Source organism: Solanum lycopersicum, chromosome 1 (genome assembly GCF_036512215.1).
Source record: "Solanum lycopersicum chromosome 1, SLM_r2.1".
Lineage (NCBI taxonomy): Eukaryota > Viridiplantae > Streptophyta > Magnoliopsida > Solanales > Solanaceae > Solanum > Solanum lycopersicum.
Window position 1 is genome coordinate 223,526 of NC_090800.1, and position 72,089 is coordinate 295,614.

A 72,089-nucleotide genomic window follows, 5' to 3' on the forward strand; every position below is an offset into this window, starting at 1 on the left:
GGGTGATCGGGATTCCGACGTCAAAAATGCCAAATTTGTTCGTAGACGTCCGTCAAGACGTTGTCTATGCATACGGTTAGCCATCACGGGTTTTCTGGGCCATTTGGAAGGTCAAACGAGCCCCGGAGCGAGCATACGCCTCATTTTGACGATTTTTGTGTGCTATTGCACACCATTTTTTGGGTGATCGGGATTCCGACGTCAAAAATGCCAAATTTGTTCGTGGACGTCCGTCAAGACGTTGTCTATGCATACGGTTGGCCATCACGGGTTTTCTGGGCCGTTTGGAAGGTTAAACGAGCCCCGGAGCGAGCATACGCCTCATTTTGACGATTTTCGTGTGCTATTGCACACCATTTTTTGGGTGATCGGGATTCCGACGTCATAAATGCCAAATTTGTTCGTGGACGTCCGTCAAGACGTTGTCCATGCATACGGTTGGCCATCACGGGTTTTCTGGGCCATTTGGAAGGTCAAACGAGCCCCGGAGCGAGCATACGCCTCATTTTGACGATTTTCGTGTGCTATTGCACACCATTTTTTGGGTGATCAGGATTCCGACGTCAAAAATGCCAAATTTGTTCGTGGACGTCCGTCAAGACGTTGTCTATGCATACGGTTGGCCATCACGGGTTTTCTGGGCCGTTTGGAAGGTCAAACGAGCCCCGGAGCGAGCATACGCCTCATTTTGATGATTTTCGTGTGCTATTGCACACCATTTTTTGGGTGATCGGGATTCCGACGTCAAAAATGCCTAATTTGTTCGTGGACGTCCGTCAAGACGTTGTCTATGCATACGGTTTGCCATCACGGGTTTTCTGGGCCGTTTGGAAGGTCAAACGAGCCCCGGAGCGAGCATTCGCCTCATTTTGACAATTTTCGTGTGCTATTGCACACCATTTTTTGGGTGATCGGGATTCCGACGTCAAAAATGCCAAATTTGTTCGTGGACGTCCGTCAAGACGTTGTCTATGCATACGGTTGGCCATCACGGGTTTTCTGGGCCATTTGGAAGGTCAAACGATCCCCGGAGCGAGCATACGCCTCATTTTGACGATTTTCGTGTGCTATTGCACACCATTTTTTGGGTGATCAGGATTCCGATGTCAAAAATGCCAAATTTTTTCGTGGACGTCCGTCAAGACGTTGTCTATGCATACGGTTGGCCATCACGGGTTTTCTGGGCCGTTTGGAAGGTCAAACGATCCCCGGAGCGAGCATACGCCTCATTTTGACGATTTTCGTGTGCTATTGCACACCATTTTTTGGGTGATCGGGATTCCGACGTCAAAAATGCCAAATTTGTTCGTGGACGTCCGTCAAGACGTTGTCTATGCATACGGTTGGCCATCACGGGTTTTCTGGGCCATTTGGAAGGTCAAACGAGCCCCGGAGCGAGCATACGCCTCATTTTGACGATTTTCGTGTGCTATTGCTCACCATTTTTTGGGTGATCAGGATTCCGACGTCAAAAATGCCAAATTTGTTCGTGGACATCCGTCAAGACGTTGTCTATGCATACGGTTGGCCATCACGGGTTTTCTGGTCCGTTTGGAAGGTCAAACGAGCCCCGGAGCAAGCATACGCCTCATTTTGACGATTTTCGTGTGCTATTGCACACCATTTTTTGGGTGATCGGGATTCCGACATCAAAAATGCCAAATTTGTTCGTGGACGTCCGTCAAGACGTTGTCTATGCATACGGTTAGCCATCACGGGTTTTCTGGGCCATTTGGAAGGTCAAACGAGCCCCGGAGCGAGCATACGCCTCATTTTGACGATTTTCGTGTGCTATTGCACACCATTTTTTGGGTGATCGGGATTCCGACGTCAAAAATGCCAAATTTGTTCGTGGACGTCCGTCAAGACGTTGTCTATGCATACGGTTGGCCATCACGGGTTTTCTGGGCCGTTTGGAAGGTCAAACGAGCCCCGGAGCGAGCATACGCCTCATTTTGACGATTTTCGTGTGCTATTGCACACCATTTTTTGGATGATCAGGATTCCGACGTCAAAAATGCCAAATTTGTTCGTGGACGTCCGTCAAGACGTTGTCTATGTATACGGTTGGCCATCACGGGTTTTCTGGGCCGTTTAGAAGGTCAAACGAGCCCCGGAGTGAGCATACGCCTCATTTTGACGATTTTCGTGTGCTATTGCACACCATTTTTTGGGTGATCGGGATTCCGACGTCAAAAATGCCAAATTTGTTCGTGGACGTCCGTCAAGACGTTGTCTATGCATACGATTGGCCATCACGGGTTTTCTAGGCCATTTGGAAGGTCAAACGAGCCCCGGAGCGAGCATACGCCTCATTTTGACGATTTTCGTGTGCTATTGCATACCATTTTTTGGGTGAACAGGATTCCGACATCAAAAATGCCAAATTTATTCGTGGACGTCCGTCAAGACGTTGTCTATGCATACGATTGGCCATCACGGGTTTTCTGGGCCGTTTGGAAGGTCAAACGAGCCCCGGAGCGAGCATACGCCTCATTTTGACGATTTTCGTGTGCTATTGCACACCATTTTTTGGGTGATCAGGATTCCGAAGTCAAAAATGCCAAATTTGTTCGTGGACGTCCGTCAAGACGTTGTCTATGCATACGGTTGGCCATCACGGGTTTTCTAGGCCGTTTGGAAGGTCAAACGAGCCCCGGAGCGAGCATACGCCTCATTTTGACGATTTTCGTGTGCTATTGCACACCATTTTTTGGGGGATCGGGATTCCGACGTCAAAAATGCCAAATTTGTTCGTGGACGTCCGTCAAGACGTTGTCTATGCATACGGTTGGCCATCACGGGTTTTCTGGGCCATTTGGAAGGTCAAACGAGCCCCGGAGCGAGCATACGCCTCATTTTGACGATTTTCGTGTGCTATTCCACACCATTTTTTGGGTGATCAGGATTCCGACGTCAAAAATGCCAAATTTGTTCGGGGCCGTCAAGACGTTGTATATGCATACGGTTGGCCATCACGGGTTTTCTGGGCCGTTTGGAAGGTCAAACGAGCCCCGGAGCGAGCATACGCCTCATTTTGACGATTTTCGTGTGCTATTGCACACCATTTTTTGGGTGATCGGGATTCCGACGTCAAAAATGCCAAATTTGTTCGTGGACATCCGTCAAGACGTTGTCTATGCATACGGTTGGCCATCACAGGTTTTCTGGGCCATTTGGAAGGTCAAACGAGCCCCGGAGCGAGCATACGCCTCATTTTGACGATTTTCATGTGCTATTGCACACCATTTTTTGGGTGATCAGGATTTCGACGTCAAAAATGCCAAATTTGTTCGTGGACATCCGTCAAGACGTTGTCCATGCATACGGTTGGCCATCACGGGTTTTCTGGGCCGTTTGGAAGGTCAAACGAGCCCCGGAGCGAGCATTCGCCTCATTTTGACGATTTTCGTGTGCTATTGCACACCATTTTTTGGGTGATCGGGATTCCGACGTCAAAAATGCCAAATTTGTTCGTGGACGTCCGTCAAGACGTTGTCTATGCATACGGTTGGCCATCACGGGTTTTCTGGGCCATTTGGAAGGTCAAACGAGCCCCGGAGCGAGCATACGCCTCATTTTGACGATTTTCGTGTGCTATTGCACACCATTTTTTGGGTGATCAGGATTCCGACGTCAAAAATGCCAAATTTGTTCGTGGACGTCCGTCAAGACGTTGTCTATGCATACGGTTGGCCATCACGGGTTTTCTGGGCCGTTTGGAAGGTCAAACGAGCCCCGGAGCGAGCATACGCCTAATTTTGACGATTTTCGTGTGCTATTGCACACCATTTTTTGGGTGATCGGGATTCCGACGTCAAAAATGCCAAATTTGTTCGTGGACGTCCGTCAAGACGTTGTCTATGCATACGGTTGGCCATCACGGGTTTTCTGGGCGTTTGGAAGGTCAAACAAGCCCCGGAGCGAGCATACGCCTCATTTTGACGATTTTCGTGTGCTATTGCACACCATTTTTTGGGTGATCGGGATTCCGACGTCAAAAATGCCAAATTTGTTCGTGGACGTCCGTCAAGACGTTGTCTATGCATACGGTTGGCCATCACGGGTTTTCTGGGCCATTTGGAAGGTCAAACGAGCCCCAGAGCGAGCATACGCCTCATTTTGACGATTTTCGTGTGCTATTGCACACCATTTTTTGGGTGATCAGGATTCCGACGTCAAAAATGCCGAATTTGTTCGTGGACGTCCGTCAAGACGTTGTCTATGCATACGGTTGGCCATCACGGGTTTTCTGGGCCGTTTGGAAGGTCAAACGAGCCCCGGAGCGAGCATACGCCTCATTTTGACGATTTTCGTGTGCTATTGCACACCATTTTTTGGGTGATCAGGATTCCGACGTCAAAAATGCCAAATTTGTTCGTGGACGTCCGTCAAGACGTTGTCTATGCATACGGTTGGCCATCACGGGTTTTCTGGGCCGTTTGGAAGGTCAAACGAGCCCCGGAGCGAGCATACGCCTCATTTTGATGATTTTCGTGTGCTATTGCACACCATTTTTTGGGTGATCGGGATTCCGACGTCAAAAATGCCAAATTTGTTCGTGGACGTCCGTCAAGACGTTGTCTATGCATACGGTTGGCCATCACGGGTTTTCTGGGCCATTTGGAAGGTCAAACGAGCCCCGGAGCGAGCATACGCCTCATTTTGACGATTTTCGTGTGCTATTGCACACCATTTTTTGGGTGATCAGGATTCCAACGTCAAAAATGCCAAATTTGTTCGTGGACGTCCGTCAAGACGTTGTCTATGCATACGGTTGGCCATCACCGGTTTTCTGGGCCATTTGGAAGGTCAAACGAGCCCCGGAGCGAGCATACGCCTCATTTTGACGATTTTCGTGTGCTATTGCACACCATTTTTTAAGTGATCAGGATTCCGACGTCAAAAATGCCAAATTTGTTCGTGGACGTCCGTCAAGACGTTGTCTATGCATACGGTTGGCCATCACGAGTTTTCTGGGCCGTTTCGAAGGTCAAACGAGCCCCGGAGCGAGCATACGCCTCATTTTGACGATTTTCGTGTGCTATTGCACACCATTTTTTGGGTGATCGGGATTCCGACGTCAAAAATGCCAAATTTGTTCGTGGACGTCTGTCAAGACGTTGTCTATGCATACGGTTGGCCATCACGGGTTTTCTGGGCCGTTTGGAAGGTCAAACGAGCCCCAGAGCGAGCATACGCCTCATTTTGACAATTTTCGTGTGCTATTGCACACCATTTTTTGGGTGATCGGGATTCCGACGTCAAAAATGCCAAATTTGTTCGTGGACGTCCGTCAAGACGTTGTCTATGCATACGGTTGGCCATCACGGGTTTTCTGGGCCATTTGGAAGGTCAAACGAGCCCCAGAGCGAGCATACGCCTCATTTTGACGATTTTCGTGTGCTATTGCACACCATTTTTTGGGTGATCAGGATTCCGACGTCAAAAATGCCAAATTTGTTCGTGGACGTCCGTCAAGACGTTGTCTATGCATACAGTTGGCCATCACGGGTTTTCTGGGCCGTTTGGAAGGTCAAACGAGCCCCGGAGCGAGCATACGCCTCATTTTGATGATTTTCGTGTGCTATTGCACACCATTTTTTGGGTGATCGGGATTCCGACGTCAAAAATGCCAAATTTGTTCGTGGACGTCCGTCAAGACGTTGTCTATGTATACGGTTGGCCATCACGGGTTTTCTGGGCCGTTTGGAAGGTCAAACGAGCCCCGGAGCGAGCATACGCCTCATTTTGACGATTTTCGTGTGCTATTGCACACCATTTTTTGGGTGATCGAGATTCCGACGTCAAAAATGCCAAATTTGTTTGTGGACGTCCGTCAAGACGTTGTCTATGCATACGGTTGGCCATCACGGGTTTTCTGGGCCATTTGGAAGGTCAAACGAGCCCCGGAGCGAGCATACGCCTCATTTTGACGATTTTCGTGTGCTATTGCACACCATTTTTTGGGTGATCAGGATTCCGACGTCAAAAATGCCAAATTTGTTCGTGGACGTCCGTCAAGACGTTGTCTATGCATATGGTTGGCCATCACGGGTTTTCTGGGCCGTTTGGAAGGTCAAACGAGCCCCGTAGCGAGCATACGCCTCATTTTGACGATTTTCGTGTGCTATTGCACACCATTTTTTGGGTGATCGGGATTCCGACGTCAAAAATGCCAAATTTGTTCGTGGACGTCCGTCAAGACGTTGTCTATGCATACGGTTGGCCATCACGGGTTTTCTGGGCCATTTGGAAGGTCAAACGAGCCCCGGAGCGAGCATACGCCTCATTTTGACGATTTTCGTGTGCTATTGCACATCATTTTTTGGGTGATCAGGATTCCGACGTCAAAAATGCCAAATTTGTTCTTGGACGTCAGTCAAGACGTTGTCTATGCATACGGTTGGCCATCATGGGTTTTCTGGGCCGTTTGGATGGTCAAACGAGCCCCGGAGCGAGCATACGCCTCATTTTGACGATTTTCGTGTGCTATTGCACACCATTTTTTGGGTGATCGGGATTCTGACGTCAAAAATGCCAAATTTATTCGTGGACGTCCGTCAAGACGTTGTCTATGCATACGGTTGGCCATCACGGGTTTTCTAGGCCATTTGGAAGGTCAAACGAGCCCCGGAGCGAGCATACGCCTCATTTTGACGATTTTCGTGTGCTATTGCACACCATTTTTTGGGTGATCATGATTCCGACGTCAAAAATGCCAAATTTGTTCGTGGACGTCCGTCAAGACGTTGTCTATGCATACGGTTGGCCATCACGGGTTTTCTGGGCCGTTTGGAAGGTCAAACGAGCCCCGGAGCGAGCATACGCCTCATTTTGACGATTTTCGTGTGCTATTGCACACCATTTTTGGGTGATCGGGATTCCGACGTCAAAAATGCCAAATTTGTTCGTGGACGTCCGTCAAGACGTTGTCTATGCATACGGTTGGCCATCACGGGTTTTCTGGGCCATTTGGAAGGTCAAACGAGCCCCGGAGCTAGCATACGCCTCATTTTGACGATTTTCGTGTGCTATTGCACACCATTTTTTGGGTGATCAGGATTCCAACGTCAAAAATGCCAAATTTGTTCGTGGACGTCCGTCAAGACGTTGTCTATGCATACGGTTGGCCATCACGGGTTTTCTGGGCCGTTTGGAAGGTCAAACGAGCCCCGGAGCGAGCATACACCTCATTTTGACGATTTTCGTGTGCTATTGCACACCATTTTTTGGGTGATCGGGATTCCGACGTCAAAAATGCCAAATTTGTTCGTGGACGTCCGTCAAGACGTTGTCTATGCATACGGTTGGCCATCACGGGTTTTCTGGGCCATTTGGAAGGTCAAACGAGCCCCGGAGCGAGCATACGCCTCATTTTGACGATTTTCGTGTGCTATTGCACACCATTTTTTGGGTGATCAGGATTCCGACGTCAAAAATGCCAAATTTGTTCGTGGACGTCCGTCAAGATGTTGTCTATGCATACGGTTGGCCATCACGGGTTTTCTGGGCCGTTTGGAAGGTCAAACGAGCCCCGGAGCGAGCATACGCCTCATTTTGATGATTTTCGTGTGCTATTGCACACCATTTTTTGGGTGATCGGGATTCCGACGTCAAAAATGCCAAATTTGTTCGTGGACGTCCGTCAAGACGTTGTCTATGCATACGGTTGGCCATCACGGGTTTTCTGGGCCATTTGGAAGGTCAAACGAGCCCCGGAGCGAGCATACGCCTCATTTTGACGATTTTCGTGTGCTATTGCACACCATTTTTTGGGTGATCAGGATTCCAACGTCAAAAATGCCAAATTTGTTCGTGGACGTCCGTCAAGACGTTGTCTATGCATACGGTTGGCCATCACCGGTTTTCTGGGCCATTTGGAAGGTCAAACGAGCCCCGGAGCGAGCATAAGCCTCATTTTGACGATTTTCGTGTGCTATTGCACGCCATTTTTTAAGTGATCAGGATTCCGACGTCAAAAATGCCAAATTTGTTCGTGGACGTCCGTCAAGATGTTGTCTATGCATACGGTTGGCCATCACGGGTTTTCTGGGCCGTTTGGAAGGTCAAACGAGCCCCGGAGCGAGCATACTCCTCATTTTGACGATTTTCGTGTGCTATTACACACCATTTTTTGGGTGATCGGGATTCCGACGTCAAAAATGCCAAATTTGTTCGTGGACGTCCGTCAAGACGTTGTCTATGCATACGGTTGGCCATCACAGGTTTTCTGGGCCGTTTGGAAGGTCAAACGAGCCCCGGAGCGAGCATACGCCTCATTTTGACGATTTTCGTGTGCTATTGCACACCATTTTTTGGGTGATCGGGATTCCGACGTCAAAAATTCCAAATTTGTTCGTGGACGTCCGTCAAGACGTTGTCTATGCATACGGTTGGCCATCACGGGTTTTCTGGGCCATTTGGAAGGTCAAACGAGCCCCGGAGCGAGCATACGCCTCAGTTTGACGATTTTCGTGTGCTATTGCACACCATTTTTTGGGTGATCAGGATTCCGACGTCAAAAATGCCAAATTTGTTCGTGGACGTCCGTCAAGACGTTGTCTATGCATACGGTTGGCCATCACGGGTTTTCTGGGCCGTTTGGAAGGTCAAACGAGCCCCGGAGCGAGCATACGCCTCATTTTGATGATTTTCGTGTGCTATTGTACACCATTTTTTGGGTGATCGGGATTCCGACGTCAAAAATTCCAAATTTGTTTGTAGACATCCGTCAAGACGTTGTCTATGCATACGGTTGGCCATCACGGGTTTGCTGGGTCATTTGGAAGGTCAAACGAGCCCCGGAGCGAGCAAACGCCTCATTTTGACGATTTTCGTGTGCTATTGCACACCATTTTTTGGGTGATCAGGATTCCGACGTCAAAAATGTCAAATTTGTTCGGGGCCGTCAAGACGTTGTATATGCATACGGTTGGCCATCACGGGTTTTCTGGGCCGTTTGGAAGGTCAAACGAGCCCCGGAGCGAGCATACGCCTCATTTTGACGATTTTCGTGTGCTATTGCACACCATTTTTTGGGTGATCGGGATTCCGACGTCAAAAATGCCAAATTTGTTCGTGGACATCCGTCAAGACGTTGTCTATGCATACGGATGGCCATCACAGGTTTTCTGGGCAATTTGGAAGGTCAAACGAGCCCCGGAGCGAGCATACGCCTCATTTTGACGATTTTCGTGTGCTATTGCACACCATTTTTTGGGTGATCAGGATTCCGACGTCAAAAATGCCAAATTTGTTCGTGGACGTCCGTCAAGACGTTGTCTATGCATACGGTTGGCCATCACGGGTTTTCTGGGCCGTTTGGAAGGTCAAACGAGCCCCGGAGCGAGCATACGCCTCATTTTGACGATTTTCGTGTGCTATTGCACACCATTTTTTGGGTGATCAGGATTCCGACGTCAAAAATGCCAAATTTGTTCGTGGACGTCCGTCAAGATGTTGTCTATGCATACGGTTGGCCATCACGGGTTTTCTGGGCCGTTTGGAAGGTCAAACGAGCCCCGGAGCGAGCATACTCCTCATTTTGACGATTTTCGTGTGCTATTGCACACCATTTTTTGGGTGATCGGGATTCCGATGTCAAAAATGCCAAATTTGTTCGTGGACGTCCGTCAAGACGTTGTCTATGCATACAGTTGGCCATCACGGGTTTTCTGGGCCATTTGGAAGGTCAAACGAGCCCCGGAGCGAGCATACGCCTCATTTTGACGATTTTCGTGTGCTATTGCACACCATTTTTTGGGTGATCGGGATTCCGACGTCAAAAATGCCAAATTTGTTCGTGGACGTCCGTCAAGACGTTGTCTATGCATACGGTTGGCCATCACAGGTTTTCTGGGCCGTTTGGAAGGTCAAACGAGCCCCGGAGCGAGCATACGCCTCATTTTGACGATTTTCGTGTGCTATTGCACACCATTTTTTGGGTGATCGGGATTCCGACGTCATAAATGCCAAATTTGTTCGTGGACGTCCGTCAAGACGTTGTCTATGCATACGGTTGGCCATCACGGGTTTTCTGGGCCATTTGGAAGGTCAAACGAGCCCCGGAGCGAGCATACGCCTCATTTTGACGATTTTCGTGTGCTATTGCACACCATTTTTTGGGTGATCAGGATTCGGACGTCAAAAATGCCAAATTTGTTCGTGGACGTCCGTCAAGACGTTGTCTATGCATACGGTTGGCCATAACGGGTTTTCTGGGCCGTTTGGAAGGTCAAACGAGCCCCGGAGCGAGCATACGCCTCATTTTGACGATTTTCGTGTGCTATTGCACACCATTTTTTGGGTGATCGGGATTCCGACGTCAAAAATGCCAAATTTGTTCGTGGACGTCCGTCAAGACGTTGTCTATGCATACGGTTGGCCATCACGGGTTTTCTGGGCCATTTGGAAGGTCAAACGAGCCCCGGAGCGAGCATACGCCTCAGTTTGACGATTTTCGTGTGCTATTGCACACCATTTTTTGGGTGATCAGGATTCCGACGTCAAAAATGCCAAATTTGTTCGTGGACGTCCGTCAAGACGTTGTCTATGCATTCGGTTGGCCATCACGGGTTTTCTTGGCCGTTTGGAAGGTCAAACGAGCCCCGGAGCGAGCATACGCCTCATTTTGATGATTTTCGTGTGCTATTGTACACCATTTTTTGGGTGATCGGGATTCCGACGTCAAAAATGCCAAATTTGTTCGTAGACGTCCGTCAAGACGTTGTCTATGCATACGGTTGGCCATCACGGGTTTGCTGGGTCATTTGGAAGGTCAAACGAGCCCCGGAGCGAGCATACGCCTCATTTTGATGATTTTCGTGTGCTATTGCACACCATTTTTTGGGTGATCAGTATTCCGACGTCAAAAATGCCAAATTTGTTCGTGGACGTCCATCAAGACGTTGTCTATGCATACGAATGGCAATCACGGGTTTTCTGGGCCGTTTGGAAGGTCAAACGAGCCCCGGAGCGAGCATACGCCTCATTTTGACGATTTTCGTGTGCTATTGCACACCATTTTTTGGTTGATCGGGATTCCGCCGTCAAAAATGCCAAATTTGTTCGTGGACGTCCGTCAAGACGTTGTCAATGCATACGGTTGGCCATCACGGGTTTTCTGGGCCATTTGGAAGGTCAAACGAGCCCCGGAGCGAGCATACGCCTCATTTTGACGATTTTCGTGTGCTATTGCACACCATTTTTTGGGTGATCAGGATTCCGACGTCAAAAATGCCAAATTTGTTCGTGGACGTCCGTCAAGACGTTGTCTATGCATACGGTTGGCCATCACGGGTTTTCTAGGCCGTTTGGAAGGTCAAACGAGCCCCGGAGCGAGCATACGCCTCATTTTGACGATTTTCGTGTGCTATTGCACACCATTTTTTGGGTGATCGGGATTCCGACGTCAAAAATGCCAAATTTGTTCGTGGACGTCCGTCAAGACGTTGTCTATGCATACGGTTGGCCATCACGGGTTTTCTGGGCCATTTGGAAGGTCAAACGAGCCCCGGAACGAGCATACGCCTCATTTTGACGATTTTCGTGTGCTATTGCACACCATTTTTTGGGTGATCAGGATTCCGACGTCAAAAATGCCAAATTTGTTCGTGGACGTCCGTCAAAACGTTGTCTATGCATACGGTTGGCCATCACCGGTTTTCTGGGCCGTTTGGAAGGTCAAACGAGCCCCGGAGCGAGCATACGCCTCATTTTGACGATTTTCGTGTGCTATTGCACACCATTTTTTGGGTGATCGGGATTCCGACGTCAAAAATGCCAAATTTGTTCGTGGACGTCCGTCAAGACGTTGTCTATGCATACGGTTGGCCATCACGGGTTTTCTGGGCCATTTGGAAGGTCAAACGAGCCCCGGAACGAGCATACGCCTCATTTTGACGATTTTCGTGTGCTATTGCACACCATTTTTTGGGTGATCAGGATTCCGACGTCAAAAATGCCAAATTTGTTCGTGGACGTCCGTCAAGACGTTGTCTATGCATACGGTTGGCCATCACGGGTTTTCTGGGCCGTTTGGAAGGTCAAACGAGCCCCGGAGCGAGCATACGCCTCATTTTGACGATTTTCGTGTGCTATTGCACACCATTTTTTGGGTGATCGGGATTCCGACGTCAAAAATGCCAAATTTGTTCGTGGACGTCCATCAAGACGTTGTCTATGCATACGGTTGGCCATCACGGGTTTTCTGGGCCATTTGGAAGGTCAAACGAGCCCCGGAGCGAGCATACGCCTCATTTTGACGATTTTCGTGTGCTATTGCACACCATTTTTTGGGTGATCGGGATTCCGACGTCAAAAATGCCAAATTTGTTCGTGGACGTCCGTCAAGACGTTGTCTATGCATACGGTTGGCCATCACGGGTTTTCTGGGCCGTTTGGAAGGTCAAACGAGCCCCGGAGCGAGCATACGCCTCATTTTGACGATTTTCGTGTGCTATTGCACACCATTTTTTGGGTGATCAGGATTCCGACGTCAAAAATGCCAAATTTGTTCGTGGACGTCCGTCAAGATGTTGTCTATGCATACGGTTGGCCATCACGGGTTTTCTGGGCCGTTTGGAAGGTCAAACGAGCCCCGGAGCGAGCATACTCCTCATTTTGACGATTTTCGTGTGCTATTGCACACCATTTTTTGGGTGATCGGGATTCCGACGTCAAAAATGCCAAATTTGTTCGTGGACGTCCGTCAAGACGTTGTCTATTCATACGGTTGGCCATCACGGGTTTTCTGGGCCGTTTGGAAGGTCAAACGAGCCCCGGAGCGAGCATACGCCTCATTTTGACGATTTTCGTGTGCTATTGCACACCATTTTTTGGGTGATCGGGATTCCGACGTCATAAATGCCAAATTTGTTCGTGGACGTCCGTCAAGACGTTGTCTATGCATACGGTTGGCCATCACGGGTTTTCTGGGCCATTTGGAAGGTCAAACGAGCCCCGGAGCGAGCATACGCCTCATTTTGACGATTTTCGTGTGCTATTGCACACCATTTTTTGGGTGATCAGGATTCGGACGTCAAAAATGCCAAATTTGTTCGTGGACGTCCGTCAAGACGTTGTCTATGCATACGGTTGGCCATAACGGGTTTTCTGGGCCGTTTGGAAGGTCAAACGAGCCCCGGAGCGAGCATACGCCTCATTTTGACGATTTTCGTGTGCTATTGCACACCATTTTTTGGGTGATCGGGATTCCGACGTCAAAAATGCCAAATTTGTTCGTGGACGTCCGTCAAGACGTTGTCTATGCATACGGTTGGCCATCACGGGTTTTCTGGGCCATTTGGAAGGTCAAACGATCCCCGGAGCGAGCATACGCCTCAGTTTGACGATTTTCGTGTGCTATTGCACACCATTTTTTGGGTGATCAGGATTCCGACGTCAAAAATGCCAAATTTGTTCGTGGACGTCCGTCAAGACGTTGTCTATGCATTCGGTTGGCCATCACGGGTTTTCTTGGCCGTTTGGAAGGTCAAACGAGCCCCGGAGCGAGCATACGCCTCATTTTGATGATTTTCGTGTGCTATTGTACACCATTTTTTGGGTGATCGGGATTCCGACGTCAAAAATGCCAAATTTGTTCGTAGACGTCCGTCAAGACGTTGTCTATGCATACGGTTGGCCATCACGGGTTTGCTGGGTCATTTGGAAGGTCAAACGAGCCCCGGAGCGAGCAAACGCCTCATTTTGACGATTTTCGTGTGCTATTCCACACCATTTTTTGGGTGATCAGGATTCCGACGTCAAAAATGCCAAATTTTTTCGGGGCCGTCAAGATGTTGTATATGCATACGGTTGGCCATCACGGGTTTTCTGGGCCGTTTGGAAGGTCAAACGAGCCCCGGAGCGAGCATACGCCTCATTTTGACGATTTTCGTGTGCTATTGCACACCATTTTTTGGGTGATCGGGATTCCGACGTCAAAAATGCCAAATTTGTTCATGGACATCCGTCAAGACGTTGTCTATGCATACGGTTGGCCATCACAGGTTTTCTGGGCCATTTGGAAGGTCAAACGAGCCCCGGAGCGAGCATACGCCTCATTTTGACGATTTTCATGTGCTATTGCACACCATTTTTTGGGTGATCAGGATTCCGACGTCAAAAATGCCAAATTTGTTTGTGGACGTCCGTCAAGACGTTGTCCATGCATACGGTTGGCCATCACGGGTTTTCTGGACCGTTTGGAAGGTCAAACGAGCCCTGGAGCGAGCATTCGCCTCATTTTAAAGATTTTCGTGTGCTATTGCACACCATTTTTTGGGTGATCGGGATTCCGACGTCAAAAATGCCAAATTTGTTCGTGGACGTCCGTCAAGACGTTGTCTATGCATACGGTTGGCCATCACGGGTTTTCTGGGCCATTTGGAAGGTCAAACGAGCCCCGGAGCGAGCATACGCCTCATTTTGACGATTTTCGTGTGCTATTGCACACCATTTTTTGGGTGATCAGGATTCCGACGTCAAAAATGCCAAATTTGTTCTTGGACGTCCGTCAAGACGTTGTCTATGCATACGGTTGGCCATCACGGGTTTTCTGGGCCGTTTGGAAGGTCAAACGAGCCCCGGAGCGAGCATACGCCTCATTTTGACGATTTTCGTGTGCTATTGCACACCATTTTTTGGGTGATCGGGATTCCGACGTCAAAAATGCCAAATTTGTTCGTGGTCGTCCGTCAAGACGTTGTCTATGCATACGGTTGGCCATCACGGGTTTTCTGGGCCGTTTGGAAGGTCAAACAAGCCCCGGAGCGAGCATACGCCTCATTTTGACGATTTTCGTGTGCTATTGCACACCATTTTTTGGGTGATCGGGATTCCGACGTCAAAAATGCCAAATTTGTTCGTGGACGTCCGTCAAGACGTTGTCTATGCATACGGTTGGCCATCACGGGTTTTCTGGGCCATTTGGAAGGTCAAACGAGCCCCGGAGCGAGCATACGCCTCATTTTGACGATTTTCGTGTGCTATTGCACACCATTTTTTGGGTGATCGGGATTCCGACGTCAAAAATGCCAAATTTGTTCGTGGACGTCCGTCAAGACGTTGTCTATGCATACGGTTGGCCATCACGGGTTTTCTGGGCCATTTGGAAGGTCAAACGAGCCCCGGAGCGAGCATACGCCTCATTTTGACGATTTTCGTGTGCTATTGCACACCATTTTTTGGGTGATCAGGATTCCGACGTCAAAAATGCCAAATTTGTTCATGGACATCCGTCAAGACGTTGTCTATGCATACGGTTGGCCATCATGGGTTTTCTGGGCCGTTTGGAAGGTCAAACGAGCCCCGGAGCGAGCATACGCCTCATTTTGACGATTTTCGTGTGCTATTGCACACCATTTTTTGGGTGATCGGGATTATGACGTCAAAAATGCCAAATTTGTTCGTGGACGTCCGTCAAGACGTTGTCTATGCATACGGTTGGCCATCACGGATTTTCTGGGCCATTTGGAAGGTCAAACGAGCCCCGGAGCGAGCATACGCCTCATTTTGATGATTTTCGTGTGCTATTGCACACCATTTTTTGGGTGATCAGTATTCCGACGTCAAAAATGCCAAATTTGTTCGTGGACGTCCATCAAGACGTTGTCTATGCATACGAATGGCAATCACGGGTTTTCTGGGCCGTTTGGAAGGTCAAACGAGCCCCGGAGCGAGCATACGCGTCATTTTGACGATTTTCGTGTGCTATTGCACACCATTTTTTGGTTGATCGGGATTCCGCCGTCAAAAATGCCAAATTTGTTCGTGGACGTCCGTCAAGACGTTGTCAATGCATACGGTTGGCCATCACGGGTTTTCTGGGCCATTTGGAAGGTCAAACGAGCCCCGGAGCGAGCATACGCCTCATTTTGACGATTTTCGTGTGCTATTGCACACCATTTTTTGGGTGATCAGGATTCCGACGTCAAAAATGCCAAATTTGTTCGTGGACGTCCGTCAAGACGTTGTCTATGCATACGGTTGGCCATCACGGGTTTTCTAGGCCGTTTGGAAGGTCAAACGAGCCCCGGAGCGAGCATACGCCTCATTTTGACGATTTTCGTGTGCTATTGCACACCATTTTTTGGGTGATCGGGATTCCGACGTCAAAAATGCCAAATTTGTTCGTGGACGTCCGTCAAGACGTTGTCTATGCATACGGTTGGCCATCACGGGTTTTCTGGGCCATTTGGAAGGTCAAACGAGCCCCGGAGCGAGCATACGCCTCAGTTTGACGATTTTCGTGTGCTATTGCACACCATTTTTTGGGTGATCAGGATTCCGACGTCAAAAATGCCAAATTTGTTCGTGGACGTCCGTCAAGACGTTGTCTATGCATACGGTTGGCCATCACGGGTTTTCTGGGCCGTTTGGAAGGTCAAACGAGCCCCGGAGCGAGCATACGCCTCATTTTGATGATTTTCGTGTGCTATTGCACACCATTTTTTGGGTGATCAGTATTCCGACGTCAAAAATGCCAAATTTGTTCGTGGACGTCCATCAAGACGTTGTCTATGCATACGAATGGCAATCACGGGTTTTCTGGGCCGTTTGGAAGGTCAAACGAGCCCCGGAGCGAGCATACGCCTCATTTTGACGATTTTCGTGTGCTATTGCACACCATTTTTTGGTTGATCGGGATTCCGCCGTCAAAAATGCCAAATTTGTTCGTGGACGTCCGTCAAGACGTTGTCAATGCATACGGTTGGCCATCACGAGTTTTCTGGGCCATTTGGAAGGTCAAACGAGCCCCGGAGCGAGCATACGCCTCATTTTGACGATTTTCGTGTGCTATTGCACACCATTTTTTGGGTGATCAGGATTCCGACGTCAAAAATGCCAAATTTGTTCGTGGACGTCCGTCAAGACGTTGTCTATGCATACGGTTGGCCATCACGGGTTTTCTAGGCCGTTTGGAAGGTCAAACGAGCCCCGGAGCGAGCATACGCCTCATTTTGACGATTTTCGTGTGCTATTGCACACCATTTTTTGGGTGATCGGGATTCCGACGTCAAAAATGCCAAATTTGTTCGTGGACGTCCGTCAAGACGTTGTCTATGCATACGGTTGGCCATCACGGGTTTTCTGGGCCATTTGGAAGGTCAAACGAGCCCCGGAGCGAGCATACGCCTCATTTTGACGATTTTCGTGTGCTATTGCACACCTTTTTTTGGGTGATCGGGATTCCGACGTCAAAAATGCCAAATTTGTTCGTGGACGTCCGTCAAGACGTTGTCTATGCATACGGTTGGCCATTACGGGTTTTCTGGGCCATTTGGAAGTCAAACGAGCCCCGGAGCGAGCATACGCCTCATTTTGACGATTTTCGTGTGCTATTGCACACCATTTTTTGGGTGATCAGGATTCCGACGTCAAAAATGCCAAATTTGTTCGTGGACGTCCGTCAAGATGTTGTCTATGCATACGGTTGGCCATCACGGGTTTTCTGGGCCGTTTGGAAGGTCAAACGAGCCGCGGAGCGAGCATACGCCTCATTTTGACGATTTTCGTGTGCTATTGCACACCATTTTTTGGGTGATCGGGATTCCGACGTCAAAAATGCCAAATTTGTTCGTGGACGTCCGTCAAGACGTTGTCTATGCATACGGTTGGCCATCATGGGTTTTCTGGGCCATTTGGAAGGTCAAACGAGCCCCGGAGCGAGCATACGCCTCATTTTGACGATTTTCGTGTGCTATTGCACACCATTTTTTGGGTGATCAGGATTCCGACGTCAAAAATGCCAAATTTGTTCGTGGACGTCCGTCAAGACGTTGTCTATGCATACGGTTGGCCATCACGGGTTTTCTGGGCCGTTTGGAAGGTCAAACGAGCCCCGAAGCGAGCATACGCCTCATTTTGACGATTTTCATGTGCTATTGCACACCATTTTTTGCGTGATCGGGATTCCGACGTCAAAAATGCCAAATTTGTTCGTGGACGTCCGTCAAGACGTTGTCTATGCATACGGTTGGCCATCACGGGTTTTCTGGGCCATTTGGAAGGTCAAACGAGCCCCGGAGCGAGCATACGCCTCATTTTGACGATTTTCGTGTGCTATTGTACACCATTTTTTGGGTGATCATGATTCCGACGTCAAAAATGCCAAATTTGTTCGTGGACGTCCGTCAAGACGTTGTCTATGCATACGGTTGGCCATCACGGGTTTTCTGGGCCGTTTGGAAGGTCAAACGAGCCCCGGAGCGAGCATACGCCTCATTTTGACGATTTTCGTGTGCTATTGCACACCATTTTTTGGGTGATCGGGATTCCGACGTCATAAATGCCAAATTTGTTCGTGGACGTCCGTCAAGACGTTGTCTATTCATACGGTTGGCCATCACGGGTTTTCTGGGCCATTTGGAAGGTCAAACGAGCCCCGGAGCGAGCATACGCCTCATTTTGACGATTTTTGTGTGCTATTGCACACCATTTTTTGGGTGATCAGGATTCCGACGTCAAAAATGCCAAATTTGTTCGTGGACGTCCGTCAAGACGTTGTCTATGCATACGGTTGGCCATCACGGGTTTTCTGGGCCGTTTGGAAGGTCAAACGAGCCCCGGAGCGAGCATACGCCTCATTTTGACGATTTTCGTGTGCTATTGCACACCATTTTTTGGGTGATCGGGATTCCGACGTCAAAAATGCCAAATTTGTTCGTGGACGTCCGTCAAGACGTTGTCTATGCATACGGTTGGCCATCACGGGTTTTCTGGGCCATTTGGAAGGTCAAACGAGCCCCGGAGCGAGCATACGCCTCAGTTTGACGATTTTCGTGTGCTATTGCACACCATTTTTTGGGTGATCAGGATTCCGACGTCAAAAATGCCAAATTTGTTCGTGGACGTCCGTCAAGACGTTGTCTATGCATACGGTTGGCCATCACGGGTTTTCTGGGCCGTTTGGAAGGTCAAACGAGCCCCGGAGCGAGCATACGCCTCATTTTGATGATTTTCGTGTGCTATTGCACACCATTTTTTGGGTGATCGAGATTCCGACGTCAAAAATGCCAAATTTGTTCGTGGACGTCTGTCAAGACGTTGTCTATGCATACGGTTGGCCATCACGGGTTTTCTGGGCCATTTGGAAGGTCAAACGAGCCCCGGAGCGAGCAAACGCCTCATTTTGACGATTTTCGTGTGCTATTGCACACCATTTTTTGGGTGATCAGGATTCCGACGTCAAAAATGCCAAATTTGTTCGGGGCCGTCAAGACGTTGTATATGCATACGGTTGGCCATCACGGGTTTTCTGGGCCGTTTGGAAGGTCAAACGAGCCCCGGAGCGAGCATACGCCTCATTTTGACGATTTTCGTGTGCTATTGCACACCATTTTTTGGGTGATCGGGATTCCGACGTCAAAAATGCCAAATTTGTTCGTAGACGTCCGTCAAGACGTTGTCTATGCATACGGTTGGCCATCACAGGTTTTCTGGGCCATTTGGAAGGTCAAACGAGCCCCGGAGCGAGCATACGCCTCATTTTGACGATTTTCGTGTGCTATTACACACCATTTTTTGGGTGATCAGGATTCCGACGTCAAAAATGCCAAATTTGTTCGTGGACGTCCGTCAAGACGTTGTCCATGCATACGGTTGGCCATCACGGGTTTTCTGGGCCGTTTAGAAGGTCAAACGAGCCCCGGAGCGAGCATTCGCCTCATTTTGACGATTTTCGTGTGCTATTGCACACCATTTTTTGGGTGATCGGGATTCCGACGTCAAAAATGCCAAATTTGTTCGTGGACGTCCGTCAAGACGTTGTCTATGCATACGGTTGGCCATCACGGGTTTTCTGGGCCATTTGGAAGGTCAAAAGAGCGCCGGAGCGAGCATACGCCTCATTTTGACGATTTTCGTGTGCTATTGCACACCATTTTTTGGGTGATCAGGATTCCGACGTCAAAAATGCCAAATTTGTTCGTGGACGTCCGTCAAGACGTTGTCTATGCATACGGTTGGCCATCACGGGTTTTCTGGGCCGTTTGGAAGGTCAAACGAGCCCCGGAGCGAGCATACGCCTCATTTTGACGATTTTCGTGTGCTATTGCACACCATTTTTTGGGTGATCGGGATTCCGACGTCAAAAATGCCAAATTTGTTCGTGGACGTCCTTCAAGACGTTGTCTATGCATACGGTTGGCCATCACGGGTTTTCTGGGTCATTTGGAAGGTCAAACGAGCCCCGGAGCGAGCATACGCCTCATTTTGACGATTTTCGTGTGCTATTGCACACCATTTTTTGGGTGATCACGATTCCGACGTCAAAAATGCCAAATTTGTTCGTGGACGTCCGTCAAGACGATGTCTATGCATACGGTTGGCCATCACGGGTTTTCTGGTCCGTTTGGAAGGTCAAACGAGCCCCGGAGCGAGCATACGCCTCATTTTGACGATTTTCGTGTGCTATTGCACACCATTTTTTGGGTGATCGGGATTCCGACACCAAAAATGCCAAATTTGTTCGTGGACGTCCGTCAAGACGTTGTCTATGCATACGGTTAGCCATCACGGGTTTTCTGGGCCATTTGGAAGGTCAAACGAGCCCCGGAGCGAGCATACGCCTCATTTTGACGATTTTCGTGTGCTATTGCACACCATTTTTTGGGTGATCAGGATTCTGACGTCAAAAATGCCAAATTTGTTCGTGGACGTCCGTCAAGACGTTGTCTATGCATACGGTTGGCCATCACGGGTTTTCTGGGCCGTTTGGAAGGTCAAACAAGCCCCGGAGCGAGCATCCGCCTCATTTTGACGATTTTCGTGTGCTATTGCACACCATTTTTTGGGTGATCGGGATTCCGACGTCAAAAATGCCAAATTTGTTCGTGGACGTCCGTCAAGACGTTGTCTATGCATACGGTTGGCCATCACGGGTTTTCTGGGCCATTTGGAAGGTCAAACGAGCCCCGGAGCGAGCATACGCCTCATTTTGACGATTTTCGTGTGCTATTGCACACCATTTTTTGGGTGATGAGGATTCCGACGTCAAAAATGCCAAATTTGTTCGTGGACGTCCGTCAAGAGGTTGTCTATGCATACGGTTGGCCATCACAGGTTTTCTGGGCCATTTGGAAGGTCAAATGAGCCCCGGAGCGAGCATACGCCTCATTTTGACGATTTTCGTGTGCTATTGTACACCATTTTTTGGGTGATCAGGATTCCGACGTCAAAAATGCCAAATTTGTTCGTGGACGTCCGTCAAGACGTTGTCTATGCATACGGTTGGCCATCACGGGTTTTCTGGGCCGTTTGGAAGGTCAAACGAGCCCCGGAGCGAGCATACGCCTCATTTTGACGATTTTCGTGTGCTATTGCACACCATTTTTTGGGTGATCGGGATTCCGACGTCATAAATGCCAAATTTGTTCGTGGACGTCCGTCAAGACGTTGTCTATGCATACGGTTGGCCATCACGGGTTTTCTGGGCCATTTGGAAGGTCAAACGAGCCCCGGAGCGAGCATACGCCTCATTTTGACGATTTTTGTGTGCTATTGCACACCATTTTTTGGGTGATCAGGATTCCGACGTCAAAAATGCCAAATTTGTTCGTGGACGTCCGTCAAGACGTTGTCTATGCATACGGTTGGCCATCACGGGTTTTCTGGGCCGTTTGGAAGGTCAAACGAGCCCCGGAGCGAGCATACGCCTCATTTTGACGATTTTCGTGTGCTATTGCACACCATTTTTTGGGTGATCGGGATTCCGACGTCAAAAATGCCAAATTTGTTCGTGGACGTCCGTCAAGACGTTGTCTATGCATACGGTTGGCCATCACGGGTTTTCTGGGCCATTTGGAAGGTCAAACGAGCCCCGGAGCGAGCATACGCCTCAGTTTGACGATTTTCGTGTGCTATTGCACACCATTTTTTGGGTGATCGGGATTCCGACGTCAAAAATGCCAAATTTGTTCGTGGACGTCCGTCAAGACGTTGTCTATGCATACGGTTGGCCATCACGGGTTTTCTGGGCCGTTTGGAAGGTCAAACGAGCCCCGGAGCGAGCATACGCCTCATTTTGATGATTTTCGTGTGCTATTGCACACCATTTTTTGGGTGATCGAGATTCCGACGTCAAAAATGCCAAATTTGTTCGTGGACGTCCGTCAAGACGTTGTCTATGCATACGGTTGGCCATCACGGGTTTTCTGGGCCATTTGGAAGGTCAAACGAGCCCCGGAGCGAGCAAACGCCTCATTTTGACGATTTTCGTGTGCTATTGCACACCATTTTTTGGGTGATCAGGATTCCGACGTCAAAAATGCCAAATTTGTTCGGGGCCGTCAAGACGTTGTATATGCATACGGTTGGCCATCACGGGTTTTCTGGGCCGTTTGGAAGGTCAAACGAGCCCCGGAGCGAGCATACGCCTCATTTTGACGATTTTCGTGTGCTATTGCACACCATTTTTTGGGTGATCGGGATTCCGACGTCAAAAATGCCAAATTTGTTCGTAGACGTCCGTCAAGACGTTGTCTATGCATACGGTTGGCCATCACAGGTTTTCTGGGCCATTTGGAAGGTCAAACGAGCCCCGGAGCGAGCATACGCCTCATTTTGACGATTTTCGTGTGCTATTGCACACCATTTTTTGGGTGATCAGGATTCCGACGTCAAAAATGCCAAATTTGTTCGTGGACGTCTGTCAAGATGTTGTCTATGCATACGGTTGGCCATCACGGGTTTTCTGGGCCGTTTGGAAGGTCAAACGAGCCCCGGAGCGAGCATACTCCTCATTTTGACGATTTTCGTGTGCTATTACACACCATTTTTTGGGTGATCGGGATTCCGACGTCAAAAATGCCAAATTTGTTCGTGGACGTCCGTCAAGACGTTGTCTATGCATACGGTTGGCCATCACAGGTTTTCTGGGCCGTTTGGAAGGTCAAACGAGCCCCGGAGCGAGCATACGCCTCATTTTGACGATTTTCGTCTGCTATTGCACACCATTTTTTGGGTGATCGGGATTCCGACGTCAAAAATTCCAAATTTGTTCGTGGACGTCCGTCAAGACGTTGTCTATGCATACGGTTGGCCATCACGGGTTTTCTGGGCCATTTGGAAGGTCAAACGAGCCCCGGAGCGAGCATACGCCTCAGTTTGACGATTTTCGTGTGCTATTGCACACCATTTTTTGGGTGATCAGGATTCCGACGTCAAAAATGCCAAATTTGTTCGTGGACGTCCGTCAAGACGTTGTCTATGCATACGGTTGGCCATCACGGGTTTTCTGGGCCGTTTGGAAGGTCAAACGAGCCCCGGAGCGAGCATACGCCTCATTTTGATGATTTTCGTGTGCTATTGTACACCATTTTTTGGGTGATCGGGATTCCGACGTCAAAAATTCCAAATTTGTTTGTAGACATCCGTCAAGACGTTGTCTATGCATACGGTTGGCTATCACGGGTTTGCTGGGTCATTTGGAAGGTCAAACGAGCCCCGGAGCGAGCAAACGCCTCATTTTGACGATTTTCGTGTGCTATTGCACACCATTTTTTGGGTGATCAGGATTCCGACGTCAAAAATGTCAAATTTGTTCGGGGCCGTCAAGACGTTGTATATGCATACGGTTGGCCATCACGGGTTTTCTGGGCCGTTTGGAAGGTCAAACGAGCCCCGGAGCGAGCATACGCCTCATTTTGACGATTTTCGTGTGCTATTGCACACCATTTTTTGGGTGATCGGGATTCCGACGTCAAAAATGCCAAATTTGTTCGTGGACATCCGTCAAGACGTTGTCTATGCATACGGATGGCCATCACAGGTTTTCTGGGCCATTTGGAAGGTCAAACGAGCCCCGGAGCGAGCATACGCCTCATTTTGACGATTTTCGTGTGCTATTGCACACCATTTTTTGGGTGATCAGGATTCCGACGTCAAAAATGCCAAATTTGTTCGTGGACGTCCGTCAAGACGTTGTCTATGCATACGGTTGGCCATCACGGGTTTTCTGGGCCGTTTGGAAGGTCAAACGAGCCCCGGAGCGAGCATACGCCTCATTTTGACGATTTTCGTGTGCTATTGCACACCATTTTTTGGGTGATCAGGATTCCGACGTCAAAAATGCCAAATTTGTTCGTGGACGTCCGTCAAGATGTTGTCTATGCATACGGTTGGCCATCACGGGTTTTCTGGGCCGTTTGGAAGGTCAAACGAGCCCCGGAGCGAGCATACTCCTCATTTTGACGATTTTCGTGTGCTATTGCACACCATTTTTTGGGTGATCGGGATTCCGATGTCAAAAATGCCAAATTTGTTCGTGGACGTCCGTCAAGACGTTGTCTATGCATACAGTTGGCCATCACGGGTTTTCTGGGCCATTTGGAAGGTCAAACGAGCCCCGGAGCGAGCATACGCCTCATTTTGACGATTTTCGTGTGCTATTGCACACCATTTTTTGGGTGATCGGGATTCCGACGTCAAAAATGCCAAATTTGTTCGTGGACGTCCGTCAAGACGTTGTCTATGCATACGGTTGGCCATCACAGGTTTTCTGGGCCGTTTGGAAGGTCAAACGAGCCCCGGAGCGAGCATACGCCTCATTTTGACGATTTTCGTGTGCTATTGCACACCATTTTTTGGGTGATCGGGATTCCGACGTCATAAATGCCAAATTTGTTCGTGGACGTCCGTCAAGACGTTGTCTATGCATACGGTTGGCCATCACGGGTTTTCTGGGCCATTTGGAAGGTCAAACGAGCCCCGGAGCGAGCATACGCCTCATTTTGACGATTTTCGTGTGCTATTGCACACCATTTTTTGGGTGATCAGGATTCGGACGTCAAAAATGCCAAATTTGTTCGTGGACGTCCGTCAAGACGTTGTCTATGCATACGGTTGGCCATAACGGGTTTTTTGGGCCGTTTGGAAGGTCAAACGAGCCCCGGAGCGAGCATACGCCTCATTTTGACGATTTTCGTGTGCTATTGCACACCATTTTTTGGGTGATCGGGATTCCGACGTCAAAAATGCCAAATTTGTTCGTGGACGTCTTTCAAGACGTTGTCTATGCATACGGTTGGCCATCACGGGTTTTCTGGGCCATTTGGAAGGTCAAACGAGCCCCGGAGCGAGCATACGCCTCAGTTTGACGATTTTCGTGTGCTATTGCACACCATTTTTTGGGTGATCAGGATTCCGACGTCAAAAATGCCAAATTTGTTCGTGGACGTCCGTCAAGACGTTGTCTATGCATACGGTTGGCCATCACGGGTTTTCTTGGCCGTTTGGAAGGTCAAACGAGCCCCGGAGCGAGCATACGCCTCATTTTGATGATTTTCGTGTGCTATTGTACACCATTTTTTGGGTGATCGGGATTCCGACGTCAAAAATGCCAAATTTGTTCGTAGACGTCCGTCAAGACGTTGTCTATGCATACGGTTGGCCATCACGGGTTTGCTGGGTCATTTGGAAGGTCAAACGAGCCCCGGAGCGAGCAAACGCCTCATTTTGACGATTTTCGTGTGCTATTCCACACCATTTTTTGGGTGATCAGGATTCCGACTTCAAAAATGCCAAATTTTTTCGGGGCCGTCAAGATGTTGTATATGCATACGGTTGGCCATCACGGGTTTTCTGGGCCGTTTGGAAGGTCAAACGAGCCCCGGAGCGAGCATACGCCTCATTTTGACGATTTTCGTGTGCTATTGCACACCATTTTTTGGGTGATCGGGATTCCGACGTCAAAAATGCCAAATTTGTTCGTGGACATCCGTCAAGACGTTGTCTATGCATACGGTTGGCCATCACAGGTTTTCTGGGCCATTTGGAAGGTCAAACGAGCCCCGGAGCGAGCATACGCCTCATTTTGACGATTTTCATGTGCTATTGCACACCATTTTTTGGGTGATCAGGATTCCGACGTCAAAAATGCCAAATTTGTTTGTGGACGTCCGTCAAGACGTTGTCCATGCATACGGTTGGCCATCACGGGTTTTCTGGGCCGTTTGGAAGGTCAAACGAGCCCTGGAGCGAGCATTCGCCTCATTTTGACGATTTTCGTGTGCTATTGCACACCATTTTTTGGGTGATCGGGATTCCGACGTCAAAAATGCCAAATTTGTTCGTGGACGTCCGTCAAGACGTTGTCTATGCATACGGTTGGCCATCACGGGTTTTCTGGGCCATTTGGAAGGTCAAACGAGCCCCGGAGCGAGCATACGCCTCATTTTGACGATTTTCGTGTGCTATTGCACACCATTTTTTGGGTGATCAGGATTCCGACGTCAAAAATGCCAAATTTGTTCTTGGACGTCCGTCAAGACGTTGTCTATGCATACGGTTGGCCATCACGGGTTTTCTGGGCCGTTTGGAAGGTCAAACGAGCCCCGGAGCGAGCATACGCCTCATTTTGACGATTTTCGTGTGCTATTGCACACCATTTTTTGGGTGATCGGGATTCCGACGTCAAAAATGCCAAATTTGTTCGTGGTCGTCCGTCAAGACGTTGTCTATGCATACGGTTGGCCATCACGGGTTTTCTGGGCCGTTTGGAAGGTCAAACAAGCCCCGGAGCGAGCATACGCCTCATTTTGACGATTTTCGTGTGCTATTGCACACCATTTTTTGGGTGATCGGGATTCCGACGTCAAAAATGCCAAATTTGTTCGTGGACGTCCGTCAAGACGTTGTCTATGCATACGGTTGGCCATCACGGGTTTTCTGGGCCATTTGGAAGGTCAAACGAGCCCCGGAGCGAGCATACGCCTCATTTTGACGATTTTCGTGTGCTATTGCACACCATTTTTTGGGTGATCGGGATTCCGACGTCAAAAATGCCAAATTTGTTCGTGGACGTCCGTCAAGACGTTGTCTATGCATACGGTTGGCCATCACGGGTTTTCTGGGCCATTTGGAAGGTCAAACGAGCCCCGGAGCGAGCATACGCCTCATTTTGACGATTTTCGTGTGCTATTGCACACCATTTTTTGGGTGATCAGGATTCCGACGTCAAAAATGCCAAATTTGTTCGTGGACATCCGTCAAGACGTTGTCTATGCATACGGTTGGCCATCATGGGTTTTCTGGGCCGTTTGGAAGGTCAAACGAGCCCCGGAGCGAGCATACGCCTCATTTTGACGATTTTCGTGTGCTATTGCACACCATTTTTTGGGTGATCGGGATTATGACGTCAAAAATGCCAAATTTGTTCGTGGACGTCCGTCAAGACGTTGTCTATGCATACGGTTGGCCATCACGGATTTTCTGGGCCATTTGGAAGGTCAAACGAGCCCCGGAGCGAGCATACGCCTCATTTTGATGATTTTCGTGTGCTATTGCACACCATTTTTTGGGTGATCAGTATTCCGACGTCAAAAATGCCAAATTTGTTCGTGGACGTCCATCAAGACGTTGTCTATGCATACGAATGGCAATCACGGGTTTTCTGGGCCGTTTGGAAGGTCAAACGAGCCCCGGAGCGAGCATACGCCTCATTTTGACGATTTTCGTGTGCTATTGCACACCATTTTTTGGTTGATCGGGATTCCGCCGTCAAAAATGCCAAATTTGTTCGTGGACGTCCGTCAAGACGTTGTCAATGCATACGGTTGGCCATCACGGGTTTTCTGGGCCATTTGGAAGGTCAAACGAGCCCCGGAGCGAGCATACGCCTCATTTTGACGATTTTCGTGTGCTATTGCACACCATTTTTTGGGTGATCAGGATTCCGACGTCAAAAATGCCAAATTTGTTCGTGGACGTCCGTCAAGACGTTGTCTATGCATACGGTTGGCCATCACGGGTTTTCTAGGCCGTTTGGAAGGTCAAACGAGCCCCGGAGCGAGCATACGCCTCATTTTGACGATTTTCGTGTGCTATTGCACACCATTTTTTGGGTGATCGGGATTCCGACGTCAAAAATGCCAAATTTGTTCGTGGACGTCCGTCAAGACGTTGTCTATGCATACGGTTGGCCATCACGGGTTTTCTGGGCCATTTGGAAGGTCAAACGAGCCCCGGAACGAGCATACGCCTCATTTTGACGATTTTCGTGTGCTATTGCACACCATTTTTTGGGTGATCAGGATTCCGACGTCAAAAATGCCAAATTTGTTCGTGGACGTCCGTCAAGACGTTGTCTATGCATACGGTTGGCCATCACGGGTTTTCTTGGCCGTTTAGAAGGTCAAACGAGCCCCGGAGCGAGCATACGCCTCATTTTGATGATTTTCGTGTGCTATTGTACACCATTTTTTGGGTGATCGGGATTCCGATGTCAAAAATGCCAAATTTGTTCGTAGACGTCCGTCAAGACGTTGTCTATGCATACGGTTGGCCATCACGGGTTTGCTGGGTCATTTGGAAGGTCAAACGAGCCCCGGAGCGAGCAAACGCCTCATTTTGACGATTTTCGTGTGCTATTCCACACCATTTTTTGGGTGATCAGGATTCCGACTTCAAAAATGCCAAATTTTTTCGGGGCCGTCAAGATGTTGTATATGCATACGGTTGGCCATCACGGGTTTTCTGGGCCGTTTGGAAGGTCAAACGAGCCCCGGAGCGAGCATACGCCTCATTTTGACGATTTTCGTGTGCTATTGCACACCATTTTTTGGGTGATCGGGATTCCGACGTCAAAAATGCCAAATTTGTTCGTGGACGTCCGTCAAGACGTTGTCTATGCATACGGTTGGCCATCACGGGTTTTCTGGGCCATTTGGAAGGTCAAACGAGCCCCGGAACGAGCATACGCCTCATTTTGACGATTTTCGTGTGCTATTGCACACCATTTTTTGGGTGATCAGGATTCCGACGTCAAAAATGCCAAATTTGTTCGTGGACGTCCGTCAAGACGTTGTCTATGCATACGGTTGGCCATCACGGGTTTTCTGGGCCGTTTGGAAGGTCAAACGAGCCCCGGAGCGAGCATACGCCTCATTTTGACGATTTTCGTGTGCTATTGCACACCATTTTTTGGGTGATCGGGATTCCGACGTCAAAAATGCCAAATTTGTTCGTGGACGTCCATCAAGACGTTGTCTATGCATACGGTTGGCCATCACGGGTTTTCTGGGCCATTTGGAAGGTCAAACGAGCCCCGGAGCGAGCATACGCCTCATTTTGACGATTTTCGTGTGCTATTGCACACCATTTTTTGGGTGATCGGGATTCCGACGTCAAAAATGCCAAATTTGTTCGTGGACGTCCGTCAAGACGTTGTCTATGCATACGGTTGGCCATCACGGGTTTTCTGGGCCGTTTGGAAGGTCAAACGAGCCCCGGAGCGAGCATACGCCTCATTTTGACGATTTTCGTGTGCTATTGCACACCATTTTTTGGGTGATCAGGATTCCGACGTCAAAAATGCCAAATTTGTTCGTGGACGTCCGTCAAGACGTTGTCTATGCATACGGTTGGCCATCAAGGGTTTTCTGGGCCGTTTGGAAGGTCAAACGAGCCCCGGAGCGAGCATACGCCTCATTTTGACGATTTTCGTGTGCTATTGCACACCATTTTTTGGGTGATCGGGATTCCGACGTCAAAAATGCCAAATTTGTTCGTGGACGTCCGTCAAGACGTTGTCTATGCATACGGTTGGCCATCACGGGTTTTCTGGGCCATTTGGAAGGTCAAACGAGCCCTGGAGCGAGTATACGCCTCATTTTGACGATTTTCGTGTGCTATTGCACACCATTTTTTGGGTGATCAGGATTCCGACGTCAAAAATGCCAAATTTGTTCGTGGACGTCCGTCAAGACGTTGTCTATTCATACGGTTGGCCATCACGGGTTTTCTGGGCCGTTTGGAAGGTCAAACGAGCCCCGGAGCGAGCATACGCCTCATTTTGATGATTTTCGTGTGCTATTGCACACCTTTTTTTGGGTGATCGGGATTCCGACGTCAAAAATGCCAAATTTGTTCGTGGACGTCCGTCAAGACGTTGTCTATGCATACGGTTGGCCATTACGGGTTTTCTGGGCCATTTGGAAGGTCAAACGAGCCCCGGAGCGAGCATACGCCTCATTTTGACGATTTTCGTGTGCTATTGCACACCATTTTTTGGGTGATCAGGATTCCGACGTCAAAAATGCCAAATTTGTTCGTGGACGTCCGTCAAGATGTTGTCTATGCATACGGTTGGCCATCACGGGTTTTCTGGGCCGTTTGGAAGGTCAAACGAGCCGCGGAGCGAGCATACGCCTCATTTTGACGATTTTCGTGTGCTATTGCACACCATTTTTTGGGTGATCGGGATTCCGACGTCAAAAATGCCAAATTTGTTCGTGGACGTCCGTCAAGACGTTGTCTATGCATACGGTTGGCCATCATGGGTTTTCTGGGCCATTTGGAAGGTCAAACGAGCCCCGGAGCGAGCATACGCCTCATTTTGACGATTTTCGTGTGCTATTGCACACCATTTTTTGGGTGATCAGGATTCCGACGTCAAAAATGCCAAATTTGTTCGTGGACGTCCGTCAAGACGTTGTCTATGCATACGGTTGGCCATCACGGGTTTTCTGGGCCGTTTGGAAGGTCAAACGAGCCCCGAAGCGAGCATACGCCTCATTTTGACGATTTTCATGTGCTATTGCACACCATTTTTTGCGTGATCGGGATTCCGACGTCAAAAATGCCAAATTTGTTCGTGGACGTCCGTCAAGACGTTGTCTATGCATACGGTTGGCCATCACGGGTTTTCTGGGCCATTTGGAAGGTCAAACGAGCCCCGGAGCGAGCATACGCCTCATTTTGACGATTTTCGTGTGCTATTGTACACCATTTTTTGGGTGATCAGGATTCCGACGTCAAAAATGCCAAATTTGTTCGTGGACGTCCGTCAAGACGTTGTCTATGCATACGGTTGGCCATCACGGGTTTTCTGGGCCGTTTGGAAGGTCAAACGAGCCCCGGAGCGAGCATACGCCTCATTTTGACGATTTTCGTGTGCTATTGCACACCATTTTTTGGGTGATCGGGATTCCGACGTCATAAATGCCAAATTTGTTCGTGGACGTCCGTCAAGACGTTGTCTATGCATACGGTTGGCCATCACGGGTTTTCTGGGCCATTTGGAAGGTCAAACGAGCCCCGGAGCGAGCATACGCCTCATTTTGACGATTTTTGTGTGCAATTGCACACCATTTTTTGGGTGATCAGGATTCCGACGTCAAAAATGCCAAATTTGTTCGTGGACGTCCGTCAAGACGTTGTCTATGCATACGGTTGGCCATCACGGGTTTTCTGGGCCGTTTGGAAGGTCAAACGAGCCCCGGAGCGAGCATACGCCTCATTTTGACGATTTTCGTGTGCTATTGCACACCATTTTTTGGGTGATCGGGATTCCGACGTCAAAAATGCCAAATTTGTTCGTGGACGTCCGTCAAGACGTTGTCTATGCATACGGTTGGCCATCACGGGTTTTCTGGGCCATTTGGAAGGTCAAACGAGCCCCGGAGCGAGCATACGCCTCAGTTTGACGATTTTCGTGTGCTATTGCACACCATTTTTTGGGTGATCAGGAATCCGACGTCAAAAATGCCAAATTTGTTCGTGGACGTCCGTCAAGACGTTGTCTATGCATACGGTTGGCCATCACGGGTTTTCTGGGCCGTTTGGAAGGTCAAACGAGCCCCGGAGCGAGCATACGCCTCATTTTGATGATTTTCGTGTGCTATTGCACACCATTTTTTGGGTGATCGAGATTCCGACGTCAAAAATGCCAAATTTGTTCGTGGACGTCCGTCAAGACGTTGTCTATGCATACGGTTGGCCATCACGGGTTTTCTGGGCCATTTGGAAGGTCAAACGAGCCCCGGAGCGAGCAAACGCCTCATTTTGACGATTTTCGTGTGCTATTGCACACCATTTTTTGGGTGATCAGGATTCCGACGTCAAAAATGCCAAATTTGTTCGGGGCCGTCAAGACGTTGTATATGCATACGGTTGGCCATCACGGGTTTTCTGGGCCGTTTGGAAGGTCAAACGAGCCCCGGAGCGAGCATACGCCTCATTTTGACGATTTTCGTGTGCTATTGCACACCATTTTTTGGGTGATCGGGATTCCGACGTCAAAAATGCCAAATTTGTTCGTAGACGTCCGTCAAGACGTTGTCTATGCATACGGTTGGCCATCACAGGTTTTCTGGGCCATTTGGAAGGTCAAACGAGCCCCGGAGCGAGCATACGCCTCATTTTGACGATTTTCGTGTGCTATTACACACCATTTTTTGGGTGATCAGGATTCCGACGTCAAAAATGCCAAATTTGTTCGTGGACGTCCGTCAAGACGTTGTCCATGCATACGGTTGGCCATCACGGGTTTTCTGGGCCGTTTAGAAGGTCAAACGAGCCCCGGAGCGAGCATTCGCCTCATTTTGACGATTTTCGTGTGCTATTGCACACCATTTTTTGGGTGATCGGGATTCCGACGTCAAAAATGCCAAATTTGTTCGTGGACGTCCGTCAAGACGTTGTCTATGCATACGGTTGGCCATCACGGGTTTTCTGGGCCATTTGGAAGGTCAAAAGAGCCCCGGAGCGAGCATACGCCTCATTTTGACGATTTTCGTGTGCTATTGCACACCATTTTTTGGGTGATCAGGATTCCGACGTCAAAAATGCCAAATTTGTTCGTGGACGTCCGTCAAGACGTTGTCTATGCATACGGTTGGCCATCACGGGTTTTCTGGGCCGTTTGGAAGGTCAAACGAGCCCCGGAGCGAGCATACGCCTCATTTTGACGATTTTCGTGTGCTATTGCACACCATTTTTTGGGTGATCGGGATTCCGACGTCAAAAATGCCAAATTTGTTCGTGGACGTCCGTCAAGACGTTGTCTATGCATACGGTTGGCCATCACGGGTTTTCTGGGTCATTTGGAAGGTCAAACGAGCCCCGGAGCGAGCATACGCCTCATTTTGACGATTTTCGTGTGCTATTGCACACCATTTTTTGGGTGATCACGATTCCGACGTCAAAAATGCCAAATTTGTTCGTGGACGTCCGTCAAGACGATGTCTATGCATACGGTTGGCCATCACGGGTTTTCTGGTCCGTTTGGAAGGTCAAACGAGCCCCGGAGCGAGCATACGCCTCATTTTGACGATTTTCGTGTGCTATTGCACACCATTTTTTGGGTGATCGGGATTCCGACGTCAAAAATGCCAAATTTGTTCGTGGACGTCCGTCAAGACGTTGTCTATGCATACGGTTAGCCATCACGGGTTTTCTGGGCCATTTGGAAGGTCAAACGAGCCCCGGAGCGAGCATACGCCTCATTTTGACGATTTTCGTGTGCTATTGCACACCATTTTTTGGGTGATCAGGATTCTGACGTCAAAAATGCCAAATTTGTTCGTGGACGTCCGTCAAGACGTTGTCTATGCATACAGTTGGCCATCACGGGTTTTCTGGGCCGTTTGGAAGGTCAAACAAGCCCCGGAGCGAGCATCCGCCTCATTTTGACGATTTTCGTGTGCTATTGCACACCATTTTTTGGGTGATCGGGATTCCAACGTCAAAAATGCCAAATTTGTTCGTGGACGTCCGTCAAGACGTTGTCTATGCATACGGTTGGCCATCACGGGTTTTCTGGGCCATTTGGAAGGTCAAACGAGCCCCGGAGCGAGCATACGCCTCATTTTGACGATTTTCGTGTGCTATTGCACACCATTTTTTGGGTGATGAGGATTCCGACGTCAAAAATGCCAAATTTGTTCGTGGACGTCCGTCAAGAGGTTGTCTATGCATACGGTTGGCCATCACAGGTTTTCTGGGCCATTTGGAAGGTCAAATGAGCCCCGGAGCGAGCATACGCCTCATTTTGACGATTTTCGTGTGCTATTGTACACCATTTTTTGGGTGATCAGGATTCCGACGTCAAAAATGCCAAATTTGTTCGTGGACGTCCGTCAAGACGTTGTCTATGCATACGGTTGGCCATCACGGGTTTTCTGGGCCGTTTGGAAGGTCAAACGAGCCCCGGAGCGAGCATACGCCTCATTTTGATGATTTTCGTGTGCTATTGCACACCATTTTTTGGGTGATCGGGATTCCGACGTCATAAATGCCAAATTTGTTCGTGGACGTCCGTCAAGACGTTGTCTATGCATACGGTTGGCCATCACGGGTTTTCTGGGCCATTTGGAAGGTCAAACGAGCCCCGGAGCGAGCATACGCCTCATTTTGACGATTTTTGTGTGCTATTGCACACCATTTTTTGGGTGATCAGGATTCCGACGTCAAAAATGCCAAATTTGTTCGTGGACGTCCGTCAAGACGTTGTCTATGCATACGGTTGGCCATCACGGGTTTTCTGGGCCGTTTGGAAGGTCAAACGAGCCCCGGAGCGAGCATACGCCTCATTTTGACGATTTTCGTGTGCTATTGCACACCATTTTTTGGGTGATCGGGATTCCGACGTCAAAAATGCCAAATTTGTTCGTGGACGTCCGTCAAGACGTTGTCTATGCATACGGTTGGCCATCACGGGTTTTCTGGGCCATTTGGAAGGTCAAACGAGCCCCGGAGCGAGCATACGCCTCAGTTTGACGATTTTCGTGTGCTATTGCACACCATTTTTTGGGTGATCGGGATTCCGACGTCAAAAATGCCAAATTTGTTCGTGGACGTCCGTCAAGACGTTGTCTATGCATACGGTTGGCCATCACGGGTTTTCTGGGCCGTTTGGAAGGTCAAACGAGCCCCGGAGCGAGCATACGCCTCATTTTGATGATTTTCGTGTGCTATTGCACACCATTTTTTGGGTGATCGAGATTCCGACGTCAAAAATGCCAAATTTGTTCGTGGACGTCCGTCAAGACGTTGTCTATGCATACGGTTGGCCATCACGGGTTTTCTGGGGCATTTGGAAGGTCAAACGAGCCCCGGAGCGAGCAAACGCCTCATTTTGACGATTTTCGTGTGCTATTGCACACCATTTTTTGGTGATCATGATTCCGACGTCAAAAATGCCAAATTTGTTCGGGGCCGTCAAGACGTTGTATATGCATACGGTTGGCCATCACGGGTTTTCTGGGCCGTTTGGAAGGTCAAACGAGCCCCGGAGCGAGCATACGCCTCATTTTGACGATTTTCGTGTGCTATTGCACACCATTTTTTGGGTGATCGGGATTCCGACGTCAAAAATGCCAAATTTGTTCGTAGACGTCCGTCAAGACGTTGTCTATGCATACGGTTGGCCATCACAGGTTTTCTGGGCCATTTGGAAGGTCAAACGAGCCCCGGAGCGAGCATACGCCTCATTTTGACGATTTTCGTGTGCTATTGCACACCATTTTTTGGGTGATCAGGATTCCGACGTCAAAAATGCCAAATTTGTTCGTGGACGTCCGTCAAGACGTTGTCCATGCATACGGTTGGCCATCACGGGTTTTCTGGGCCGTTTAGAAGGTCAAACGAGCCCCGGAGCGAGCATTCGCCTCATTTTGACGATTTTCGTGTGCTATTGCACACCATTTTTTGGGTGATCGGGATTCCGACGTCAAAAATGCCAAATTTGTTCGTGGACGTCCGTCAAGACATTGTCTATGCATACGGTTGGCCATCACGGGTTTTCTGGGCCATTTGGAAGGTCAAAAGAGCCCCGGAGCGAGCATACGCCTCATTTTGACGATTTTCGTGTGCTATTGCACACCATTTTTTGGGTGATCAGGATTCCGACGTCAAAAATGCCAAATTTGTTCGTGGACGTCCGTCAAGACGTTGTCTATGCATACGGTTGGCCATCACGGGTTTTCTGGGCCGTTTGGAAGGTCAAACGAGCCCCGGAGCGAGCATACGCCTCATTTTGACGATTTTCGTGTGCTATTGCACACCATTTTTTGGGTGATCGGGATTCCGACGTCAAAAATGCCAAATTTGTTCGTGGACGTCCGTCAAGACGTTGCCTATGCATACGGTTGGCCATCACGGGTTTTCTGGGTCATTTGGAAGGTCAAACGAGCCCCGGAGCGAGCATACGCTTTATTTTGACGATTTTCGTGTGCTATTGCACACCATTTTTTGGGTGATCACGATTCCGACGTCAAAAATGCCAAATTTGTTCGTGGACGTCCGTCAAGACGATGTCTATGCATACGGTTGGCCATCACGGGTTTTCTGGTCCGTTTGGAAGGTCAAACGAGCCCCGGAGCGAGCATACGCCTCATTTTGACGATTTTCGTGTGCTATTGCACACCATTTTTTGGGTGATCGGGATTCCGACGTCAAAAATGCCAAATTTGTTCGTGGACGTCCGTCAAGACGTTGTCTATGCATACGGTTGGCCATCACGGGTTTTCTGGGCCATTTGGAAGGTCAAACGAGCCCCAGAGCGAGCATACGCCTCATTTTGACGATTTTTGTGTGCTATTGCACACCATTTTTTGGGTGATCAGGATTCCGACGTCAAAAATGCCAAATTTGTTCGTGGACGTCCGTCAAGACGTTGTCTATGCATACGGTTGGCCATCACGGGTTTTCTGGGCCGTTTGGAAGGTCAAACGAGCCCCGGAGCGAGCATACGCCTCATTTTGACGATTTTCGTGTGCTATTGCACACCATTTTTTGGGTGATCGGGATTCCGACGTCAAAAATGCCAAATTTGTTCGTAGACGTCCGTCAAGACGTTGTCTATGCATACGGTTGGCCATCACGGGTTTTCTGGGCCATTTGGAAGGTCAAACGAGCCCCGGAGCGAGCATACGCCTCAGTTTGACGATTTTCGTGTGCTATTGCACACCATTTTTTGGGTGATCGGGATTCCGACGTCAAAAATGCCAAATTTGTTCATGGACGTCCGTCAAGACGTTGTCTATGCATACGGTTGGCCATCACGGGTTTTCTGGGCCGTTTGGAAGGTCAAACGAGCCCCGGAGCGAGCATACGCCTCATTTTGATGATTTTCGTGTGCTATTGCACACCATTTTTTGGGTGATCGAGATTCCGACGTCAAAAATGCCAAATTTGTTCGTGGACGTCCGTCAAGACGTTGTCTATGCATACGGTTGGCCATCACGGGTTTTCTGGGGCATTTGGAAGGTCAAACGAGCCCCGGAGCGAGCAAACGCCTCATTTTGACGATTTTCGTGTGCTATTGCACACCATTTTTTGGTGATCATGATTCCGACGTCAAAAATGCCAAATTTGTTCGGGGCCGTCAAGACGTTGTATATGCATACGGTTGGCCATCACGGGTTTTCTGGGCCGTTTGGAAGGTCAAACGAGCCCCGGAGCGAGCATACGCCTCATTTTGACGATTTTCGTGTGCTATTGCACACCATTTTTTGGGTGATCGGGATTCCGACGTCAAAAATGCCAAATTTGTTCGTAGACGTCCGTCAAGACGTTGTCTATGCATACGGTTGGCCATCACAGGTTTTCTGGGCCATTTGGAAGGTCAAACGAGCCCCGGAGCGAGCATACGCCTCATTTTGACGATTTTCGTGTGCTATTGCACACCATTTTTTGGGTGATCAGGATTCCGACGTCAAAAATGCCAAATTTGTTCGTGGACGTCCGTCAAGATGTTGTCCATGCATACGGTTGGCCATCACGGGTTTTCTGGGCCGTTTAGAAGGTCAAACGAGCCCCGGAGCGAGCATTCGCCTCATTTTGACGATTTTCGTGTGCTATTGCACACCATTTTTTGGGTGATCGGGATTCCGACGTCAAAAATGCCAAATTTGTTCGTGGACGTCCGTCAAGACATTGTCTATGCATACGGTTGGCCATCACGGGTTTTCTGGGCCATTTGGAAGGTCAAAAGAGCCCCGGAGCGAGCATACGCCTCATTTTGACGATTTTCGTGTGCTATTGCACACCATTTTTTGGGTGATCAGGATTCCGACGTCAAAAATGCCAAATTTGTTCGTGGACGTCCGTCAAGACGTTGTCTATGCATACGGTTGGCCATCACGGGTTTTCTGGGCCGTTTGGAAGGTCAAACGAGCCCCGGAGCGAGCATACGCCTCATTTTGACGATTTTCGTGTGCTATTGCACACCATTTTTTGGGTGATCGGGATTCCGACGTCAAAAATGCCAAATTTGTTCGTGGACGTCCGTCAAGACGTTGCCTATGCATACGGTTGGCCATCACGGGTTTTCTGGGTCATTTGGAAGGTCAAACGAGCCCCGGAGCGAGCATACGCCTTATTTTGACGATTTTCGTGTGCTATTGCACACCATTTTTTGGGTGATCACGATTCCGACGTCAAAAATGCCAAATTTGTTCGTGGACGTCCGTCAAGACGATGTCTATGCATACGGTTGGCCATCACGGGTTTTCTGGTCCGTTTGGAAGGTCAAACGAGCCCCGGAGCGAGCATACGCCTCATTTTGACGATTTTCGTGTGCTATTGCACACCATTTTTTGGGTGATCGGGATTCCGACGTCAAAAATGCCAAATTTGTTCGTGGACGTCCGTCAAGACGTTGTCTATGCATACGGTTAGCCATCACGGGTTTTCTGGGCCATTTGGAAGGTCAAACGAGCCCCGGAGCGAGCATACGCCTCATTTTGACGATTTTCGTGTGCTATTGCACACCATTTTTTGGGTGATCAGGATTCTGACGTCAAAAATGCAAAATTTGTTCGTGGACGTCCGTCAAGACGTTGTCTATGCATACGGTTGGCCATCACGGGTTTTCTGGGCCGTTTGGAAGGTCAAACAAGCCCCGGAGCGAGCATACGCCTCATTTTGACGATTTTCGTGTGCTATTGCACACCATTTTTTGGGTGATCGGGATTCCGACGTCAAAAATGCCAAATTTGTTCGTGGACGTCCGTCAAGACGTTGTCTATGCATACGGTTGGCCATCACGGGTTTTCTGGGCCATTTGGAAGGTCAAACGAGCCCCGGAGCGAGCATACGCCTCATTTTGACGATTTTCGTGTGCTGTTGCACACCATTTTTTGGGTGATGAGGATTCCGACGTCAAAAATGCCAAATTTGTTCGTGGACGTCCGTCAAGAGGTTGTCTATGCATACGGTTGGCCATCACGGATTTTTTGGGCCATTTGGAAGGTCAAACGAGCCCCGGAGCGAGCATACGCCTCATTTTGACGATTTTCGTGTGCTATTGCACACCATTTTTTGGGTGATCGGGATTCCGACGTCAAAAATGCCAAATTTGTTCGTGGACGTCCGTCAAGACGTTGTCTATGCATACGATTGGCCATCACGGGTTTTCTGGGCCATTTGGAAGGTCAAACGAGCCCCGGAGCGAGCATACGCCTCATTTGGACGATTTTCGTGTGCTATTGCACACCATTTTTTGGGTGATCAGGATTCCGACGTCAAAAATGCCAAATTTGTTCGTGGACGTCCGTCAAGACGTTGTCTATGCATACGGTTGGCCATCACGGGTTTTCAGGGCCGTTTGGAAGGTCAAACGAGCCCCGGAGCGAGCATACGCCTCATTTTGACGATTTTCGTGTGCTATTGCACACCATTTTTTGGGTGATCAGGATTCCGACGTCAAAAATGCCAAATTTGTTCGTGGACGTCCGTCAAGACGTTGTCTATGCATACGGTTGGCCATCACGGGTTTTCTGGGCCGTTTGGAAGGTCAAACGAGCCCCGGAGCGAGCATACGCCTCATTTTGACGATTTTCGTGTGCTATTGCACACCATTTTTTGGGTGATGAGGATTTTGATGTCAAAAATGCCAAATTTGTTCGTGGACGTCCGTCAAGAGGTTGTCTATGCATACGGTTGACCATCACGGATTTTCTGGGCCATTTGGAAGGTCAAACGAGCCCCGGAGCGAGCATACGCCTCATTTTGACGATTTTCGTGTGCTATTGCACACCATTTTTTGGGTGATGAGGATTCCGACGTCAAAAATGCCAAATTTGTTCGTGGACGTCCGTCAAGAGGTTGTCTATGCATACGGTTGGCCATCACGGATTTTTTGGGCCATTTGGAAGGTCAAACGAGCCCCGGAGCGAGCATACGCCTCATTTTGACGATTTTCGTGTGCTATTGCACACCATTTTTTGGGTGATCGGGATTGCGACGTCAAAAATTCCAAATTTGTTCGTGGACGTCCGTCAAGACGTTGTCTATGCATACGGTTGGCCATCTAGGGTTTTCTGGGCCATTTGGAAGGTCAAACGAGCCCTTGAGCGAGCATACGCCTCATTTTGACGATTTTCGTGTGCTCTTGCACACCATTTTTTGAGTGATCAGGATTCCGACGTCAAAAATGCCAAATTTGTTCGTGGACGTCCGTCAAGATGTTGTCTATGCATACGGTTGGCCATCACGGGTTTTCTGGGCCGTTTGGAAGGTCAAACGAGCCCCGGAGCGAGCATACGCCTCATTTTGACGATTTTCGTGTGCTATTGCACACCATTTTTTGGGTGATCGGGATTCCGACGTCAAAAATGCCAAATTTGTTCGTGGACGTCCGTCAAGACGTTGTCTATGCATACGGTTGGCCATCACGGGTTTTCTGGGCCATTTGGAAGGTCAAACGAGCCCCGGAGCGAGCATACGCCTCATTTTGACGATTTTCGTGTGCTATTGCACACCATTTTTTGGGTGATCAGGATTCCGACGTCAAAAATGTCAAATTTGTTCGTGGACGTCCGTCAAGATGTTGTCTATGCATACGGTTGGCCATCACGGGTTTTCTGGGCCGTTTGGAAGGTCAAACGAGCTCCGGAGCGAGCATACGCCTCATTTTGACGATTTTCGTGTGCTATTGCACACCATTTTTTGGGTGATCGGGATTCCGACGTCAAAAATGCCAAATTTGTTCGTGGACGTCCGTCAAGACGTTGTCTATGCATACGGTTGGCCATCACGGGTTTTCTGGGCCATTTAGAAGGTCAAACGAGCCCCGGAGCGAGCATACGCCTCCTTTTGACGATTTTCGTGTGCTATTGCACACCATTTTTTGGGTGATCGGGATTCCGACGTCAAAAATGCCAAATTTGTTCGTGGACGTCCGTCAAGACGTTGTCTATGCATACGGTTGGCCATCACGAGTTTTCTGGGCCGTTTGGAAGGTCAAACGAGCCCCGGAGCGAGCATACGCCTCATTTTGACGATTTTCGTGTGCTATTGCACACCATTTTTTGGGTGATCGGGATTCCGACGTCAAAAATGCCAAATTTGTTCGTGGACGTCCGTAAAGACGTTGTCTATTCATACGGTTGGCCATCACGGGTTTTCTGGTCCGTTTGGAAGGTCAAACGAGCCCCGGAGCGAGCATACGCCTCATTTTGACGATTTTCGTGTGCTATTGCACACCATTTTTTGGGTGATCGGGATTCCGACGTCAAAAATGCCAAATTTGTTCGTGGACGTCCATCAAGACGTTGTCTATGCATACGGTTAGCCATCACGGGTTTTCTGGGCCATTTGGAAGGTCAAACGAGCCCCGGAGCGAGCATATGCCTCATTTTGATGATTTTCGTGTGCTATTGCACACCATTTTTTGGGTGATCAGGATTCTGACGTCAAAAATGCCAAATTTGTTCGTGGACGTCCGTCAAGACGTTGTCTATGCATACGGTTGGCCATCACGGATTTTCTGGGCCGTTTGGAAGGTCAAACAAGCCCCGGAGCGAGCATACGCCTCATTTTGACGATTTTCGTGTGCTATTGCACACCATTTTTTGGGTGATCGGGATTCCGACGTCAAAAATGCCAAATTTGGTTGTGGACGTCCGTCAAGACGTTGTCTATGCATACGGTTGGCCATCACGGGTTTCTGGGCCATTTGGAAGGTCAAACGAGCCCCGGAGCGAGCATACGCCTCATTTTGACAATTTTCGTGTGCTATTGCACACCATTTTTTGGGTGATCAGGATTCCGACGTCAAAAATGCCAAATTTGTTCGTGGACATCCGTCAAGACGTTGTCTATGCATACGGTTGGCCATCACGGGTTTTCTAGGCCGTTTGGAAGGTCAAACGAGCCCCGGAGCGAGCATACGCCTCATTTTGACGATTTTCGTGTGCTATTGCACACCATTTTTTGGGTGATCGGGATTCCGACGTCAAAAATGCCAAATTTGTTCGTGGACATCCGTCAAGACGTTGTCTATGCATACGGTTGGCCATCACAGGTTTTCTGGGCCATTTGGAAGGTCAAACGAGCCCCGGAACGAGCATACGCCTCATTTTGACGATTTTCGTGTGCTATTGCACACCATTTTTTGGGTGATCAGGATTCCGACGTCAAAAATGCCAAATTTGTTCGTGGACGTCCGTCAAGACGTTGTCTATGCATACGGTTGGCCATCACCGGTTTTCTGGGCCGTTTGGAAGGTCAAACGAGCCCCGGAGCGAGCATACGCCTCATTTTGACGATTTTCGTGTGCTATTGCACACCATTTTTTGGGTGATCGGGATTCCGACGTCAAAAATGCCAAATTTGTTCGTGGACGTCCATCAAGACGTTGTCTATGCATACGGTTGGCCATCACGGGTTTTCTGGGCCATTTGGAAGGTCTAACGAGCCCCGGAGCGAGCATACGCCTCATTTTGACGATTTTCGTGTGCTATTGCACACCATTTTTTGGGTGATCAGGATTCCGACGTCAAAAATGCCAAATTTGTTCGTGAACGTCCGTCAAGACGTTGTCTATGCATACGGTTGGCCATCACGGGTTTTCTAGGCCGTTTGGAAGGTCAAACGAGCCCCGGAGCGAGCATACGCCTCATTTTGACGATTTTCGTGTGCTATTGCACACCATTTTTTGGGTGATCAGGATTCCGACGTCAAAAATGCCAAATTTGTTCGTGGACGTCCGTCAAGATGTTGTCTATGCATACGGTTGGCCATCACGGGTTTTCTGGGCCGTTTGGAAGGTCAAACGAGCCCCGGAGCGAGCATACTCCTCATTTTGACGATTTTCGTGTGCTATTGCACACCATTTTTTGGGTGATCGGGATTCCGACATCAAAAATGCCAAATTTGTTCGTGGACGTCCGTCAAGACGTTGTCTATGCATACGGTTGGCCATCACGGGTTTTCTGGGCCATTTGGAAGGTCAAACGAGCCCCGGAGCGAGCATACGCCTCATTTTGACGATTTTCGTGTGCTATTGCACACCATTTTTTGGGTGATCGGGATTCCGACGTCAAAAATGCCAAATTTGTTCGTGGACGTCCGTCAAGACGTTGTCTATGCATACGGTTGGCCATCACGGGTTTTCTGGGCCATTTGGAAGGTCAAACGAGCCCCGGAGCGAGCATACGCCTCATTTTGACGATTTTCGTGTGCTATTGCACACCATTTTTTGGGTGATCAGGATTCCGACGTCAAAAATGCCAAATTTGTTCGTTAACGTCCGTCAAGACGTTGTCTATGCATACGGTTGGCCATCACGGGTTTTCTGGGCCGTTTGGAAGGTCAAACGAGCCCCGGAGCGAGCATACGCCTCATTTTGACGATTTTCGTGTGCTATTGCACACCATTTTTTGGGTGATCGGGATTCCGACGTCAAAAATGCCAAATTTGTTCGTGGACGTCCGTCAAGACGTTGTCTATGCATACGGTTGGCCATCACGGGTTTTCTGGGCAATTTGGAAGGTCAAACGAGCCCCGGAGCGAGCATACGCCTCATTTTGACGATTTTCGTGTGCTATTGCACACCATTTTTTGGGTGATCAGGATTCCGACGTCAAAAATGCCAAATTTGTTCGTGGACGTCCGTCAAGACGTTGTCTATGCATACGGTTGGCCATCACGGGTTTTCTGGGCCGTTTGGAAGGTCAAACGAGCCCCGAAGCGAGCATACGCCTCATTTTGACAATTTTCGTGTGCTATTGCACACCATTTTTTGGGTGATCGGGATTCCGACGTCAAAAATGCCAAATTTGTTCGTGGACGTCCGTCAAGACGTTGTCTATGCATACGGTTGGCCATCACGGGTTTTCTGGGCCATTTGGAAGGTCAAACGAGCCCTGGAGCGAGTATACGCCTCATTTTGACGATTTTCGTGTGCTATTGCACACCATTTTTTGGGTGATCAGGATTCCGACGTCAAAAATGCCAAATTTGTTCGTGGACGTCCGTCAAGACGTTGTCTATTCATACGGTTGGCCATCACGGGTTTTCTGGGCCGTTTGGAAGGTCAAACGAGCCCCGGAGCGAGCATACGCCTCATTTTGACGATTTTCGTATGCTATTGCACACCTTTTTTTGGATGATCGGGATTCCGACGTCAAAAATGCCAAATTTGTTCGTGGACGTCCGTCAAGACGTTGTCTATGCATACGATTGGCCATCACGGGTTTTCTGGGCCATTTGGAAGGTCAAACGAGCCCCGGAGCGAGCATACGCCTCATTTTGACGATTTTCGTGTGCTATTGCACACTATTTTTTGGGTGATCAGGATGCCGACGTCAAAAATGCCAAATTAGTTCGTGGACGTCCGTCAAGATGTTGTCTATCCATACGGTTGGCCATCACGGGTTTTCTGGGCCGTTTGGAAGGTCAAACGAGCCCCGGAGCGAGCATACGCCTCATTTTGACGATTTTCGTGTGCTATTGCACACCATTTTTTGGGTGATCGGGATTCCGACGTCAAAAATGCCAAATTTGTTCGTGGACGTCCGTCAAGACGTTGTCTATGCATACGGTTGGCCATCACGGGTTTTCTGGGCCATTTGGAAGGTCAAACGAGCCCCGGAGCGAGCATACGCCTCATTTTGACGATTTTCGTGTGCTATTGTACACCATTTTTTGGGTGATCAGGATTCCGACGTCAAAAATGCCAAATTTGTTCGTGGACGTCCGTCAAGACGTTGTCTATGCATACGGTTGGCCATCACGGGTTTTCTGGGCCGTTTGGAAGGTCAAACGAGCCCCGGAGCGAGCATACGCCTCATTTTGACGATTTTCGTGTGCTATTGCACACCATTTTTTGGGTGATCGGGATTCCGACGTCATAAATGCCAAATTTGTTCGTGGACGTCCGTCAAGACGTTGCTTATGCATACGGTTGGCCATCACGGGTTTTCTGGGCCATTTGGAAGGTCAAACGAGCCCCGGAGCGAGCATACGCATTCATTTTGACGATTTTTGTGTGCTATTGCACACCATTTTTTGGGTGATCAGGATTCCGACGTCAAAAATGCCAAATTTGTTCGTGGACGTCCGTCAAGACGTTGTCTATGCATACGGTTGGCCATCACGGGTTTTCTGGGCCGTTTGGAAGGTCAAACGAGCCCCGGAGCGAGCATACGCCTCATTTTGACGATTTTCGTGTGCTATTGCACACCATTTTTTGGGTGATCGGGATTCCGACGTCAAAAATGCCAAATTTGTTCGTGGACGTCCGTCAAGACGTTGTCTATGCATACGGTTGGCCATCACGGGTTTTCTGGGCCATTTGGAAGGTCAAACGAGCCCCGGAGCGAGCATACGCCTCAGTTTGACGATTTTCGTGTGCTATTGCACACCATTTTTTGGGTGATCAGGATTCCGACGTCAAAAATGCCAAATTTGTTCGTGGACGTCCGTCAAGATGTTGTCTATGCATACGGTTGGCCATCACGGGTTTTCTGGGCCGTTTGGAAGGTCAAACGAGCCCCGGAGCGAGCATACGCCTCATTTTGATGATTTTCGTGTGCTATTGCACACCATTTTTTGGGTGATCGAGATTCCGACGTCAAAAATGCCAAATTTGTTCGTGGACGTCCGTCAAGACGTTGTCTATGCATACGGTTGGCCATCACGGGTTTTCTGGGCCATTTGGAAGGTCAAACGAGCCCCGGAGCGAGCAAACGCCTCATTTTGACGATTTTCGTGTGCTATTGCACACCATTTTTCGGGTGATCAGGATTCCGACGTCAAAAATGCCAAATTTGTTCGTGGACGTCCGTCAAGACGTTGTTCATGCATACGGTTGGCCATCACGGGTTTTCTGGGCCGTTTAGAAGGTCAAACGAGCCCCGGAGCGAGCATTCGCCTCATTTTGACGATTTTCGTGTGCTATTGCACACCATTTTTTGGGTGATCGGGATTCCGACGTCAAAAATGCCAAATTTGTTCGTGGACGTCTGTCAAGACGTTGTCTATGCATAGGGTTGGCCATCACGGGTTTTCTGGGCCATTTGGAAGGTCAAACGAGCCCCGGAGCGAGCATACGCCTCATTTTGACGATTTTCGTGTGCTATTGCACACCATTTTTTGGGTGATCAGGATTCCGACGTCAAAAATGCCAAATTTGTTCGTGGACGTCCGTCAAGACGTTGTCTATGCATACGGTTGGCCATCACGGGTTTTCTGGGCCGTTTGGAAGGTCAAACGAGCCCCGGAGCAAGCATACGCCTCATTTTGACGATTTTCGTGTGCTATTGCACACCATTTTTTGGGTGATCGGGATTCCGACGTCAAAAATGCCAAATTTGTTCGTGGACGTCCGTCAAGACGTTGTCTATGCATACGGTTGGCCATCACGGGTTTTCTAGGTCATTTGGAAGGTCAAACGAGCCCCGGAGCGAGCATACGCCTCATTTTGACGATTTTCGTGTGCTATTGCACACCATTTTTTGGGTGATCACGATTCCGACGTCAAAAATGCCAAATTTGTTCGTGGACGTCCGTCAAGACGATGTCTATGCATACGGTTGGCCATCACGGGTTTTCTGGTCCGTTTGGAAGGTCAAACGAGCCCCGGAGCGAGCATACGCCTCATTTTGACGATTTTCGTGTGCTATTGCACACCATTTTTTGGGTGATCGGGATTCCGACGTCAAAAATGCCAAATTTGTTCGTGGACGTCCGTCAAGACGTTGTCTATGCATACGGTTAGCCATCACGGGTTTTCTGGGCCATTTGGAAGGTCAAACGAGCCCCGGAGCGAGCATACGCCTCATTTTGACGATTTTCGTGTGCTATTGCACACCATTTTTTGGGTGATCAGGATTCTGACGTCAAAAATGCCAAATTTGTTCGTGGACGTCCGTCAAGACGTTGTCTATGCATACGGTTGGCCATCATGGGTTTTCTGGGCCGTTTGGAAGGTCAAACAAGCCCCGGAGCGAGCATACGCCTCATTTTGACGATTTTCGTGTGCTATTGCACACCATTTTTTGGGTGATCGGGATTCCGACGTCAAAAATGCCAAATTTGTTCGTGGACGTCCGTCAAGACGTTGTCTATGCATACGGTTGGCCATCACGGGTTTTCTGGGCCATTTGGAAGGTCAAACGAGCCCCGGAGCGAGCATACGCCTCATTTTGACGATTTTCGTGTGCTATTGCACACCATTTTTTGGGTGATGAGGATTCCGACGTCAAAAATGCCAAATTTGTTCGTGGACGTCCGTCAAGAGGTTGTCTATGCATACGGTTGGCCATCACGGATTTTTTGGGCCATTTGGAAGGTCAAACGAGCCCCGGAGCGAGCATACGCCTCATTTTGACGATTTTCGTGTGCTATTGCACACCATTTTTTGGGTGATCAGGATTCCGACGTCAAAAATGCCAAATTTGTTCGTGGACGTCCGTCAAGACGTTGTCTATGCATACGGTTGGCCATCACGGGTTTTCTGGGCCGTTTGGAAGGTCAAACGAGCCCCGGAGCGAGCATACGCCTCATTTTGACGATTTTCGTGTGCTATTGCACACCATTTTTTGGGTGATCGGGATTCCGACGTCAAAAATGCCAAATTTGTTCGTGGACGTCCGTCAAGACGTTGTCTATGCATACGGTTGGCCATCACGGGTTTTCTGGGCCATTTGGAAGGTCAAACGAGCCCCGGAGCGAGCATACGCCTCATTTTGACGATTTTCGTGTGCTATTGCACACCATTTTTTGGGTGATCAGGATTCCGACGTCAAAAATGCCAAATTTGTTCGTGGACGTCCGTCAAGACGTTGTCTATGCATACGGTTGGCCATCACGGGTTTTCAGGGCCGTTTGGAAGGTCAAACGAGCCCCAGAGCGAGCATACGCCTCATTTTGACGATTTTCGTGTGCTATTGCACACCATTTTTTGGGTGATCAGGATTCCGATGTCAAAAATGCCAAATTTGTTCGTGGACGTCCGTCAAGACGTTGTCTATGCATACGGTTGGCCATCACGGGTTTTCTGGGCCGTTTGGAAGGTCAAACGAGCCCCGGAGCGAGCATACGCCTCATTTTGACGATTTTCGTGTGCTATTGCACACCATTTTTTGGGTGATGAGGATTTCGACGTCAAAAATGCCAAATTTGTTCGTGGACGTCCGTCAAGAGGTTGTCTATGCATACGGTTGGCCATCACGGATTTTCTGGGCCATTTGGAAGGTCAAACGAGCCCCGGAGCGAGCATACGCCTCATTTTGACGATTTTCTTTTGCTATTGCACACCATTTTTTGGGTGATGAGGATTCCGACGTCAAAAATGCCAAATTTGTTCGTGGACGTCCGTCAAGAGGTTGTCTATGCATACGGTTGGCCATCATGGATTTTTTGGGCCATTTGGAAGGTCAAACGAGCCCCGGAGCGAGCATACGCCTCATTTTGACGATTTTCGTGTGCTATTGCACACCATTTTTTGGGTGATCGGGATTGCGACGTCAAAAATTTCAAATTTGTTCGTGGACGTCCGTCAAGACGTTGTTTATGCATACGGTTGGCCATCACGGGTTTTCTGGGCCATTTGGAAGGTCAAACGAGCCCTTGAGCGAGCATACGCCTCATTTTGACGATTTTCGTGTGCTCTTGCACACCATTTTTTGGGTGATCAGGATTCCGACGTCAAAAATGCCAAATTTGTTCGTGGACGTCCGTCAAGATGTTGTCTATGCATACGGTTGGCCATCACGGGTTTTCTGGGCCGTTTGGAAGGTCAAACGAGCCCCGGAGCGAGCATATGCCTCATTTTGACGATTTTCGTGTGCTATTGCACACCATTTTTTGGGTGATCGGGATTCCGACGTCAAAAATGCCAAATTTGTTCGTGGACGTCCGTCAAGACGTTGTCTATGCATACGGTTGGCCATCACGGGTTTTCTGGGCCATTTGGAAGGTCAAACGAGCCCCGGAGCGAGCATACGCCTCATTTTGACGATTTTCGTGTGCTATTGCACACCATTTTTTGGGTGATCGGGATTCCGACGTCAAAAATGCCAAATTTGTTCGTGGACGTCCATCAAGACGTTGTCTATGCATACGGTTAGCCATCACGGGTTTTCTGGGCCATTTGGAAGGTCAAACGAGCTCCGGAGCGAGCATACGCCTCATTTTGACGATTTTCGTGTGCTATTGCACACCATTTTTTGGGTGATCAGGATTCTGACGTCAAAAATGCCAAATTTGTTCGTGGACGTCCGTCAAGACGTTGTCTATGCATACGGTTGGCCATCACGGATTTTCTGGGCCGTTTGGAAGGTCAAACAAGCCCCGGAGCGAGCATACGCCTCATTTTGACGATTTTCGTGTACTATTGCACACCATTTTTTGGGTGATCGGGATTCCGACGTCAAAAATGCCAAATTTGTTCGTGGACGTCCGTCAAGACGTTGTCTATGCATACGGTTGGCCATCACGGGTTTCTGGGCCATTTGGAAGGTCAAACGAGCCCCGGAGCGAGCATACGCCTCATTTTGACGATTTTCGTGTGCTATTGCACACCATTTTTTGGGTGATCAGGATTCCGACGTCAAAAATGCCAAATTTGTTCGTGGACGTCCGTCAAGACGTTGTCTATGCATACGGTTGGCCATCACGGGTTTTCAGGGCCGTTTGGAAGGTCAAACGAGCCCCGGAGCGAGCATACGCCTCATTTTGACGATTTTCATGTGCTATTGCACACCATTTTTTGGGTGATCAGGATTCCGACGTCAAAAATGCCAAATTTGTTCGTGGACGTCCGTCAAGACGTTGTCTATGCATACGGTTGGCCATCACGGGTTTTCTGGGCCGTTTGGAAGGTCAAACGAGCCCCGGAGCGAGCATACGCCTCATTTTGACGATTTTCGTGTGCTATTGCACACCATTTTTTGGGTGATCGGGATTCCGACGTCAAAAATGCCAAATTTGTTCGTGGACGTCCGTCAAGACGTTGTCTATGCATACGGTTGGCCATCACGGGTTTTCTGGGCCATTTGGAAGGTCAAACGAGCCCCGGAGCGAGCATACGCCTCATTTTGACGATTTTCGTGTGCTATTGCACACCATTTTTTGGGTGATCAGGATTCCGACGTCAAAAATACCAAATTTGTTCGTGGACGTCCGTCAAGACGTTGTCTATGCATACGGTTGGCCATCACGGGTTTTCTGGGCCATTTAGAAGGTCAAACGAGCCCCGGAGCGAGCATACGCCTCATTTTGACGATTTTCGTGTGCTATTGCACACCATTTTTTGGGTGATCCGGATTCCGACGTCAAAAATGCCAAATTTGTTCGTGGACGTCCGTCAAGACGTTGTCTATGCATACGGTTGGCCATCACGGGTTTTCTGGGCCATTTGGAAGGTCAAACGAGCCCCGGAGCGAGCATACGCCTCATTTTGACGATTTTCGTGTGCTATTGCACACCATTTTTTGGGTGATCAGGATTCCGACGTCAAAAATGCCAAATTTGTTCGTGGACGTCCGTCAAGACGTTGTCTATGCATACGGTTGGCCATCACGGGTTTTCAGGGCCGTTTGGAAGGTCAAACGAGCCCCAGAGCGAGCATACGCCTCATTTTGACGATTTTCGTGTGCTATTGCACACCATTTTTTGGGTGATCAGGATTCCGATGTCAAAAATGCCAAATTTGTTCGTGGACGTCCGTCAAGACGTTGTCTATGCATACGGTTGGCCATCACGGGTTTTCTGGGCCGTTTGGAAGGTCAAACGAGCCCCGGAGCGAGCATACGCCTCATTTTGACGATTTTCGTGTGCTATTGCACACCATTTTTTGGGTGATGAGGATTTCGACGTCAAAAATGCCAAATTTGTTCGTGGACGTCCGTCAAGAGGTTGTCTATGCATACGGTTGGCCATCACGGATTTTCTGGGCCATTTGGAAGGTCAAACGAGCCCCGGAGCGAGCATACGCCTCATTTTGACGATTTTCTTTTGCTATTGCACACCATTTTTTGGGTGATGAGGATTCCGACGTCAAAAATGCCAAATTTGTTCGTGGACGTCCGTCAAGACGTTGTCTATGCATACGGTTGGCCATCACGAGTTTTCTGGGCCGTTTGGAAGGTCAAACGAGCCCCGGAGCGAGCATACGCCTCATTTTGACGATTTTCGTGTGCTATTGCACACCATTTTTTGGGTGATCGGGATTCCGACGTCAAAAATGCCAAATTTGTTCGTGGACGTCCGTCAAGACGTTGTCTATGCATACGGTTGGCCATCACGGGTTTTCTGGGCCATTTGGAAGGTCAAACGAGCCCCGGAGCGAGCATACGCCTCATTTTGACGATTTTCGTGTGCTATTGCACACCATTTTTTGGGTGATCCGGATTCCGACGTCAAAAATGTCAAATTTGTTCGTGGACGTCCGTCAAGATGTTGTCTATGCATACGGTTGGCCATCACGGGTTTTCTGGGCCGTTTGGAAGGTCAAACGAGCCCCGGAGCGAGCATACGCCTCATTTTGACGATTTTCGTGTGCTATTGCACACCATTTTTTGGGTGATCGGGATTCCGACGTCAAAAATGCCAAATTTGTTCGTGGACGTCCGTCAAGACGTTGTCTATGCATACGGTTGGCCATCACGGGTTTTCTGGGCCATTTAGAAGGTCAAACGAGCCCCGGAGCGAGCATATGCCTCATTTTGACGATTTTCGTGTGCTATTGCACACCATTTTTTGGGTGATCGGGATTCCGACGTCAAAAATGCCAAATTTGTTCGTGGACGTCCGTCAAGACGTTGTCTATGCATACGGTTGGCCATCACGAGTTTTCTGGGCCGTTTGGAAGGTCAAACGAGCCCCGGAGCGAGCATACGCCTCATTTTGACGATTTTCGTGTGCTATTGCACACCATTTTTTGGGTGATCGGGATTCCGACGTCAAAAATGCCAAATTTGTTCGTGGACGTCCGTAAAGACGTTGTCTATTCATACGGTTGGCCATCACGGGTTTTCTGGTCCGTTTGGAAGGTCAAACGAGCGCCGGAGCGAGCATACGCCTCATTTTGACGATTTTCGTGTGCTATTGCACACCATTTTTTGGGTGATCGGGATTCCGACGTCAAAAATGCCAAATTTGTTCGTGGACGTCCGTCAAGACGTTGTCTATGCATACGGTTGGCCATCACGGGTTTTCTGGGCCATTTGGAAGGTCAAACGAGCCCCGGAGCGAGCATACGCCTCATTTTGACGATTTTCGTGTGCTATTGCACACCATTTTTTGGGTGATCAGGATTCTGACGTCAAAAATGCCAAATTTGTTCGTGGACGTCCGTCAAGACGTTGTCTATGCATACGGTTGGCCATCACGGGTTTTCTGGGCCGTTTGGAAGGTCAAACGAGCCCCGGAGCGATCATACGCCTCATTTTGACGATTTTCGTGTGCTATTGCACACCATCTTTTGGGTGATCGGGATTCCGACGTAAAAAATGCCAAATTTATTCGTGGACGTCCGTCAAGACGTTGTCTGTGCATACGGTTGGCCATCACGGGTTTTCTGGGCCATTTGGAAGGTCAAACGAGCCCCGGAGCGAGCATACGCCTCATTTTGACGATTTTCGTGTGCTATTGCACACCATTTTTTGGGTGATCGGGATTCCGACGTCAAAAATGCCAAATTTGTTCGTGGACGTCCATCAAGACGTTGTCTATGCATACGGTTAGCCATCACGGGTTTTCTGGGCCATTTGGAAGGTCAAACGAGCTCCGGAGCGAGCATACGCCTCATTTTGACGATTTTCGTGTGCTATTGCACACCATTTTTTGGGTGATCAGGATTCTGACGTCAAAAATTCCAAATTTGTTCGTGGACGTCCGTCAAGACGTTGTCTATGCATACGGTTGGCCATCACGGATTTTCTGGGCCGTTTGGAAGGTCAAACAAGCCCCGGAGCGAGCATACGCCTCATTTTGACGATTTTCGTGTGCTATTGCACACCATTTTTTGGGTGATCGGGATTCCGACGTCAAAAATGCCAAATTTGTTCGTGGACGTCCGTCAAGACGTTGTCTATGCATACGGTTGGCCATCACGGGTTTCTGGGCCATTTGGAAGGTCAAACGAGCCCCGGAGTGAGCATACGCCTCATTTTGACGATTTTCGTGTGCTATTGCACACCATTTTTTGGGTGATCAGGATTCCGACGTCAAAAATGCCAAATTTGTTCGTGGACGTCCGTCAAGACGTTGTCTATGCATACGGTTGGCCATCACGGGTTTTCAGGGCCGTTTGGAAGGTCAAACAAGCCCCGGAGCGAGCATACGCCTCATTTTGACGATTTTCATGTGCTATTGCACACCATTTTTTGGGTGATCAGGATTCCGACGTCAAAAATGCCAAATTTGTTCGTGGACGTCCGTCAAGACGTTGTCTATGCATACGGTTGGCCATCACGGGTTTTCTGGGCCGTTTGGAAGGTCAAACGAGCCCCGGAGCGAGCATACGCCTCATTTTGACGATTTTCGTGTGCTATTGCACACCATTTTTTGGGTGATCGGGATTCCGACGTCAAAAATGCCAAATTTGTTCGTGGACGTCCGTCAAGACGTTGTCTATGCATACGGTTGGCCATCACGGGTTTTCTGGGCCATTTGGAAGGTCAAACGAGCCCCGGAGCGAGCATACGCCTCATTTTGACGATTTTCGTGTGATATTGCACACCATTTTTTGGGTGATCAGGATTCCGACGTCAAAAATACCAAATTTGTTCGTGGACGTCCGTCAAGACGTTGTCTATGCATACGGTTGGCCATCACGGGTTTTCTGGGCCGTTTGGAAGGTCAAACGAGCCCCGGAGCGAGCATACGCCTCATTTTGACGATTTTCGTGTGCTATCGCACACCATTTTTTGGGTGATCGGGATTATGACGTCAAAAATGCCAAATTTGTTCGTGGACGTCCAACAAGACGTTGTCTATGCATACGGTTGGCCATCACGGGTTTTCTGGGCCATTTGGAAGGTCAAACGAGCCCCGGAGCGAGCATACGCCTCATTTTGACGATTTTCGTGTGCTATTGCACACCATTTTTTGGGTGATCAGTATTCCGACGTCAAAAATGCCAAATTTGTTCGTGGACGTCCGTCAAGACGTTGTCTATGCATACGAATGGCCATCACGGGTTTTCTGGGCCGTTTGGAAGGTCAAACGAGCCCCGGAGCGAGCATACGCCTCATTTTGACGATTTTCGTGTGCTATTGCACACCATTTTTTGGTTGATCGGGATTCCGACGTCAAAAATACCAAATTTGTTCGTGGACGTCCGTCAAGACGTTGTCAATGCATACGGGTTGCCATCACGGGTTTTCTTGGCCATTTGGAAGGTCAAACGAGCCCCGGAGCGAGCATACGCCTCATTTTGACGATTTTCGTGTGCTATTGCACACCATTTTTTGGGTGATCAGGATTCCGACGTCAAAAATGCCAAATTTGTTCGTGGACGTCCGTCAAGACGTTGTCTATGCATACGGTTGGCCATCACGGGTTTTCTAGGCCGTTTGGAAGGTCAAACGAGCCCCGGAGCGAGCATACGCCTCATTTTGACGATTTTCGTGTGCTATTGCACACCATTTTTTGGGTGATCGGGATTCCAACGTCAAAAATGCCAAATTTGTTCGTGGACGTCCGTCAAGACGTTGTCTATGCATACGGTTGGCCATCACGGGTTTTCTAGACCATTTGGAAGGTCAAACGAGCCCCGGAACGAGCATACGCCTCATTTTGACGATTTTCGTGTGCTATTGCACACCATTTTTTGGGTGATCAGGATTCCGACGTCAAAAATGCCAAATTTGTTCGTGGACGTCCGTCAAGACGTTGTCTATGCATACGGTTGGCCATCACCGGTTTTCTGGGCCGTTTGGAAGGTCAAACGAGCCCAGGAGCGAGCATACGCCTCATTTTGACGATTTTCGTGTGCTATTGCACACCATTTTTTGGGTGATCGGGATTCTGACGTCAAAAATGCCAAGTTTGTTCGTGGACGTCCGTCAAGACGTTGTCTATGCATACGGTTGGCCATCACGGGTTTTCTGGGCCATTTGGAAGGTCAAACGAGCCCCGGAGCGAGCATACGCCTCATTTTGACGATTTTCGTGTGCTATTGCACACCATTTTTTGGGTGATCAGGATTCCGACGTCAAAAATGCCAAATTTGTTCGTGGACGTCCGTCAAGACGTTGTCTATGCATACGGTTGGCCATCACGGGTTTTCTGGGCCGTTTGGAAGGTCAAACGAGCCCCGGAGGGAGCATACGCCTCATTTTGATGATTTTCGTGTGCTATTGCACACCATTTTTGGGTGATCGGGATTCCGACGTCAAAAATGCCAAATTTATTCGTGGACATCCGTCAAGACGTTGTCTATGCATATGGTTGGCCATCACGAGTTTTCTGGGCCATTTGGAAGGTCAAACGAGCCCCGGAGCGAGCATACGCCTCATTTTGACGATTTTCGTGTGCTATTGCACACCATTTTTTGGGTGATCAGGATTCCGACGTAAAAAATGCCAAATTTGTTCGTGGACGTCCGTCAAGACGTTGTCTATAAATACGGTTGGCCATCACGGGTTTTCTGGGCCGTTTGGAAGGTCAAACGAGCCCCGGAGCGAGCATACGCCTCATTTTGACGATTTTCGTGTGCTATTGCACACCATTTTTTGGGTGATCAGGATTCCGACGTCAAAAATGCCAAATTTGTTCGTGGACGTCCGTCAAGACGTTGTCTATGCATACGGTTGGCCATCACGGGTTTTCTGGGCCATTTGGAAGGTCAAACGAGCCCCGGAGCGAGCATACGCCTCATTTTGACGATTTTCGTATGCTATTGCACACCATTTTTTGGGTGATCGGGATTCCGACGTCAAAAATGCCAAATTTGTTCGTGGACGTCCGTCAAGACGTTGTCTATGCATACGGTTGGCCATCACGGGTTTTCGGGGCCGTTTGGAAAGTCAAACGAGCCCCGGAGCGAGCATACGCCTCATTTTGACGATTTTCGTGTGCTATTGCACACCATTTTTTGGGTGATCAGGATTCCGAGGTCAAAAAAGCCAAATTTGTTCGTGGACGTCCGTCAAGACGTTGTCTATGCATACGGTTGGCCATCACGGGTTTTCTGGGCCATTTGGAAGGTCAAACGAGCCCCGGAGCGAGCATACGCCTCATTTTGACGATTTTCGTATGCTATTGCACACCATTTTTTGGGTGATCGGGATTCCGACGTCAAAAATGCCAAATTTGTTCGTGGACGTCCGTCAAGACGTTGTCTATGCATACGGTTCGTCATCACAGGTTTTCAGGGCCATTTGGAAGGTCAAACGAGCCCCGGAGCGAGCATACGCCTCATTTTGACGATTTTCGTGTGCTATTGCACACCATTTTTTGGGTGATCAGGATTCTGACGTCAAAAATGCCAAATTTGTTCGTGGACGTCCGTCAAGACGTTGTCTATGCATACGGTTGGCCATCACGGGTTTTCTGGGCCGTTTGGAAGGTCAAACGAGCCCCGGAGCGATCATACGCCTCATTTTGACGATTTTCGTGTGCTATTGCACACCATCTTTTGGGTGATCGGGATTCCGACGTAAAAAATGCCAAATTTATTCGTGGACGTCCGTCAAGATGTTGTCTATGCATACGGTTGGCCATCACGGGTTTTCTGGGCCATTTGGAAGGTCAAACGAGCTCCGGAGCGAGCATACGCCTCATTTTGACGATTTTCGTGTGCTATTGCACACCATTTTTTGGGTGATCGGGATTCCGACGTCAAAAATGTCAAATTTGTTCGTGGACGTCCGTCAAGACGTTGTCTATGCATACGGTTGGCCATCACGGGTTTTCGGGGCCGTTAGGAAGGTCAAACGAGCCCCGGAGCGAGCATACGCCTCATTTTGACGATTTTCGTGTGCTATTGCACACCATTTTTTGATTGATCGGGATTCCGACGTCAAAAATGCCAAATTTGTTCGTGGACTTCCTTCAAGACGTTGTCTATGCATACGGTTGGCCATCACAGGTTTTCTGGGCCATTTGGAAGGTCAAACGAGCCCCGGAGCGAGCATACGCCTCATTTTGACGATTTTCGTGTGCTATTGCACACCATTTTTTGGGTGATCGGGATTCCGACGTCAAAAATGCCAAATTTGTTCGTGGACGTCCGTCAAGACGTTGTCTATGCATACGGTTGGCCATCACGGGTTTTCTGGGCCGTTTGGAAGGTCAAACGAGCCCCGGAGCGATCATACGCCTCATTTTGACGATTTTCGTGTGCTATTGCACACCATTTTTTGGGTGATCGGGATTCCGACGTCAAAAATGCCAAATTTGTTTGTGGACGTCCGTCAAGACGTTGTGTATGCATACGGTTGGCCATCACGGGTTTTCTGGGCCATTTGGAAGGTCAAACGAGCCCCGGAGCGAGCATACGCCTCATTTTGACGATTTTCGTGTGCTATTGCACACCATTTTTTGGGTGATCAGGATTCCGACGTCAAAAATGCAAAATTTGTTCGTGGACGTCCGTCAAGACGTTGTCTATGCATACGGTTGGCCATCACGGGTTTTCTGGGCCGTTTGGAAGGTCAAACGAGCCCCGGAGCGATCATACGCCTCATTTTGACGATTTTCGTGTGCTATTGCACACCATTTTTTGGGTGATCAGGATTCCGACGTCAAAAATGCCAAATTTGTTTGTGGACGTCCGTCAAGACGTTGTCTATGCATACGGTTGGCCATCACAGGTTTTCTGGGCCATTTGGAAGGTCAAACGAGCCCCGGAGCGAGCATACGCCTCATTTTGACGATTTTCGTGTGCTATTGCACACCATTTTTTGGGTGATCAGGATTTCGACGTCAAAAATGCCAAATTTGTTCGTAGACGTCCGTCAAGACGTTGTCTATGCATACGGTTGGCCATCACGGGTTTTCTGGGCCGTTTGGAAGGTCAAACGAGCCATGGAGCGAGCATACGCCTCATTTTGACGATTTTCGTGTGCTATTGCACACCATTTTTTGGGTGATCGGGATTCCAACGTCAAAAATGCCAAATTTGTTCGTGGACGTCCATCAAGACGTTGTCTATGCATACGGTTGGCCATCACGGGTTTTCTGGGCCATTTGGAAGGTCAAACGAGCCCCGGAGCGAGCATACGCCTCATTTTGATGATTTTCGTGTGCTATTGCACACCATTTTTTGGGTGATCAGGATTCCGACGTCAAAAATGCCAAATTTGTTCGTGGACGTCCGTCAAGACGTTGTCTATGCATACGGTTGGCCATCACGGGTTTTCTGGGCCGTTTGGAAGGTCAAACAAGCCCCGGAGCGAGCATACGCCTCATTTTGACGATTTTCGTGTGCTATTGCACACCATTTTTTGGGTGATCGGGATTCCGACGTCAAAAATGCCAAATTTGTTCGTGGACGTCCGTCAAGACGTTGTCTATGCATACGGTTGGCCATCACGGGTTTTCTGGGCCGTTTGGAAGGTCAAACGAGCCCCGGAGCGAGCATACGCCTCATTTTGACGATTTTCGTGTGCTATTGCACACCATTTTTTGGGTGATCGGGATTCCGACGTCAAAAATGCCAAATTTGTTCGTGGACGTCCTTCAAGACGTTGTCTATGCATATGGTTGGCCATCACGGGTTTTCTGGGCCATTTGGAAGGTCAAACGATCCCCGGAGCGAGCATACGCCTCATTTTGACAATTTTCGTGTGCTATTGCACACCATTTTTTGGGTGATCGGGATTCCGACGTCAAAAATGCTAAATTTGTTCGTGGACGTCCGTCAAGACGTTGTCTATGCATACGGTTGGCCATCACGGGTTTTCTGGGCCATTTGGAAGGTCAAACGAGCTCCGGAGCGAGCATACGCCTCATTTTGACGATTTTCGTGTGCTATTGCACACCATTTTTTGGGTGATCGGGATTCCGACGTCAAAAATGCCAAATTTGTTCGTGGACGTCCGTCAAGACGTTGTCTATGCATACGGTTGGCCATCACGGGTTTTCTGGGCCGTTTGGAAGGTCAAACGAGCCCCGGAGCGAGCATACCCCTCATTTTGACGATTTTCGTGTGCTATTGCACACCATTTTTTGGGTGATCGGGATTCCGACGTCAAAAATGCCAAATTTGTTCGTGGACGTCCGTCAAGACGTTGTCTATGCATACGGTTGGCCATCACGGGTTTTCTGGGCCATTTGGAAGGTCAAACGAGCCCCGGAGCGAGCATACGCCTCATTTTGACGATTTTCGTGTGCTATTGCACACCATTTTTTGGGTGATCGGGATTCCGACGTCAAAAATGCCAAATTTGTTCGTGGACGTCCGTCAAGACGTTGTCTATGCATACGGTTGGCCATCACGGGTTTTCTGGGCCATTTGGAAGGTCAAACGAGCCCCGGAGCGAGCATACGCCTCATTTTGACGATTTTCGTGTGCTATTGCACACCATTTTTTGGGTGATCGTGATTCTGACGTCAAAAATGCTAAATTTGTTCGTGGACGTCCGTCAAGACGTTGTCTATGCATAAGGTTGGCCATCACGGGTTTTCTAGGCCATTTGGAAGGTCAAACGATCCCCGGAGCGAGCATACGCCTCATTTTGACAATTTTCGTGTGCTATTACACACCATTTTTTGGGTGATCGGGATTCCGACGTCAAAAATGCCAAATTTGTTCGTGGACGTCTGTCAAGACGTTGTCTATGCATACGGTTGGCCATCATGGGTTTTCTGGGCCATTTGGAATGTCAAACGAGTCCCGGAGCGAGCATACGCCTCATTTTGACGATTTTCGTGTGCTATTGCACACCATTTTTTGGATGATCGGGATTCCGACGTCAAAAATGCCAAATTTATTCGTGGACGTCCGTCAAGACGTTGTCTATGCATACGGTTGGCCATCACGGGTTTTCTGGGCCATTTGGAAGGTCAAACGAGCCCCGGAGCAAGCATACGCCTCATTTTGACGATTTTCGTGTGCTATTGCACACCATTTTTTGGGTGATCGGGATTCCAACGTCAAAAATACCAAATTTGTTCGTGGACGTCCGTCAAGACGTTGTCTATGCATACGGTTGGCCATCACGGGTTTTCGGGGCCGTTTGGAAGGTCAAACGAGCCCCGGAGCGAGCATACGCCTCATTTTGACGATTTTCGTGTGCTATTGCACACCATTTTTTGGGTGATCGGGATTCCGACGTCAAAAATGCCAAATTTGTTCGTGGACGTCCTTCAAGACGTTGTCTATGCATATGGTTGGCCATCACGGGTTTTCTGGGCCATTTGGAAGGTCAAACGATCCCCGGAGCGAGCATACGCCTCATTTTGACAATTTTCGTGTGCTATTGCACACCATTTTTTAGGTGATCGGGATTCCGACGTCAAAAATGCCAAATTTGTTCGTGGACGTCCGTCAAGACGTTGTCTATGCATACGGTTGGCCATCACGGGTTTTCTGGGCCATTTGGAAGGTCAAACGAGCCCCGGAGCGAGCATACGCCTCATTTTGACGATTTTCGTGTGCTATTGCACACCATTTTTTGGGTGATCGGGATTCCAACGTCAAAAATACCAAATTTGTTCGTGGACGTCCGTCAAGACATTGTCTATGCATACGGTTGGCCATCACGGGTTTTCGGGGCCGTTTGGAAGGTCAAACGAGCCCCGGAGCGAGCATACGCCTCATTTTGACGATTTTCGTGTGCTATTGCACACCATTTTTTGGGTGATCGGGATTCCGACGTCAAAAATGCCAAATTTGTTCGTGGACGTCCGTCAAGACGTTGTCTATGCATACGGTTGGCCATCACGGGTTTTCTGGGCCGTTTGGAAGGTCAAACGAGCCCCGGAGCGATCATACGCCTCATTTTGACGATTTTCGTGTGCTATTGCACACCATTTTTTGGGTGATCGGGATTCCGACTTCAAAAATGCCAAATTTGTTTGTGGACGTCCGTCAAGACGTTGTCTATGCATACGGTTGGCCATCACGGGTTTTCTGGGCCATTTGGAAGGTCAAACGAGCCCCGGAGCGAGCATACGCCTCATTTTGACGATTTTCGTGTGCTATTGCACACCATTTTTTGGGTGATCAGGATTCCGACGTCAAAAATGCCAAATTTGTTCGTGGACGTCCGTCAAGACGTTGTCTATGCATACGGTTGGCCATCAGGGGTTTTCTGGGCCGTTTGGAAGGTCAAACGAGCCATGGAGCGAGCATACGCCTCATTTTGACGATTTTCGTGTGCTATTGCACACCATTTTTTGGGTGATCGGGATTCCAACGTCAAAAATGCAAAATTTGTTCGTGGACGTCCGTCAAGACGTTGTCTATGCATACGGTTGGCCATCACGGGTTTTCTGGGCCATTTGGAAGGTCAAACGAGCCCCGGAGCGAGCATACGCCTCATTTTGACGATTTTCGTGTGCTATTGCACACCATTTTTTGGGTGATCAGGATTCCGACGTCAAAAATGCCAAATTTGTTCGTGGACGTCCGTCAAGACGTTGTCTATGCATACGGTTGGCCATCACGGGTTTTCTGGGCCGTTTGGAAGGTCAAACAAGCCCCGGAGCGAGCATACGCCTCATTTTGACGATTTTCGTGTGCTATTGCACACCATTTTTTGGGTGATCGGGATTCCGACGTCAAAAATGCCAAATTTGTTCGTGGACGTCCGTCAAGACGTTGTCTATGCATACGGTTGGCCATCACGGGTTTTCTGGGCCGTTTGGAAGGTCAAACGAGCCTCGGAGCGAGCATACGCCTCATTTTGACGATTTTCGTGTGCTATTGCACACCATTTTTTGGGTGATCGGGATTCCGACGTCAAAAATGCCAAATTTGTTCGTGGACGTCCTTCAAGATGTTGTCTATGCATATGGTTGGCCATCACGGGTTTTCTGGGCCATTTGGAAGGTCAAACGATCCCCGGAGCGAGCATACGCCTCATTTTGACAATTTTCGTGTGCTATTGCACACCATTTTTTGGGTGATCGGGATTCCGACGTCAAAAATGCTAAATTTGTTCGTGGACGTCCGTCAAGACGTTGTCTATGCATACGGTTGGCCATCACGGGTTTTCTGGGCCATTTGGAAGGTCAAACGAGCTCCGGAGCGAGCATACGCCTCATTTTGACGATTTTCGTGTGCTATTGCACACCATTTTTTGGGTGATCGGGATTCCGACGTCAAAAATGCCAAATTTGTTCGTGGACGTCCGTCAAGACGTTGTCTATGCATACGGTTGGCCATCACGGGTTTTCTGGGCCGTTTGGAAGGTCAAACGAGCCCCGGAGCGAGCATACGCCTCATTTTGACGATTTTCGTGTGCTATTGCATACCATTTTTTGGGTGATCGGGATTCCGACGTCAAAAATGCCAAATTTGTTCATGGACGTCCATCAAGACGTTGTCTATGCATACGGTTGGCCATCACGGGTTTTCTGGGCCATTTGGAAGGTCAAACGAGCCCCGGAGCGAGCATACGCCTCATTTTGACGATTTTCGTGTGCTATTGCACACCATTTTTTGGGTGATCGAGATTTCAATGTCAAAAATGCCAAATTTGTTCGTGGACGTCGGTCAAGATGTTGTCTATGCATACGGTTGGCCATCACGGGTTTTCTGGGCCGTTTGGAAGGTCAAACGAGCCCCGGAGCGAGCATACGCCTCATTTTTATGATTTTCGTGTGCTATTGCACACCATTTTTTGGGTGATCGGGATTCCGACGTCAAAAATGCCAAATTTGTTCGTGGACGTCCGTCAAGACGTTGTCTATGCATACGGTTGGCCATCACGGGTTTTCTGGGCCATTTGGAAGGTCAAACGAGCCCCGGAGCGAGCATACGCCTCATTTTGACGATTTTCGTGTGCTATTGCATACCATTTTTTGGGTGATCGGGATTCCGACGTCAAAAATGCCAAATTTGTTCATGGACGTCCATCAAGACGTTGTCTATGCATACGGTTGGCCATCACGGGTTTTCTGGGCCATTTGGAAGGTCAAACGAGCCCCGGAGCGAGCATACGCCTCATTTTGACGATTTTCGTGTGCTATTGCACACCATTTTTTGGGTGATCGAGATTTCAATGTCAAAAATGCCAAATTTGTTCGTGGACGTCGGTCAAGATGTTGTCTATGCATACGGTTGGCCATCACGGGTTTTCTGGGCCGTTTGGAAGGTCAAACGAGCCCCGGAGCGAGCATACGCCTCATTTTTATGATTTTCGTGTGCTATTGCACACCATTTTTTGGGTGATTGGGATTCCGACGTCAAAAATGCCAAATTTGTTCGTGGACGTCCGTCAAGACGTTGTCTATGCATACGGTTGGCCATCACGGGTTTTCTGGGCCATTTGGAAGGTCAAACGAGCCCCGGAGCGAGCATACGCCTCATTTTGACGATTTTCGTGTGCTATTGCACACCATTTTTTGGGTGATCGGGATTCCGACGTCAAAAATGCCAAATTTGTTCGTGGACGTCCGTCAAGACGTTGTCTATGCATACGGTTGGCCATCACGGGTTTTCTGGGCCATTTGGAAGGTCAAACGAGCCCCGGAGCAAGCATACGCCTCATTTTGACGATTTTCGTGTGCTATTGCACACCATTTTTTGGGTGATCGGGATTCCAACGTCAAAAATACCAAATTTGTTCATGGACGTCCGTCAAGACGTTGTCTATGCATACGGTTGGCCATCACGGGTTTTCGGGGCCGTTTGGAAGGTCAAACGAGCCCCGGAGCGAGCATACGCCTCATTTTGACGATTTTCGTGTGCTATTGCACACCATTTTTTGGGTGATCGGGATTCCGACGTCAAAAATGCCAAATTTGTTCGTGGACGTCCTTCAAGACGTTGTCTATGCATATGGTTGGCCATCACGGGTTTTCTGGGCCATTTGGAAGGTCAAACGATCCCCGGAGCGAGCATACGCCTCATTTTGACAATTTTCGTGTGCTATTGCACACCATTTTTTAGGTGATCGGGATTCCGACGTCAAAAATGCCAAATTTGTTCGTGGACGTCCGTCAAGACGTTGTCTATGCATACGGTTGGCCATCACGGGTTTTCTGGGCCATTTGGAAGGTCAAACGAGCTCCGGAGCGAGCATACGCCTCATTTTGACGATTTTCGTGTGCTATTGCACACCATTTTTTGGGTGATCGGGATTCCGACGTCAAAAATGCCAAATTTGTTCGTGGACGTCCGTCAAAACGTTGTCTATGCATACGGTTGGCCATCACGGGTTTTCTGGGCCGTTTGGAAGGTCAAACGAGCCCCGGAGCGAGCATACCCCTCATTTTGACGATTTTCGTGTGCTATTGCACACCATTTTTTGGGTGATCAGGATTCCGACGTCAAAAATGCCAAATTTGTTCGTGGACGTCCGTCAAGACGTTGTCTATGCATACGGTTGGCCATCACGGGTTTTCTGGGCCATTTGGAAGGTTAAACGAACCCCGGAGCGAGCATACGCCTCATTTTGACGATTTTCGTGTGCTATTGCACACCATTTTTTGGGTGATCGGGATTCCGACGTCAAAAATGCCAAATTTGTTCGTGGACGTCCGTCAAGACGTTGTCTATGCATACGGTTGGCCATCACGGGTTTTCTGGGCCGTTTGGAAGGTCAAACGAGCCTCGGAGCGAGCATACGCCTCATTTTGACGATTTTCGTGTGCTATTGCATACCATTTTTTGGGTGATCGGGATTCCGACGTCAAAAATGCCAAATTTGTTCATCGACGTCCATCAAGACGTTGTCTATGCATACGGTTGGCCATCACGGGTTTTCTGGGCCATTTGGAAGGTCAAACGAGCCCCGGAGCGAGCATACGCCTCATTTTGACGATTTTCGTGTGCTATTGCACACCATTTTTTGGGTGATCGGGATTCTGACGTCAAAAATGCCAAATTTGTTCGTGGACGTCCGTCAAGACGTTTTCTATGCATACAGTTGGCCATCACGGGTTTTCTGGGCCATTTGGAAGGTCAAACGAGCCCCGGAGCGAGCATACGCCTCATTTTGACGATTTTCGTGTGCTATTGCACACCATTTTTTGGATGATCGGGATTCCGACGTCAAAAATGCCAAATTTATTCGTGGACGTCCGTCAAGACGTTGTCTGTGCATACGGTTGGCCATCACGGGTTTTCTGGGCCATTTGGAAGGTCAAACGAGCCCCGGAGAAAGCATACGCCTCATTTTGACGATTTTCGTGTGCTATTGCACACCATTTTTTGGGTGATCGGGATTCCAACGTCAAAAATACCAAATTTGTTCGTGGACGTCCGTCAAGACGTTGTCTATGCATACGGTTGGCCATCACGGGTTTTCGGGGCCGTTTGGAAGGTCAAACGAGCCCCGGAGCGAGCATACGCCTCATTTTGACGATTTTCGTGTGCTATTGCACACCATTTTTTGGGTGATCGGGATTTCGACGTCAAAAATGCCAAATTTGTTCGTGGACGTCCTTCAAGACGTTGTCTATGCATATGGTTGGCCATCACGGGTTTTCTGGGCCATTTGGAAGGTCAAACGATCCCCGGAGCGAGCATACGCCTCATTTTGACAATTTTCGTGTGCTATTGCACACCATTTTTTAGGTGATCAGGATTCCGACGTCAAAAATGCCAAATTTGTTCGTGGACGTCCGTCAAGACGTTGTCTATGCATACGGTTGGCCATCACGGGTTTTCTGGGCCATTTGGAAGGTCAAACGAGCTCCGGAGCGAGCATACGCCTCATTTTGACGATTTTCGTGTGCTATTGCACACCATTTTTTGGGTGATCGGGATTCCTACGTCAAAAATGCCAAATTTGTTCGTGGACGTCCGTCAAGACGTTGTCTATGCATACGGTTGGCCATCACGGGTTTTCTGGGCCGTTTGGAAGGTCAAACGAGCCCCGGAGCGAGCATACCCCTCATTTTGACGATTTTCGTGTGCTATTGCACACCATTTTTTGGGTGATCGGGATTCCGACGTCAAAAATGCCAAATATGTTCGTGGACGTCCGTCAAGACGTTGTCTATGCATACGGTTGGCCATCACGGGTTTTCTGGGCCATTTGGAAGGTCAAACGAACCCCGGAGCGAGCATACGCCTCATTTTGACGATTTTCGTGTGCTATTGCACACCATTTTTTGGGTGATCGGGATTCCGACGTCAAAAATGCCAAATTTGTTCGTGGACGTCCGTCAAGACGTTGTCTATGCATACGGTTGGCCATCACGGGTTTTCTGGGCCGTTTGGAAGGTCAAACGAGCCCCGGAGCGAGCATACGCCTCATTTTGACGATTTTCGTGTGCTATTGCATACCATTTTTTGGGTGATCGGGATTCCGACGTCAAAAATGCCAAATTTGTTCATGGACGTCCATCAAGACGTTGTCTATGCATACGGTTGGCCATCACGGGTTTTCTGGGCCATTTGGAAGGTCAAACGAGCCCCGGAGCGAGCATACGCCTCATTTTGACGATTTTCGTGTGCTATTGCACACCATTTTTTGGGTGATCGGGATTCCGACGTCAAAAATGCCAAATTTGTTCGTGGACGTCCGTCAAGACGTTTTCTATGCATACAGTTGGCCATCACGGGTTTTCTGGGCCATTTGGAAGGTCAAACGAGCCCCGGAGCGAGCATACGCCTCATTTTGACGATTTTCGTGTGCTATTGCACATCATTTTTTGGGTGATCGAGATTTCAATGTCAAAAATGCCAAATTTGTTCGTGGACGTCGGTCAAGATGTTGTCTATGCATACGGTTGGCCATCACGGGTTTTCTGGGCCATTTGGAAGGTCAAACGAGCCCCGGAGCGAGCATACTCCTCATTTTGACGATTTTCATGTGCTATTGCACACCATTTTTTGTGTGCTCGGGATTCCGACGTCAAAAATGCCAAATTTGTTCGTGGACGTCCGTCAAGACGTTATCTATGTATACGGTTGGCCATCACGGGTTTTCTGGGCCATTTGGAAGGTCAAACGAGCCTCGGAGCGAGCATACGCCTCATTTTGACGATTTTCGTATGCTATTGCACACCATTTTTTGGGTGATCGGGATTCCGACGTCAAAAATGCCAAATTTGTTCGTGGACGTCCGTCAAGACGTTGTCTATGCATACGGTTGGCCATCACGGGTTTTCTGGGCCATTTGGAAGGTCAAACGAGCCCCGGAGCGAGCATACGCCTCATTTTGACGATTTTCATGTGCTATTGCACACTATTTTTTGGGTGATCGGTATTCCGACGTCAAAATTGCCAAATTTGTTCGTGGACGTCCGTCAAGACGTTGTCTATGCATACGGTTGGCCATCACGGGTTTTCTGGGCCATTTGGAAGGTCAAACGAGCCCCGGAGCGAGCATACGCCTCATTTTGACGATTTTCGTGTGCTATTGCACACCATTTTTTGGGTGATCGGGATTCCGACGTCAAAAATGCCAAATTTGTTCATGGACGTCCTTCAAGACGTTGTCGATGCATACGGTTGGCCATCACGGGTTTTCTGGGCCATTTGGAAGGTCAAACGAGCCTCGGAGCGAGCATACGCCTCATTTTGACGATTTTCGTGTACCATTTTTTGGGTGATCGGGATTCCGACGTCAAAAATGCCAAATTTGTTCGTGGACGTCCGTCAAGACGTTGTCTATGCATACGGTTGGCCATCACGGGTTTTCTGGGCCATTTGGAAGGTCAAACGAGCCCCGGAGCGAGCATACGCCTCATTTTGACGATTTTCGTGTGTTATTGCACACCATTTTTTGGGTGATCGAGATTCCGACGTCAAAAATGCCAAATTTGTTCGTGGACGTCCGTCAAGACGTTGTCTATGCATATGGTTGGCCATCACGGGTTTTCTGGGCCATTTGGAAGGTCAAACGAGCCCCGGAGCGAGCATACGCCTCATTTTGACGATTTTCGTGTACCATTTTTTGGGTGATCGGGATTCCGACATCAAAAATGCCAAATTTGTTCGTGGACGTCCGTCAAGACGTTGTCTATGCATACGGTTGGCCATCACGGGTTTTCTGGGCCATTTGGAAGGTCAAACGAGCCCCGGTGCGAGCATACGCCTCATTTTGACGATTTTCGTGTGCTATTGCACACCATTTTTTGGATGATCGGGATTCCGACATCAAAAATGCCAAATTTGTTCGTGGACGTCCGTCAAGACGTTGTCTATGCATACGGTTGGCCATCACGGGTTTTCTGGGCCACTTGGAAGGTCAAATGAGCCCCGGAGCGAGCATACGCCTCATTTTGACGATTTTCGTGTGCTATTGCACACCATTTTTTGGGTGATCGGGATTTCGACGTCAAAAATGCCAAATTTGTTCGTGGACGTCCGTCAAGACGTTGTCTATGCATACGGTTGGTTATCACGGGTTTTCTGAGTCATTTGGAAGGTCAAACGAGCCCCGGAGCGAGCATACGCCTCATTTTGACGATTTTCGTGTGTTATTGCACACCATTTTTTGGGTGATCGGGATTCCGACGTCAAAAATGCCAAATTTGTTCGTTGACGTCCGTCAAGACGTTGTCTATGCATACGGTTGGCCATCACGGGTTTTTTGGGCCATTTGGAAGGTCAAACGAGCCCCGGAGCGAGCATACGCCTCATTTTGACGATTTTCGTGTGCTGTTGCACACCATTTTTTGGGTGATCGGGATTCCGACGTCAAAAATGCCAAATTTGTTCGTGGACGTCCGTCAAGACGTTGTCTATGCATACGGTTGGCCATCACGGGTTTTCTGGGCCATTTGGAAGGTCAAACGAGCCCCGAAGCGAGCATACGCCTCATTTTGACGATTTTCGTGTACCATTTTTTGGGTGATCGGGATTCCGACGTCAAAAATGCCAAATTTGTTCGTGGACGTCCGTCAAGACGTTGTCTATGCATACGGTTGGCCATCACGGGTTTTCTTGGCCATTTGGAAGGTCAAACGAGCCCCGGAGCGAGCATATGCCTCATTTTGACGATTTTCGTGTGCTAATGCACACCATTTTTTGGGTGATCGGGATTCCGACGTCAAAAATGCCAAATTTAGTCGTGGACGTTCGTCAAGACGTTGTCTATGCATACGGTTGGCCATCACGGGTTTTCTGGGTCATTTGGAAGGTCAAACGAGCCCCGGAGCGAGCATACGCCTCATTTTGAGGATTTTCGTGTGCCATTGCACACCATTTTTTGGGTGATCGGGATTCCAACGTAAAAAATGCCAAATTTGTTCGTGGACGTCCGTCAAGACGTTGTCTATGCACACGGTTGGCCATCACGGGTTTTCTGGGCCATTTGGAAGGTCAAACGAGCCCCGGAGCGAGCATACGCCTCATTTTGACGATTTTCGTGTGCTATTGCACACCATTTTTTGAGTGATCGGGATTTCGACGTCAAAAATGCCAAATTTGTTCGTGGACGTCCGTCAAGACGTTGTCTATGCATACGGCTGGCCATCACGGGTTTTCTGGGCCATTTGGAAGGTCAAACGAGCCTCGGAGCGAGCATACGCCTCATTTTGACGATTTTCGTGTGCTATTGCACACCATTTTTTGGGTGATCGGGATTCCGACGTCAAAAATGCCAAATTTGTTCGTGGACATCCGTCAAGACGTTGTCTATGCATACGGTTGGCCATCACGGGTTTTCTGGGCCATTTGGAAGGTCAAACGAGCCCCGGAGCGAGCATATGCCTCATTTTGACGATTTTCGTGTGCTATTGCACACCATTTTTTGGGTGATCGGGATTCCGACGTCAAAAATGCCAAATTTGTTCGTGGACGTCCATCAAGACGTTGTCTATGCATACGGTTGGCCATCACGGATTTTCTGGGCCATTTGGAAGGTCAAACGAGCCCCGGAGCGAGCATACGCCTCATTTTGACGATTTTCGTGTACCATTTTTTGGATGATCGGGATTCCGACGTCAAAAATGCCAAATTTGTTCGTGGACGTCCGTCAAGACGTTGTCTATGCATACGGTTGGCCATCACGAGTTTTCTGGGCCATTTGGAAGGTCAAACGAGCCCCGGAGCGAGCATACGCCTCATTTTGACGATTTTCGTGTGCTATTGCACACCATTTTTTGGGTGATCGAGATTCCGACGTCAAAAATGCAAAATTTGTTCGTGGACGTCCGTCAAGATGTTGTCTATGCATATGGTTGGCCATCACGGGTTTTCTGGGCCATTTAGAAGGTCAAACGAGCCCAGGAGCGAGCATACGCCTCATTTTGACGATTTTCGTGTGCTATTGCACACCATTTTTTGGGTGATCGGGATTCCGACGTCAAAAATATTAAATTTGTTCGTGGACGTCCGTCAAGACGTTGTCTATGCATACGGTTGGCTATCACGGGTTTTCTGGGCCATTTGGAAGGTCAAACGAGCCCCGGAGCGAGCATACGCCTCATTTTGACGATTTTCATGTGCTATTGCACACCATTTTTTGGGTGCTCGGGATTCCGACGTCAAAAATGCCAAATTTGTTCGTGGACGTCCGTCAAGACGTTATCTATGCATACGGTTGGCCATCACGGGTTTTCTGGGCCATTTGGAAGGTCAAACGAGCCTCGGAGCGAGCATACGCCTCATTTTGACGATTTTCGTGTGCTATTGCACACCATTTTTTGGGTGATCGGGATTCCGACGTCAAAAATGCCAAATTTGTTCGTGGACGTCCGTCAAAACGTTGTCTATGCATACGGTTGGCCATCACGGGTTTTCTAGGCCATTTGGAAGGTCAAACGAGCCCCGGAGCGAGCATACGCCTCATTTTGACGATTTTCGTGTACCATTTTTTGGGTGATCGGGATTCCGACGTAAAAAATGCCAAATTTGTTCGTGGACGTCCGTCAAGACGTTGTCTATGCATACGGTTGGCCATCACGGGTTTTCTGGGCCATTTGGAAGGTCAAACGAGCCCCGGAGTGAGCATACGCCTCATTTTGATGATTTTCGTGTGCTATTGCACACCATTTTTTGGGTGATCGGGATTGCGACGTCAAAAATGCCAAATTTGTTCGTGGACGTCCGTCAAGACGTTGTCTATGCATACGGTTGGCCATCACGGGTTTTCTGGGCCATTTGGAAGGTCAAACGAGCCCCGGAGCGAGCATACGCCTCATTTTGACGATTTTCGTGTACCATTTTTTGGGTGATCGGGATTCCGACGTCAAAAATGCCAAATTTGTTCGTGGACGTCCGTCAAGACGTTGTCTATGCATACGGTCTGCCATCACGGGTTTTCTGGGCCATTTGGAAGGTCAAACGAGCCCCGGAGTGAGCATACGCCTCATTTTGACGATTTTCGTGTGCTATTGCACACCATTTTTTGGGTGATCGGGATTCCGATGTCAAAAATGCAAAATTTGTTCGTGGACGTCCGTCAAGACGTTGTCTATGCATACGGTTGGCCATCACGGGTTCTATGGGCCATTTGGAAGGTCAAACGAGCCCCGGAGCGAGCATACGCCTCATTTTGACGATTTTCGTGTGCTATTGCACACCATTTTTTGAGTGATCGGGATTCCGACGTCAAAAATGCCAAATTTGTTCGTGGACGTCCGTCAAGACGTTGTCTATGCATACGGTTGGCCATCACGGGTTTTCTGGGCCATTTGGAAGGTCAAACGAGCCCCGGAGCGAGCATACGCCTCATTTTGACGATTTTCGTGTGCTATTGCACACCATTTTTTGGGTGATCGGGATTCCGACGTCAAAAATGCCAAATTTGTTCGTGGACGTCCGTCAAGACGTTGTCTATGCATACGGTTGGCCATCACGGGTTTTCTGGGCCATTTGGAAGGTCAAACGAGCCCCGGAGCGAGCATACGCCTCATTTTGACGATTTTCGTGTGCTATTGCACACCATTTTTTGGGTGATCGGGATTCCGACGTCAAAAATGCCAAATTTGTTCGTGGACGTCCGTCAAGACGTTGTCTATGCATACGGTTGGCCATCACGGGTTTTCTAGGCCATTTGGAAGGTCAAACGAGCCCCGGAGCGAGCATACGCCTCATTTTGACGATTTTCGTGTAC